Source organism: Salmo salar, chromosome 05 (genome assembly GCF_965601325.2).
Source record: "Salmo salar chromosome 05, fSalSal1, whole genome shotgun sequence".
Taxonomy (NCBI): domain Eukaryota; kingdom Metazoa; phylum Chordata; class Actinopteri; order Salmoniformes; family Salmonidae; genus Salmo; species Salmo salar.
This window is the reverse complement of record NC_138295.1, coordinates 44,467,063-44,539,151: the sequence shown is the minus strand read 5'-3', so window position 1 is coordinate 44,539,151 and position 72,089 is coordinate 44,467,063. Positions and strand designations below refer to the sequence as shown.

The window sequence follows — 72,089 nt, the reverse complement described above, 5'->3', positions numbered from 1 at the left end:
GATAATTTACTTGTAAACTCATTCGTGGTCCTCACAAAACACATACAACACTATACAGGACAAATGAAATAAAAGCATAAGACATTAAAACAAAAAGGAAATACCTGAAGAACGTGGGCTTGAAAAAAAGTCTTATTTTGGTAGTGAAGAAAGTTTAAAGATGGATTGCACTGTAGATAGCTAGCTAGATAAATAGATATATACAATTACCCTTGGAAAAAGTTATTAAGTATAGTGATAAGAAAAAAGGATGATGGCTGGGTAGTTGAAAGAAAGTGAGATAGTAGGATAAACAAACAGATAGAAATGGAGAGAGTGTGTGGTGATTACAGTACACTACTAGACGAAATAGATAAAAACAAGACATTGTGGTGCTGCTGCTTTACCTGAAAGGATGAATGCTGGCGGCCTGAGGGGTGTGAGGGCTTGCGCTAATCAACGTCACTCTCGGATGGGCTGTCCTGTGGGGAAGAGCCATGTGTTTAAGGTGACTGCTGCGACTGGCATGTTTTTAATGGGCATATGTGGTTTGCGGCTTTACCTGAGAGGACGGGTGGCGGCGTACAGAGGGGTCGCCCTCATCAACGTCACTCTCGAATGAGATGTCCTGTGGGGCAAATTCAGGTCTCTTTAGGTGACTGTTGCGACTGGCACGTTTCTAATGGGCATATGTGGTTTGTGGCTTTACCTGAGAGGACGGATGGCGGCGTACAGAGGGGTCGCCCTCATCAACGTCACTCTCGAATGAGATGTCCTGTGGGGCAAAGTCAGGTCTCTTTCGGTGACTGTTGTGACTTGTATGTTTCTAATTGGCATATGTGGTGTGCTACTTCACCTGAGTGGACGTACAGTGGTTCCTCTTTTAAAAGTTGCGAGCTTACACCACGGGACTTAGAAGTACCCAGCGCCACAGCTTCATTGCTCCAGACCTCCACAAGGGGGAATTAGGACACTCATTATGCAGTTGGGTCCCAAGGTTTTAATATGACCAATCATATCGAGTAGTTCCAATGACGAATTTGACGCAAGCCACCCGTCCCTGGTGACTTTCTTCAGCAAAGATGGCTGACAAAACATCACGTGGGAAGGAAATGTCAGTAATTATAACGTTATAATGTGTCAAGCTAAAAATGTACAATTGAGAGGAATATGTTAGTTAATGTAGAGACAAACGATTGTGCATACATTTTTGTCATAAATATAATTTACGAAAATCGCAATTTAGCAAGTTAACTGACTAGCTAACAGTAGCCAGCTAGCAGATGTTATGACATGAGTACAGTATGACATTGTAATTTGTGTTGTTTAATGTTTTAGGGACTCCTGAGAAAACCAGCAAACCAGGCTGTCATCATGGGAAACAGTGGATGTAAAGAACCTAGCAAACTAAAGCATTTACTGCAAATTTAATGTACAATTGTGTAAGCTTGCCTTGCCATGCAACGCAGCAGAAGTAACATGCAGTAGAAGTCGGAAGTTTACATACAACTTAGCCAAATGCATTTAAACTCAGTTTTTCACAATTCCTTACATTTAATCCTAATAAAAATTCCCTGTCTTAGGTCAGTTAGGATCACAACTTTATTCTAAGAATGTGAAATGTCAGAATAATAGTAGAGATAATGATTTATTTCAGCTTAATTAGTATTTGGTAGCATTGCCTTAAAATTGTTTAACTTGGGTCAAATGTTTCGGGTAGCCTTCCACAGGCTTCCCTCATTAAGTTGGGTACATTTTGGCCCATTCCTCCTGACAGAGCTGGTGTAACTGAGTCAGGTTTGTAGGCCTCCTTGCTCGCACACGCTTTTTCAGTTCTGCCTACAAATTTTATGTAGGATGGAGGTCAGGGCTTTGTGATTGCCACTCCAATACCTTGACATTGTTGTCCTTAAGCCATTTTGCCACAACTTTGGAAGTTTGCTTGGGGTCATTGTCCATTTGGAAGACCCATTTGTGACCAAACTTTAACTTCCTGACTGAAATCTTGAGACGTTGCTTCAATATATTCACATCATTTTCCTCCATCATGATGCCATCTATTTTGTGAAGTGCACCAGTCCCTCTTGCAGCAACGCACCCCCACAACATGATGCTGCCACCCCCGTGCTTCACGGTTGGGATGATGTTCTTCGGCTTGCAAGCCTCCCCCTTTTTCCCCCAAACATAACCATGGTAATTATGGCCAAACAGTTCTATTTTTGTTTCATCAGACCAGAGGACATTTCTCCAAAAAGTACTATCTTTGTCCCCATGTGCAGTTGCAAACCGTAGTCTGGCTTTTTTATGGCGGTTTTGGAGGAGTGGCTTCTTCCTTGCTGAGCGGCTTTTCAGGTTATGTCGATATAAGACTCGTTTTACTGTGGATATAGATTATTTTGAGCCTGTTAAATCCAGCATCTTCACAAGGTCCTTTGCTGTTGTTCTGGGATTGATTCGCACTTTTCGCACCAAAGTACGTTCATCTCTAGGAGACAGAACGCGTCTCCTTCCTGAACGGTATGGCAGCTGCATGGTCCCATGATGTTTATACTTGCGTACTATTGTTTGTACAGATGAACGTGGTACCTTCAGGCATTTGGAAATTGCTCCCAAGGATGAACTAGACTTGTGGAGGTCTACAATTTTTTTTCTGAGGTCTTGGCTGATTTCTTTTGATTTTCCCATGATGTCAAGCAAAGAGGCACTGAGTTTGAAGGTGTGCCTTGAAATACATCCACAGATACACCTCAAATTGACTCAAATGATGTAATTTAGCCTATCAGAAGCCTCTAAAGCCATGACATAATTTTCTGGAATTTTCCAAGCTGTTTAACCTGTTAGGGCTAGGGGGCAGTATTGACACGGCTGGATAAAAAACATACCCGATTTAATCTGGTTACCACTCCTACCCAGTAACTAGAATATGCATATACTTATTACATATGGATAGAAAACACCCTAAAGTTTCTAAAACTGTTTGAATGGTGTCTGTGAGTATAACAGAACTCAAATGGCAGGTCAAAACCTGAGAGATTCCTTTACAGGAAGTGGCCTGTCTGACCATTTCTTGAACTTCTTTTCCATCTCTATCTTTTACTAAGGATCTCTGCTCTAACGTGACACTTCCCACGTCTTCCATAGGCTCTCAGAGCCCGGGAAAAAACAGAATGTCGTCATTCCAGCCCCAGGCTGAAACACATTATCGCCTTTCTCAAGTGGCCGATCAAGGGACTCTGGGCTTATGCGCGTGACCCGACCGCCCCCGCCTTTGTGATTTTTTCCTCTGTTTGCCGAAAAGGAGATTCCCTGTCGGAATATTATCGCTTTTCTACGAGAAAAATGGCGTAAAAATTGATTTTAAACAGCGGTTGACATGCTTCGAAGTACGGTAATGGAATATTTAGAATTTTATTGTCACGAATTGCGCCATGCGCGCGACACTTCTTTACCATTTCGGATAGTGTCTGGAACGCACGAACAAAACGCCGCTATTCGGATATAACGATGGATTATTTTGGACCAAACCAACATTTGTTATTGAAGTAGCAGTCCTGGGAGTGCATTCTGACGAAGACAACAAAAGGTAATCAAACTTTTATAATAGTAAATATGATTATGGTGAGTGCTAAACTTGCCGGGTGTCTAAATAGCGAGCCCGTGATGCCTGGGCTATGTACTTAGAATATTGCAAAATGTGCTTTCACCAAAAAGCCATTTTAAAATCGGACATATCGAGTGCATAGAGGAGGTCTGTATCTATAATTCTTAAAATAATTGTTATGCTTTTTGTGAATGTTTATCGTGAGTAATTTAGTAAAATGTTAGCGAATTCCCCGGAAGTTTGCGGGGGGTATGCTAGTTCTGAACGTCACATGCTAATGTAAAAAGCTGGTTTTTGATATAAATATGAACTTGATTGAACAAAACATGCATGTATTGTATAACATAATGTCCTAGGGTTGTCATCTGATGAAGATCATCAAAGGTGAGTGCTGCATTTAGCTGTCTTCTGGGTTTTGGTGACATTATATGCTGGCTTGAAAAATGGGTGTCTGATTATTTCTGGCTTGGTACTCTGCTGACATAATCTAATGTTTTGCTTTCGTTGTAAAGCCTTTTTGAAATCGGACAGTGTGGTTAGATTAACGAGAGTCTTGTCTTTAAATAGCTGTAAAATAGTCATATGTTTGAGAAATTGAAGTTTTTGGATTTTTAAGGTTTTGAAAAGCGTCCCACCTAGCCCATAGAGGATAAACGTTACCAAAAAGCATAACAATTATTTTAAGAATTATAGATACAGAACTCCTCTATGCACTCGATATGTCCGATTTTAAAATAGCTTTTCGGTGAAAGCACATTTTGCAATATTCTCAGTAGATAGCCCGGCATCACAGGGCTAGCTATTTAGACACCCAGCAGGTTTAGCACTCATCAAAGTCAGATTTACTATAAGAAAAATGTTCTTACCTTTGTTGTCTTCGTCAGAATGCACTCCCAGGACTTCTACTTCAATAACAAATGTTGGTTTGGTCCCAAATAATCCATCGTTATATCCAAACAGCGGCGTTTTGTTCGTGCGTTCTAGACACTATCCTAAAGGCTAAATCAGGGTTACGAGCATGGCGCAATTCGTGACAAAATAATTCTAAATATTCCATTACCGTACTTCGAAGCATGTCAACCGCTGTTTAAAATCAATTTTTATGCAATTTTTCTCATAAAAAAGCGATAATATTCCGACCGGGAATCTGCTTTTAGTTAAACAGACAAAGGAAAGAAAGCATTCGGTCGAAGCGGGCACGCGCCTAAGCCCATAGTACTCTGAGTGGCCACTTGCCAAAAGCGATAAAGTGTTTCAGCCAGAGCCTGCCTCGATATCGTTCAACGTTTTCCCGGGCTCTGAGACCCTATGGATGACGTAGGAAGTGTCACGTTATTGCACAGATCCTGAGTCTTCAATAAAAAGAGCCAAGATGAAACACTACTTCTCAGACAGGCCACTTCCTGCTTGAAATCATCTCAGGTTTTGGCCTGCCATAGGAGTTCTGTTATACTCACAGACACCATTCAAACAGTTTTAGAAACTTTAGGGTGTTTTCTATCCAAAGCCAATAATTATATGCATATTCTAGTTACTGGGCAGGAGTAGTAACCAGATTAAATCGGGTACGTTTTTTATCCAGCCGTGCAAATACTGCCCCCTATCCCCAACAGGTTAACCAGGATGTGGGCAGGTTTCTGCGGTCCTTTTGCCAGGACCGGCCGGGGGAGTGGGCGAGGTTCGTGCCATGGGCTGAGATGGCACAGAACTCTCTGCGCCACTCCTCTACTAACCTGTCGCCTTTCCAGGTTGTGTTAGGGTACCAGCCGGTCCTGGTGCCATGGCATCAGAGCCAGACGGAGGCTCCTGCGGTGGAGGAATGGGTACAGCGCTCGAAAGAGACCTGGAGTGCTGTCCAGGAGTGCCTGAAGAGAGCTGTAAGACGGCAAAAGGAGAGCGCTGACCGCCGCCGCAGTGAGGCCCCCGTGTTTAATCCGGGGGACAGAGTCTGGCTCTCGACCCGGAACCTGCCCCTCCGCCTGCCCTGCCGGAAGCTGGGTCGGCGATTTGTGGGGCCGTTCAAAGTCCTGAGGAGAATAAACGAGGTGTGTTGTAGGTTACAACTTCCTTCATATTACCGAATTAACCCCTCTTTTCATGTGTCTCTCCTCAGGCCGGTGGTAGCTGGTCCGCTGCAGGACGCTGAGGTGCGGGAGGTCCCTCCACCCCCCCTGGACATCGGGGGGGCCCCGGCGTACACAGTCCGGTCCATCCTGGACTCCCGACGTCGGGTAGGCGGCCTACAGTACCTCGTGGACTGGGAGGGGTACGGCCCGGAGAAGAGGTGTTTTGTCCCGGTGGAGGACATTTTGGATCCAGCACTGCTGCAGGAATTCCACCACCTCCATCCGGATCGACCTGCACCTCGCCCTTCGGGCCGTCCCCGATGCCGGCGTCGGCGCGCTGCGGGAGCAGGGGGTACTGTCAAAGTGTCCACAGAAGGTGGCGCCCCTCCCCGGTCGGGCGGTGCTCGGCGTCACCGGCCTACTAGCTGCCACTGATCTCTGTTTCTGTGTCTTTTGGTTTTGTCTGTCTAGGTCCACACCTGTTCCGTGTTAGTCATTAGTGGGGGGGTATTTAGTTTGTCCTTTTTGTTTGGGAATTCGTGCAGGATTGTTTTTATTGTCATGTAAGAAAGCAGGTGATATTTTGCGCTGCCTTTGTATCACAGCGTGTTTTTGGATCAGTCATTTTGTATTGCCGGGCTGAGCCCCGTGCGTTTGCGTTTTTGGAGCTATTCTCCTTTTGGGTGTTGTGCGCACCCTGCCTTGCAGCTACCTTATTCAATGGTGTAATAAACCTCTGTGTTACCGGACCTCAGTCTCCTGCACTTGACTCTGCCCCTTTCCTGCTACCTCAGAAAGTCGTGACAACAACTACGAAAGACTGATCTCTGGTGGACAAACCAGAGACTTTCTGTCGACTGACTCTCCAGCGACGGGCCAGCAATCACAGAGATAGACGACAAAGGCCTATATGTGTAAGTATGTAACTTGCAATTTATTTTAGAATGAGCGGCTGTTCATGTGCAAAGGGTTAGCATTTCCATGAGCCTAGTTATCAGATATGTGTACGATAGTGGAGTCCTTTGTCTGTTCTCTCGCTCTTTCTTACCTGCCCCTCCCTTTCCATTGTCTACCAAGCAGTCATATCGGTTTAGTCCACTAGGGACCTTTCATGGCATTGTGTTAGTAACCAATGTATAATCTATCCTGTGTGCGTGTTTATGTAATTCTGTCTGATGATTTAGTTAATGAAGACAGTTTGTATATCCCTGATTCATCATTTATGCTAGGGTTTGTGCAGATATTCAAGGGTTTGCGACATTCAGAATATGACTGATGAGGTAATAATACATTAATAAGTGACTGTAATCGATAAGATATTAAAATATCGGAAGAGAGTTAAATTCAAGAAATAGTAACTCTAATAATTACACATAGAGAATTGATTTGATAACATATCAGTCTTCCCATTAATGATAGTCCACAGACATGACAAAGGCTGTAGTCAATGAACAGCATTCTTATATAGATATTCCTAATGTCCAGATGGGATAGGGCAGTGTGCAGTGGTATTGCATCATTTGTGGATCTATTGAGGTGGTATGCAAATTGAAGTGGGTCTAGGGTGTCAGGTAAGGTGGAGGTGATAGTCATTTAGTTCAGTTACCTTTGCTTTCTTGGGTAGAGGAACAATGGTGGACATCTTGAAGCAAGTGGGGTGAGCAGACTGGGTTAGGGAGAATGGAGTCATGATCTGATTTGCTGAAGGGAGGGTGGGGGAGAGCCTTGTAGCCATCCCGGAAGGGAGAGTAACAGTGGTTGAGAGTTTTTGAAGTGAGAGTACTACAGGCAGTGTGTTGATAGAACTTTGGTAGCATTTTCCAGCAGCATTTTCCTAAAATTTGCTTTGTTAAAGTCCCCAGCTGCAATATATGCGGCCTCAGGATATGTAGTTTCCAGTTTGCACAAAGTCCAGTGTAGTTCCTTGAGTGCCGTCGTGGTATCGGCTTGAGGGGAATATACACGGGTGTGACGATATCCGAAGAGAATTCTCTTGGGAGGTAATACGGTCAGCATTTGTTTGTGAGGTATTCAAGGTCGGGTGAACAAAAGGACTTGAGTTCCTGTACGTTATCACAATAACACCATAGTTAATCATGAAACATACACCTCCGTCTTTCTTCTGCCCGGAGATTTCTTTATTCCTGTCTGCGCAATATACTGAGAACCCAGCTGGCTGTATGGACAGGGACAGAATATCTGGCGAGAGCTGATTCTGTGAAACAGAGAATGTTACAGTCCATGATGTCTCTCTGGAAGGAGATCCTCACCCTGAGTTCGTTTGAGTAATTGTCCAGGAACTGAATATTAGCAAGTAATATACTCGGAAGCGGTGTATTCGGAGTGGACCAGAAGTCCACACCGAATACCTCTTCTCCCCCGGCGGCATCTTGGAGCAGCCTCTGGGATAAGTTCAGTTGCCTTGGGGGGTATGAACAAAGGATTCAATTTGGGAAAGTCGTATTTCTAGGCGGAATGCTGTTGAGTTACCACCGTTCTGATGTCCAAAAGTTATTTCCGGCTGTATGTAATAACACAAAAAACGTTCTGGGCTAATAATGTAAGAAATAACAAAAAAAAAAAAATGAAATACTGCAAATTTGCTTAGGAGCTAGAAGTAGAGCTGCCATGTCTGTTGGCACCATCTTACATGCTACAATTTCACCATAACAGTGAAGCCTGTAGAGCTATTTATTAGCTACTGTGTCAGTGTTAAAAGTATGGAATTAGCTAAGGAAACTGACAGATCAATAATGTTACATTGCTATATTGACTAATAAAAACTTGCACTGAAATAAAAAACGTCAGAACATCGGCGTTCTATCTAGGTAATGTTAGCCAACTTTTGGCCAGCTCTCTCTAATGGTAAATCAACTGGCAAAGCTAGTTAAGTTAACGTATTTCTGTTACAACGTGTCAAAACAAAGGCTACAAAACATTTCCATACGAACAACAGCTGTTAGTAAAAATAGCCACCTCATATCACTATTTATCTGACACATAGTGAGGCTAGAGCTGAACTGGCTGTGGTAGCTGCTAGCCAGAGGTGTGGACTCGAGTCACATGACTTAGACTCGAGTCAGACTCGAGTCACAAATATGATGACTTGGACTCGGCTTTGACTTTAACACCAATGACTCGTGACTTGACTTGGACTTGAGCCTTATGACTCGGCCTGACTTGATACCCTCTCCAAGCCCAAATATCAAAAATGATGCTATTAAAAAAAAAGTGTGCAGCGCATCAACTCTTCATTTAACAGATTACAGTTTGAACCGGACAGCAGCCAATCAAATTGTGAGTGGCAGTGCAGAGGAACGTCGTCGGGTGAATTCAGATTGAGCCCTTGGAAAGATGATACCCAAAATTATTTTCGGATATAAAGACAACGCTATATCAACAAGAAATGAATTGCAACTTGCAAAACATGCAGGAAGAAAATGACAGACCTTAGGCACAACAATTTCCAACTTTGTTCGACATTTGAAGCTGCACAAAGAACGGTAAGTCGTGGCTAATATAGCCGACAGCTATACATTTTATTGCTTTACTAGTGTATTATGTAGGCTAGCATAAAGTTAAATCAATGAGCCTCCACACAGTCAGTCAGTGCGGGAACGAGATCATTGCACCCAAGATTGAGCTAACACTGGCTAGGCAGTTGGTAGCCTAAATCCTGCCTGACGTTCCTAAAACAAGGTTGGGCGATTGTGTACGTCGCCCGATTGCGCCCCATAGTGATCCTCGATAGTCGATCACTATTGGGGGGGGGGGTGTCTTTCTCATGGCTACCCATGTATTTCCATGGAAATATAAAGTTTATTTGGAAAGTAATAAATATAGATATTTTTAAAAGCATTCATGATTTGCGTAAATGTAACATACTAACTATTATTCTTCTTAAAATATGAAATGGTATTACATTTGGTGAAGAGCACGCGTAGCACATTCATCTACTCCACATCGATCACTCCAGTGTTTTATTGGTATATTGTAATTTCTTCGCCACCATGGCCTTACCTCCCTTATCTTACCTCATTTGCACACACTGCATATAGACATTTTCTACTGTATTATTGACTGTATATTTCTTTATTCCATGTGTAACTCTGTGTTGTTGTATGTGTCGAACTGCTTTGCTTTATCTTGGCCAGGTCGCAATTGTAAATGAGAAGGTGTTCTCAGCTAGCCTACCTGCTTAAATAAAGGTGAAAAAAAGCACATTATGACTTGTTTAGGACTCGAAACTCAAAGTTAAAGACTTGAGACTTGACGGTCTTGACTTGAGACTTGACTCGGACTTGCCTTCTTGACTTGGGAAATGACTTGGGACTTGAGTACTAAGAATTGAGACTTACTTGTGACTTGTAAAACAATGACTTGGTCCCACCTCTGCTACTAGCTAACGTTAGCTAAGGAATTCACCTCAGTCGAGAGAAATGAAACATTAGCTAACATTACATGTCAGTCAGTCAGCTGCACTACCAGCTCAGCACTGGGGATAAACACTAGTTTAGTTCTTTCTGTTAAGTTAACCAGCAGTTACCTCGCCATTTATATCAGTCAACAAAAATGGCCAATTTCTGCTCTGCTTCCTTTTACAACTCGAAGAAAGAGTGCAATACATACACAATGACAGCAGCCTGTCCGTCCACTCTGAGGCGTCCGCATGGTCCTAAAGCATACTGATGCCGCTTTGTATTACAGTGCAATGATAAAACTGGGGGGGGACAAAAATTCAATTTCAGAATGTGAGAATGTGGGGGGGGGGCAATGAAAGTTGCGGCCCTGGTCAATGCAAATCATCTGGTTAGCCATTTGACTAACTGTTCAGCAGTCTTATGGATTGGGGGTAGAAGCTGTTCAAGAGCCTTTTGGTTGCAGACTTGGTGCCCCGGTTCCGCTTGCCAATTTTTAGGGCCTTCCTCTGACACCGCCTGGTATAAATGTCCTGGATGGCAGGGAGTTCTTCCCCGGTGATGTACTGCTCGGTACGCACTACCCACTGTAGCGCCTATGGTCGGATGCCAAGCAGTTGCCATACCAAGCGGTGATGCAGCCAGTCAAGATCCTCTCTCTCAATGGTGGAGCTGTAGAACATTTTGAGGATCGGAGGGCCCATGGCAAATCTTTTCAGACTCCTGAGGGGAAAGAGGCATTGTCGTGCCCTCCTCACAACTGTGTTGGTGTGTTTGGACCATGGACCGTCCTTAGTGATGTAGACACGGAGGAACTTGAAGCTCTCGACCCGCACCGCTACAGCCCCGTTATTGGGGTCATGCTTGGCTTTCTTTGTCTTGCTGACATTGAGGGTGCCAGGTCTGACCTTCTCCCTGTAGGCAGTCTCATCATTGTCGGTGATCAGGCCTACCACCGTCGTGTCGTCTGCATGATCACTCAGTGGTCCGTAACCAGTGATGTAAAAATGATGTAAAAAATATCTCCAGTTTCCATGTGTTTTTTTTTAGTTGTGTTAGTTTCAACAGCACGTACAACCTGATTTCCCCCTACACAGACACAAAGGTGGATATCAGTGACTTGTTGCCACTTGTCAAAACAACAAGGTTTTGGGTGCATGTGCAGTTTATAAGGTGCTCGTTTAAAAAAAAACAAGTAATATGATTACTAGTGTTGTACATGTATGTGTACATAGTACATTTTATGATTAGGTTTTCAATATATCACAAACTGTTTCTGCATATTGGTATTTGGTTTGGACACGTTAAAATTGTGTTTTGACATTGGGCTATTTATCAAAATATCTTGTCAACAGGAAGCAGCGACAGCATTATTTTCAAGTTTTAGGACTATAAATGTAACTTTCAACTTGAATTTCCAATGGTGTTGTACTTAATCAGGTTAAAACTGCTGAATGAGTCCAACAACGTGCTACGATTGATTTATTTTGATGTTATACCAGAAATCAACAAAACAGGTTTGCCCTGCTTAATATACAGTACCAGTCAAGTGAGGACATCAAAACTATGAAATAACACATATGGAATCATGTAGTAAACAAAAAAGTGTTAACCTTTCTAGCGCAGGCATTCCGCTAGCGACCCACCTCGACAACATCCGGTGAAATTGCAGAGCGCGAAATTCAAACTACAGAAATATAAATATTTAACATTCATGAAAATGCATGTGTAATACATCAAAATAAAGCTTAACTTCTTGTTAATCCAGCCGCTGTGTCAGATTTCAAAAAGGCTTTACGGCGAAAGTACACCATGCGATTATCTGAGGACAGCGTCCCGCATACAAAACCATGAAAAACATTTTTCAACCAGGCAGGTGCGACACGAAAGTCAGAAATAGTCACAGACATTATTTTAACCTCTATGGGCTACTCAACAGCCCGTTGAATCCTGTGGCGCGTTATTCAAATACCTTAGATATGCTATTACTTCAATTTTTCTAAAATATGACTATTTTACACAATTTTAAAGATAAGACTCTCATTAATCTAACCACACTGTCCGATTTCAAAAAGGCTTTACAACGAAAGCAAAACATTAGATTATGTCAGCAGAGTACCCAGCCAGAAATAATCAGACACCCATTTTTCAAGCTAGCATATAATGTCACATAAACCCAAACCACAGCTAAATGTAGCACTAACCTTTGATGATCTTCATCAGATGACAACCCTAAGACATTATGTTATACAATACATGCATGTTTTGTTCAATCAAGTTCATATTTATATCAAAAACCAGCTTTTTACATTAGCATGTGACTGGCATGTGACTAGCATTCCCACCGAACACTGCCGGTGAATTTACTAAATTACTCACGATAAACGTTCACAAAAAGCATAACAATTATTTTAAGAATTATAGATACAGAACTCCTCTATGCACTCGATATGTCCGATTTTAAAATAGCTTTTCGGTGAAAGCACATTTTGCAATATTCTCAGTAGATAGCCCGGCATCACAGGGCTAGCTATTTAGACACCCAGCAAGTTTAGCACTCATCAAAGTCAGATTTACTATAAGAAAAATGTTATTACCTTTGTTGTCTTCGTCAGAATGCACGCCCAGGACTTCTACTTCAATAACAAATGTTGGTTTGGTCCCAAATAATCCATCGTTATATCCAAATAGCGGCGTTTTGTTCATGCGTTCTAGACACTATCCAACAGGGTAAATAAGGATGGCGAGCATGGCGCAATTCGTGACAAAAAAATTCTAAATATTCCATTACCGTACTTCGAAGCATGTCAACCGCTGTTTAAAATCAATTTTTATGCCATTTTTCTCTTAAAAAAGCGATAATATTCCGACCGAGAATCTGCTTTTAGCTAAACAGACAAAGGAAAGAAAGCATTCGGTCGAAGCGGGCACGCGCCTAAGCCCATAGTACTCTGAGTGGCCACTTGCCAAAAGCGATAAAGTGTTTCAGCCAGAGCCTGCCTCGATATCGTTCAGCTTTTTCCCGGGCTCTGAGACCCTATGGAAGCCGTAGGAAGTGTCACGTTATTGCACAGATCCTGAGTCTTCAATAAAAAGAGCCAAGATGAAACACTACTTCTCAGACAGGCCACTTCCTGCTTGAAATCTTCTCAGGTTTTGGCCTGCCATATGAGTTCTGTTATACTCACAGACACCATTCAAACAGTTTTAGAAACTTTAGGGTGTTTTCTATCCAAAGCCAATAATTATATGCATATTCTAGTTACTGGGCAGGAGTAGTAACCAGATTAAATCGGGTACGTTTTTTATCCAGCCGTGTCAATACTGCCCCCTAGCCCTAACAGGTTAACAGTTTTAGAAACCTTAGAGTGTTTTATATCCAAATCTAACAATTATATGCATATCCTAGTTTCTGGGCCTGAGTAACAGGCAGTTTACTTTGGGCAAGCTTTTCATCTGGACGTCAAAATACTGCCCCCTAGCCCAAAGAGGTTAAACTCTGGGAAGCATTTATTTGGGCTGCAATCTGAGGTGCAGTTAACTCTATTGAACTTATCTTCTGTAGCAGAGCTAACTCTGGGTCTTTCTTTCCTGTGGCGGTCCTCATGAGATCCAGTTTCATTATAGCGCTTGATGGTTTTTGCAACTGCACTTCAAGAAACGTTCAAATTTCTTGAATTTCCACGAATTGATTGACCTTCATGTCTTAAAGTGATGATGGACTGCCTTTTCTCTTTGCTTATTTGAGCCATTCTTGCCATGATATGGACTTGGTCTTTTACCAAATAAGGCTCTCTTCTGTATACCACCCCGACCTTTTCACAACACAACTGATTGGCTCAAACGTATTAAGGAAAGAAATTCCACAAATTAACTTTTAACAAGGCACACCTGTTAATTGAAATGCATTCCAGGTGACTAGCTCATGAAGCTGGTTGAGAGAATGCCAAGAGTGTGCAAAGCTGTCATCAAGGCATAGGGTGGTGTGAATGGATTAGCTTGCCTGATACACACACACACACACACACACACACACACACACACACACACACACACACACACACGTTTCAGGATGGCTTCTTGGATTCTAAGCAGCTGAATGGTCGGCCCCATCAGTGATTGGAGCTCTGACCCCGCCCTTTCGTCAGGGAAAACAGCTGTTTTCAATTACCGACTCCTTCTGCCGCTTTAAAAGCCAGTGTTCCTTTGTTACGAGGAGAGAGAGCGTCTGGGTATGTCCTGTATTGGTTGTTGCTCAGAGAGAGCGTCTTGGTATGGCCTGTATAATTTGTAAAGTATTTTGTAGCTGGTCCTGCTGTTTGTGTATGCCATAGGACTGTGTTTTTGGTTAGTGAAATTGTTCACTTTAAGTTTGTATTATTCTGTTTAATTTGTTTCTAGGGGGGAAGGGGAAGGCACCTTGGGAGTGCTTAGGCAAGAGGCCTGCGGGCAGACATATACCCGTAGTATGTACTCTGTCTATGCAAGACCTGGGCAGACCATCCCCTGGATTTTGGTTAGTGTGCTAGTTAGGTACGTAGTGGGTAGGCAAGTAAGGTAGGAGAGAGGACTCCAACTTACTTTCTTTGGTTCCGTTCAGCCCCTGTTCCCCAAATTACCGTGTGAAGGAAATTGCCTGTAAACGGTAATATATTCTGCCTCTCATCCTTACCCGCACCTGTAGTCATATACCTTTTTCACTAGGCATGGGTAACAGAAGGCAGTGAACTTTTCTTGTGATTGTTTACTAAAGGGGTTCTTTCAACAAAATGCTGAAACTCTGTGTAACAAACAAACTAAGCCTTTGACCAAAAGGCGGTGGCCAAAAAGGAAAGCAAAACAAACGACTACTCCTGTCTTCAGACAATCGTCTACACATAATTGTTACAGGAGGAACGTTTCTTTCTACCTAATGCCTGCCTTGGTTAACAGAGAGCCAAGGTGCCCCAGTAAAATAAGCTTTCGCTGAGGTAGGAAAATACAATGTCCTCACAGGTACCTGTCTCTATTCCCCATTTTACCCCAGCTCCTCTCCTGGCACACCTATATAGAGGAAGACACAAAGCAATTAGTGGGCTCAGGTGTGTACTAATTGGCTTTACACTGAGTACCTGTCCCTTGAGGAGGGTGTTGTCATGTTGTCTTCCTCTGGCTGGTCACTGAACTCTCGAAGTGACTACTTTGAAGAATCTCAAATATAAAATATATTTTGATTTGTTTAATACTTTTTTGGTTACTATGATTCCATATGTGTTATTTCATAGTTTTGATGTCTTCAATAGTACAATGTAGAAAATAGTGAAAATAAAGAAAAACCCTTGAATGAGTAGGTGTGTCCAAACTTATAAGGCTAGGTTATAGCCAAGGAGGAAGTGTTGGCATGTTAGAGCACAGACATGGTTCTAATTTCAGCGGTGCTCATGAAGACCCCCATAACAGTGAATGTGGCCCCCCTCAAACATATTGTAACATTGGGAACCCTCAGTAGTCAATGTGTGATAGGAAGGAGTACTGTAGACTATAATGAACATGTGGGCTTTCTGTACATTGTAATCATTTTTTTTTTTTATTCCATTGTTTGCTCTGCTTGTAATTATAGTTGGTTATGTAAACATTATCAGGCATTGAATGATAAACAGAACAAAACATGAAGCCATTCTGTGATATAAAACATCCTCAATTTATGGCAATATTACAATATTGATGCTTGCTCAGCCTCTGTCCTTGGTCTGCATCACACAGCCCGCAATCCTCAGTCCTGTAAGACACAAAACACATGGTTAAGTTGTTGAAATGATCTGGTCCATACATTACCATTTTGCTGTTTTTAGTTTAACCCAGAGAAATGACAGTCAGGAAGGGATTATTTCTCTCTGTATACAGTCAAGACAGTGCTGTCGGGTGCCTACCCACTGTGTATATCAACACCCGGGTCAAGCTACCCATGATTGTCCAGCCTTGTAGTCCTGACTCTACTCTACTTCACCTAGGTGAAGGGATTTTAGCAGGGTTGGACAATCCTGGACAGTAACCTGATTTGCATTTTTGGGAGAAAGAGAATATTCTCTGTTTACTGGGTGTGTATGAGTTATGTTATTTACAGTGACATATGCCTATCTTCAAAATAACCTATTAAAATGAATGTGAACACTGTATTTTTCTGGACAAATTTCAGTGAGGCTGAATTGTCTGACTGAAAAACACAGACACAAAGGTGGAGTTATTCAATAGTCACATTGTCTGCTTATCATGGATCAATGCATAGCCTAAATTCTATAAACTTCACAATGACATACTCAAGCATTCTCTGTGGAGAGGAAGGTGTCTGTCTGACCATGGTTTCACTTCTGTGGCTGGGATGAGTTGCCTTAGAGAAAATGGCATATAGGCAACTACAATATTAGTTCTCACATTTGGTGCTCACAATGTTACTCTGCTAAACACAGAAGTATAAAATTGAGGGATGAACAGATTTCACTACCTATATACACCCACTCTTCCATCTTTGAAAGCAAGCCAGCTAGCTAATTGAAACAAAAAATATTTGTCCTTACAAATTTGCCTGAACTGTAGTTTATACATTTTAATATTACTTTGCAACCACACACTTGATTTGACAGCTAAGTTTATTACTGTAGAGACACCTTCTGGTTTTGGAGACAGTTTGTGTTTGGTAACATAAAGTTGGTGCAGTAGCGTCAGCTAGTACTGATAAAGCAGTGATTTACTCACAGAGTTATACAGTATATGAATATAGCTACTTCATATTGTTACCGTAAAACTCATGGTAGACTAGTAAAGCTCAAACCAAGTTTATTCATCCAAATGGGTCAAACAGCTGCAGAGGAAAAGACGTGTTTACACAAGTACATATATTTATACCCCCCTACTAGGCGCCGTCAACTCCTTGCACATCTAGACAGCCAATACATCTCTATTGCTAGGCAGGAACTTATGTGGTGTGTGTGTAATAGAACTGTTCCTTGTCACTTCATCTGACCTGACCTCAGTTCATCTGACCTGTCCTCGGGCCGAATTCCTCACTCCTCCATACTCCACGGCTGTCCTACCTTATCAGTGACAGAACCACACTGTTGTCTTTTTGCCAGAAACATGAGATTTAACAATAACATGTTCTGAGAGAATGTAAACTTTCTGCACTCACCTTTCTCACTCAGTAACTTTCCATACACCTAGTTATTTTGCATCCTCCAATGACCCCCAAATGTACATTCATTATACATGTAAAGTAATCAATAAGTTCTACTATGGTACCATGACTAAGTCTATTCCAAGCTAGAATCCAACAATATGGATTTATTTCACTGCACAGTTACCTATATTATAGCTAGCTAGCCTTGTATATAGTTAGTGACCCATAGGCCACTTGCTGCTACTGTAGCGCTGCTGTGCATAACATGTCTCCAGAAACAACCTAGTATCCCACCTATCCCCATCTTCATCCACTTTTGATGTCACTAGCTAGCTATCCAGCTAATATTAACTAGGTGACGTTAGCCATGAAGCTAGCCCCTGATAAGTTGTTCGGCCAACGTGTGCCTTGCCAAGCTGCTTACTATAGCCAGTAGCTCATCAAATACACTGAACAAAAATATTAACCCAACATGTAAAGTTTTGGTCCCATGTTTCATGAGCTGAAATAAAAGATCCCATAAATGTTAGCCATGAAGCTAGCCCCTGATAAGTTGTTTGGCCAACGTGTGCCTTGCCAAGCTGCTTACTATAGCCAGTAGCTCATCAAATACACTGAACAAAAATATTAACCCAACATGTAAAGTTTTGGTCCCATGTTTCATGAGCTGAAATAAAAGATCCCATAAATGTTCCATACATACAAAAAGCTTATTTCTCTCAAATTCTGTGCACACATTTGTTCACATCCCTGACAGTGAGCATTTCTCCTTTGCCAAGATAATCCATCCACCTGACAGGTGTGGCATATCAAGAAGCTGATTAAACAGTATGATCATTACACAGGTGAACCTTGTGCTGTGGACAACAAAATGCCACTTTAAAATGTGCATTTTTGTCACACAACACAATGCCACAGATGTCTCAAGTTTTGAGGGAGCGTGCAATTGTCATGCTGACTGCAGGAATGTCCACCAGAGCTGTTGCCAAAGAATGCAATGTTCATTCTCTACCATAAGCTGCCTCCAACGTTGTTTTAGAGAATTTGGCAGTACGTCCAACCAGCCTCACAACTGCAGACCACGTGTGGGGGATTGGTTTGCTGATGTCAATGTTGTGAACAGAGTTCCACATGGTGTGGGCAGTCATAAGCTACGGGCAACAAACACAATTGCATTTTATGGATAGCAATTTGAATTCACAGAGATACCGTGACAAGATCCTTAGGCCCATTGTCGTGCCATTCATCCGCTGCCATCACCTCATGTTTCAACATTATAATGCACAGCCTCATGTTGCAAGGATCTGTGCACAATTCCGGAAAGCTGCAAATGTCCCAGTTCTTCCATGGCTTGCATACTCACCAGACATGTCACCCATTGAGCAGGTTTGGGATGCTCTGGATCGACGTGTACAACACTGTGTTCCAGTTCCCGCCAATATCCAGCAACTTTGCACAGCCATTAAAGAGGAGTGGGACAACATTCCACAGGCCACAATCAGTCTGATCAACTCTATGTGAAGGAGATGTGTCTTTCTGCACGAGGAGAATAGTGGTCACACCAGATAATGACTGGTTTTCTGATCCACCCCCTTACCTTCTTTTTTCTTTTTTTAAGGTATCTGTGACCAACAGATGCATATCTGTATTCTCAGTCATGTGAAGTCCCTAGATTAGGGCCTAATGAATGTATTTCAATTGACTGATTTCCTTATATGAACTGAAACTGTTGCATGTTGCGTTTATATTTTTGTTCAGTGTATTAGGGTGGTGTTCTCCGTTTTGCTGTATGACCCTACAAGTGTAACGTGCATCGACTGTAGGTAACACAGTACCGGATAAAACAAATGATGGAAGTAGTTTTGTGCCACAAAAAGTGGTTAAATATGGGTCCCAAAAAATATACAATATTTCCTGAGCTTTCTTATATCTCTCAGATATAGGACAGACACTTCAAAACATACTTCCATTTGACAAATATGAATTTGCTATTCAAAGCATCTATGGGATAGAATCATTAAGGCCAAATGCATTGTTTCATTAAATATTTGGTTTATATATTTTTCTTTACACCTACAGGGGTCCTCAAATTCTAAATCAAATAGTTTGTAAGGCACCCCCCCCCCCCCCCTTTCAAATGTGTATAAAAACAAAACCAGACCAAAAAATGATCCCAAAACATGAAATATTGTAACTGGAGTTGACTGTATGAGTTTAGAACAGATATCTCAATATGTCAGTTATTATCCTTGACATTCAGTCTTCCACTGAATTTTTGACCACATTAACCTGTCTGGGCTAGGGGGCAGTATTTTCACGGCCGGATAAAAAACGTACCCGATTTAAACTGGTTACTACTCTTTCCCAGAAACGATAATATGCATATTATTAGTAGATTTGGATAGAAAACACTCTGAAGTTGCTAAAACTGTTTGAATGGTGTCTGTGAGTATAACAGAACTCATATGGCAGGCAAAAACCTGAGAAAATTCAGAGCTGGAAGTGGCCTGTCTGCGAATTTGTAGTTCTCCATTTGCTTCTCTATCGAAACTACAGTGCCCGTGGGGTTATGTAGCACTTTCTAAGGCTTCCATTGGCTCTCTAAAGCATTCAGAAAGCAGATTTATGCGTCTCCTGTCTCTGGGCAGAGTACAGGAGCACAGTTTGTCAGTGGACTGCCTGGTGACTAAGAGATTGGAAATGCGCGTTCACGAGACCTCGCCATTTTTTCTCTTCCTTTTTGAATGAATACTGCATTGTCCGGTTGGAATATTATTGCTATTTTATGAGAAAAATACCATAAAAATGTATTTTAAACAGTGTTTGACATGCTTCTAAGTACGGTAATGGAACATTTTAAAGTTTTTTGTCTCGAAATGCGCTCGTGCGTTACCCTTAGGATAGTGACCTGAACGCACGATCAAAACGGAGGTATTTGCACATAACTATGGATTATTTGGAACAAAAACAACATTTGTTGTGGAAGTAGCAGTCCTGGGAGTGCATTCTGACGAAGAACGGCAAAGGTAATCCAATTTTTCTAATACTAATTCTGAGTTTAGTGAGCCCCGAACTTGGCTGGTGTAAAATTAGCTAGCAGTGATGGCTGAGCTATGTACTCAGAATATTGCAAAATGTGCTTTCGCTGAAAAGCTATTTTAAAATCTGACATAGCGATTGCATAAAGGAGTTCTGTATCTATAATTCTTAAAATAATTGTTGTGTATTTTGTCAACGTTTATCATGAGTAATTTACTAAATTCACCGGAAGTTTTCGGTGGGAATACAATTTCTGAACATCACACGCCAATGTAAAAAGCTCATGTTTGATATAAATATGAACTTGATTGAACAAAACATGCATGTATTGTATAACATAATGTCCTAGGAGTGTCATCTGATGAAGATCATCAAAGGTTAGTGCTGCATTTAGCTGTGTTTTGGGTTTTTGTGACAGACATGCTTGCTTGAAAAATGGCTGTGTGGTTATTTCTGTCTATGTACTCTCCTAACATAATCTAATGTTTTGCTTTCGCTGTAAAGCCTTTTTGAAATCGGACAATGTGGTTAGATCAACGAGAGTCTTATCTTTCAAATGGTGTAAAATAGTCATATGTTTGAAAAATTGAAGTTTTTGGATTTATAGATACAGAACTACTTTATGCAATCGCGGTGTCCGATTTTAAAATAGCTTTTCGGTGAAAGCACATTTTGAAATATTCTGAGTAGATAGCCCGGCCATCATGGCTAGCTATTTTGACACCCACTAAGTTTGGGGCTCACTAAACTCAGATTTAATATAAGAAATATTGGATTACCTTTGCTGTTCTTCAACACCCAATGTTGTTTTGGTTCCAAATAATCCATAGTTATATTCTAATAGCGGCGTTTTGTTCTTGCGTTCAAGACACTATCCGAAGGGTGACGCGCGAGCGCATATCGTGACAAAAAATGTCAAAATATTCCATTACCGTACTTCGAAGCGTGTCAAACGCTTTTTAAAATCAATTTTTATGCGATTTTTTCTCGTGAAATAGAGATAATATTCCGACCGGGAGACGTTGTTTTCGTTCAAAGACTGAAAGAAGAAAATTGTATCTTCACATGCACGCGCGCACCCGTGTCATTGTTCTCAGATCGACCACTATCCAAATCCCCTACTGTTTTTCGCCCAGGGACTGCAGAGTCATCATTCCCCGTTCTGGCGCCTTCTGAGAGCCTATGGGAGCCTTAGAAAATGTCACGTTACAGCAGAGATCCTCTATTTTCCATAAAGAGGCTATAGAAGGACAAGAAATGGTCAGAGAGGGCACTTCCTGTATGGAATCTTGTCAGGTTTTGGCCTGCCATATGAGTTCTGTTATACTCACAGACACCATTCAAACAGTTTTAGAAACTTTAGGGTGTTTTCTATCCAAAGCCAATAATTATATGCATATTCTAGTTTCTGGGCAGTAGTAATAACCAGATTAAATCGGGTACGTTTTTTATCCGCCGTGTCAATACTGCCCCCTACCCCCAACAGGTTAAAAGATTGCCACCAGACATTTTACATTGACCCCCCCACCGCCCCACTTGGTAAATAATTGAATCTTCTTGAACTGCACTTTTGGTTAAGGGCTTGTAAGTAAGCATTTCATGGTAAAGTCTACACTGTTGTATTTGGAGCATGTGGCAAATAAAGTTTGATTTGATGTCAGGCTGGTAAGAACATTTCTTATTTTGTATAACGGGTAATTTATGATGGCAGTAGCATTGTTGACGAAATGCAGGCATCACAGCAGAACTAGGAAGCGGTCTTGGGAAAAGAGGGTGGCAAAGAAGGGAGTTGCAAACATAGGATCTGTGCACCAGTAATCTCTTAGGGAGTTCTTCTTTACTATCCCCATGAGAAGGACTGTCACCAGGAAGGAATACATTTCACTAATTGTGGTTGTCACCCATTTAGCGCGTTTCACCGTCACTCCTGGCTGTCTCTTCTCCTGTAGCTTCATGGTATAGCGATTGGTCTCATCTACTATGTTTCCCACCAGCTCTTCTGTCAGAAACTACTTGAAGCACTGTGCATCAGATGGAAATGGCAAGGGGCTCCAGAGTGGGACTCAAAGAAAACAGCAGGGCCAGGAGGGGTGAAATGGCTGCGGCCTTCCAGCTACCACAGAACTCCTGAACTTCATCCACTGTCAGTCTGCCTCCATCACCACCAGCATCTTCAAATGGACCTGGGACTTTGTCAGTGGACAAGTAGTCCTCAGGTTCAGGGTTCTCAATGGCTTCAAGGATGGGGGGCAGCTACTCACTGTCACTGTCGGAATCTGATTCCTGACTTTCATGCTCAGACTCATCAGAATTTTAAAAAATCTCCAGAATTTCTGCATTTGTGAGTTGTCTCCTTTTGAAAGACATTGCTAATGCTACATCTTATCTCACTAGCTACATACATAAACATACATAAGCAACAACACTGAATTGCTCAGAGTGGGAGTGAGAGGGTACGTTATTGACTGCCGGCACGCGTCACTTGTATCAATAAATCAGTATCAGAAAATGTTTTGTGTGGTAATTATTTATATATTTACTGTTTTATTCACATGCTTTCAAGTACTATTGACAAATCAGGCATTCCGATTCTTTCATAGATTGTAATGGGCACATATGTGTGTAGTATACTTTTTTGAAGGTTGTACTGATTATGATGAGCTAAGCTAATTCCAGCTATGTGTGGAGCCATGTTTGTTGACATACAATGCATTCTGGGTTTAACGTAATCGTCTGTCAGACCAAAGATGTTATAACAAAATGAGGTGAGTAAGGGTTCACACATTTTTTAAGAACTTCTGGAAGGGAATGGTGGGATGTGAAAGATGTTAGACAACACACCCCCTTCAACATGCATACTATAAACAGACCAAACTCATCTTGTCTTCTCTTATTATCTTTTGTTTTTGTGAGAAAAAAAAGCATGGCGTCACGCAGAAACTACCCATCGGCGGATTACATTTGATTTCTAGAAAGTGTTTTACTCAATTATTTCGATCCATGGTGAGCTCACCCGTGATGTGATTAATTATAATAGCAATTAGCTAATTCATATTGTAGTTTATGTCAACCGAGAGTTAAAAAATATGACCTCTAGTGTTATGTCAATCTTTCCTCAGTTAGCGCTTAGACAAATGTAGCCCACATTCTCTCAGTTTGGATGATTTTGTTATGCTGTAGATACTTCTGTGAATGTCTGAACATTGCATTCAAAATAAACTGCTGACATTCACGACATAGCTTTGTAAGGACTGTGTTTGTGCAAATTGTTTCTGAAAAAACAGTGTGGCCAGGTCAAATGCTGATTGTTTCGTCATTCGAAACTAGCCGTTCTTAATAAGCTTTCTAATCACACCGGTTTGATTGTGCGCCACAGGGACCACTGTAGATTGATCACACCCGTGTGTTGGTACGTGTGAAAAGGTAAATTTTTTGGGGAATTCTCATGTGTTTGTAGTTCCCCTATATGATATGTACCCCAAAAGATCATTGAGCAAATATAGGGTGTCTGAATCATTCAGTGGGGTCTTGCTTTAACATGTCATTAACATTATATCCAAAACGTTTGATTCCGTAGCCTAATACACTTGTTTTTGTGAGGAATTAATATGAAGAGTGTATACTAAAATATGAAAATACTACATGTCATGTCTCAAAATTGATATCCATCTGTCACGGGTGTCGTAGGGTAGAGACCAAGACGCAGCGTGAAACTGTACACTCATCTTTGTTTTTTATTGGTGAAGAAGGAAAACACATAAACGTATACAAAACAAAACGAACTTGACAGTCTTGTCAGGCAAACAGCTAAACAAGAACAATCTCCCACAAAAAACCCATGAAAAACAAACTCCTAATTATAGGACCCTCAATCAGAGGCAACAATAACCAGCTGCCTCCAATTGAAGGTCCAACCCCAATAAACTAAACATAGAAATACAAAAGACTAGATAGAACATAGAAATATACTAACATAGAACAATGACTAACAAACCCCGGACTAATAAATCAAATACCCCTCTACCTAAACACATACACAAAACACACCCTGAACCACATAAAACAAACACTCCCTGCCACGTCCTGACCACACTACAATAACAAATAACCCCTATACTGGTCAGGACGTGACACCATCTTACGTCTATATTGTTTTATGTGCTGGAAAAACATGACGAGTTCAATAGGAACGTGAGCCTGTCAGGTTGCAAGTATCCTTAATTCTTTCACGGAATCCAGCCTAGCTGACACCATGCAAATTTCTTGATATTAGACCACTTTTTTTTCCCTCTGCCCTCAATTGATTTAGTCACTCTAATTTTGTCCATCCTATAAGGGAAACACTTTTGAACATATTATGATAGAGACATGAGGTTTGGACCATTGTTTTTCTTAGAGAATTATCTACACAATTAACAGATTATTTTACCCATTGGTCAACAGATGCTTTTTCGATTGGACACCCTACCAAAAGTATAGTGGTATAACCAGCTTTCACTCAAATACTCCTCAACCAACCCATATTTGTAGATGCGGATTTCCAAAAATTTTGATGTGCAATAATGACATACATAAAACTATGTTTCAGAGTAAATGTAATAGTGTAACTTCTGCCCCTCTTTTTGCCGCAACCTGGGTTAGAAACACGGATCCTGTGAACACATTGACATGTCGCTCCACAAAAGCTGTTGCCCTTTGCAAGGGAAACAACTTCTTCAAGGAGAGAGCAGGTGACATCACCGACTGAACACTACAAGTGTAACCTAGCTAGCCATTTCATATTGGCTACACTCATCCCTTGTTTGACCTCCTTTCCCGAATAGAAACCCCAGCAGTCGGGCAAAAAGTATTTACACCTAGTGCCATTCGCAGTGACTGTATTATTGCCACATCTGCAGTGATGATGCAGTAAAATTCCATGTGACCATTGAGTCATGGTAATCTCCTTTTATGCACTCTGGACATGTGTTGGTATTACCCAACTTGCTAATGACTATCTGGTCGCTAATGGCCTGGTACTTAGCGCTCTCGTCCCACTAACCACTCTAAGATCAATGCAAATAGAACTCAAAATCACATCAAACACTTATCATCAAGACAGTATCGTGCTTTTAAAACTAACCTCAATGTGATGATCAATTTGAAGAAAGAAGTTCAACAACAGGTTGAAACGGATTGGAACACATGGTCGTTGTGGATGTTGTTTCAAAGCATAACACAATGAAATGGACAGGTGATGATTCATTTAAAACACTCATATGCATATTTGAGCTGATGCATAGACATAGGACTATATATGAGCCCAAGCCCCGCCCCCAAAAACTGAACTAAAAAAAAAAAAAACTGAACTAAAATTAAAAATAAAATAATGATTGTGCATTATATACAATACATAGCACAGTAGAAAAATATAAAACTGATTTAAGATGTCTTTAGTACATCATTTGTCTAACCTATACTCCAAAATGTAATAAATTCTAGCATTTGAATGTGGACTGTATTATTATGCATACTGGATGGACTGGTTACCTTATTCTACACTCCAAACTTTCTCATGGCATACAGAGTTTGGGCGGAATGTCACCTGTCACGCAGTTAAAGCATGCTCCACAAACAGTGGTTGATGCGTGGAGTGAAATAAGTGTTCTTATAAGCTCAGACATTTCTATATGCAATCCTGTGTGGAAACTGAGTTTTGATGGTTCCCACTAAATAGAGCAGGATCCCAGCTGCTCCTATATTGATTTCTCAGCTGATTATACTAAGCACATGCTCCACTGTAAAACTGAAGTAGCCTACCCAGCATCATTGAAAAACGAACTGGCTGGAATGCATTCACTATTTGACAGCATATGAATGATTTATTTTTCCCATGCCTGTTCCTGCCCATTTGTTAATTGTCCATTCTAAATCTAAACTAATTTACAACATTAAAGACAAGATTAAAATGAGAATAGTCTGATGGGGGCAAATATGATCACTTGATGAGAGAACAGATTGGCAGCACAAAGGCGCACATAAACGGCTTGTATGCCACTTGTATGTGTGGAGGCTTGGAGATGCTAAATGTGTTTATGTTAATTAAAAAATCAATTTGACCATTGCAAAAGACTGGGAGTCTTTTGCATGACAATAACTGACTGACAAAATGTAATGACAGCACTTTGACCTTTTCCACATTTTGTTGTGTTACAGCCTGAATTTAAAATGGGTTGAATTGAGATTTTGTGCCACCGGCCTACACACAATACCCCCAAATTTCAGTGGAATTTTTTTTTTTGTTTTTTTTTTTACAAATTCATAAAAACTGAAAAGTATTGAGTCATTAACTATTCAACCACTTTGTTATGGCAAGCCTAAATAAATTCAGAAGTAAAAATTAACAAGTCACATAATAATTTGTGCAATAGTGTTGAACATCATTTTTGAATGACTACCACATCTCTGTACCCCACACGTATAATTATCTGAAAGGTTCCTAAGTTGAGCAGTGAATTTCAAACACAGATTCAACCAGAAAGACCAGGGAGGTTTTCCAATGCCTCGCAAAGAAAGGCAGTTATTGGTAGATAGTAATAAAAAATAAAAAAAACAGACATTGAATATCTCTTTGACCATGGTTATTAATTACACTTTGAAAGGTGTATCAATACACAGTCACTACAAAAGATACAGGCATCTTTCCTAACTCAGTTGCCGGAGAGGAACGAAACCGCTCAGGGATTTCACCATGCCAATGGTGACTTAAAACTTAGACTTTAATGGCTGTTATATGAGAACACTGAGGGTGGATCAAAAACTTTGAGGTTTAGGTTAATATTGTGGAGAAACTACAGAGTGAAAAAAAGGAAGCCTGTACAGAAAAAAAATATTTAAAAAATCCTGTTTGCAATAAGGAACTAAAGTAAAACTGCAAAAAACGGGTCAAAGAAATTAACTTTATGTCCTCAATACAAAGTGTTATGTTTGGGGCAAATCCAACAAAACACATCACTGTCACGATTCTCTAAGACAGAACCCAGAAGCAGACCAGGACAAGGTGAGTAAAATGAAAGTGAGTATTTATTGGTAGTCTTGATGTGTATATTGAGTAATTCAGGAGACGGAGCGGCAGCGGAGGTGAGTTGATGAGAGTAAATGGGTTGATCCAATGACGTCACTGTATCCACCGACGGCCAGGCAAGGGAGTTGAATGTTCCGGGAGAATGACTGTAGACAGAGTAAACGGGAGTGAGTAACCAGCAACAAGTACAAAACAAGCTCAGGAAACATGAGGCTGATACGCTGGCACAACATACTGTTCGTTGCTAACGATCCGGCAGGGAATGGATGTCAGCTCAGGGCTTAAGAAGAGGTGATGATCAGGACCAGGTGTGCAGAAGGTTGATGAGATGCAGGTGCGGGTAATCACTAGATCTCCCACCTAACTTCGTTGCCTAGCAACCAGACAGGGTGCGTTCAGGAACCTTAGACAACACTCCAAACAAAACAGTCAGCTCAGGCAGAAACAGACTCAGGAAGCGGGATTCCTGACAATCACTGAGTACCACTATACATATTTTCAAGCATGTTGGTGGCTGCATCTTGTTACGGTTATGCTTGTCATTGGAAAGGACTAGATAGTTTTTTTGTTGTTGATAAAACGAAACAGAATAGAGCTAGGCACAGGCAAAATCCTAGAGGAAAACCTGTTTCAGTCTGCTTTCCAACAGACACAGGGAGACAAATTCACCTTTCAGCAGGACAATGACCTAAAACACAAGGCCAAAAATACACTGGAGTTGCTTACCAGATGACATTGACAATTCCTGAGTGGCCTAGTTCCAGTTTTGAAATCTATGGCAAGACTTGAAAATGGTTGTCTAGTAATGATCAACAACCAACATGACACAACCAACATGATAGAGCTTGAAGATATTTTTTTAAGAATAATGTGAAAATATTGTACAATCCAGGTGTGCAAAGCTCTTACAGACTTACCCAGAAAGACTCGCAGCTGTAATCACTGCCAAAGATGATTCTAACATGTATTGAATACTTATGTGAGATATTTATGTTTTTCATTTTCAATGAATTTACAAATATTCTAAAAACATGTTGTTTCACTTTGTCATTATGGGTTATTGTGTATAGATGGGTGCACAAAAATTATATTTAATCAATTTTGAATTCAGGCTTTAACACAACTCTGGAATAAGTCAAAAAATATTAACACTTTCTGAAGGCAATGCAGAGGATCTACAGAGGGTTATACTATCAACAAACTATCTGTTGATAACCAACTGATTGCTAAAGTTATGGTTAGGGTATGGTTTAGGTTTAGAATAAGGTTTAGGGTTAGAGTTAGGTTAAGGGTTAAGTTCAGGGTTAGAATAAGGGTTAAGGTTAGGGTTAGTAGATAGTTAGTTGAAATGTTGTGTACAGTTAATGAACATCTACTGAACACCTACAAACCATCTACTTGGGACTATCCAAATAAAGTGTTGCCTAACAGTGTTGCTACCGTCTTTCTCTCTCAAAACTATTTCATAGTTTTGATGTCTTCACTATTATTCTACAATGTAGAAAAGAAAAAAATAAGTAAAACCCTTGAATGAGTATGTGTGTCCAAACTTTTGACTGGTACTGTATATTACTCTTACAGAATTTCCATGTGGGCGAAGATATTGGACATTTAATCAAAGCCTATGGGATGGTCATTTGTTTTTAACTGGACAGAATAAATTATAACTGACTTTTTCCAACATAACATAGGTACAGCAGATCTCCTTACTGTATGGGACACTTTAAAACTTTAAAAACAAAAGCAAAATAGGTCAAAAGAGTCCATTTTAACAAAGGAAATGGAAGGATTAACAGTACAGATAGATAACAATAAAAAACTGTGCCATTGAGGCTCAGAATAAGTTAGAGGAAAAACAAAAAGAAATGGAGGAACTTATTCAAGAAAGATCAAGTGTTATATGTTATAAAAATAAAGTGAACTGGATGGAATATTGGGAAAAATGCACCAAATTATTTTTTTATCTTCAACATAGAAATGCTACCAAAAATAATTTACAATTTTTTTTATTAATAATGTAAAATGAACAGCTGTACAGAAAGACTCATGTGAAGGCCAAATTACAGAGAAGGAACTTATTGATGCAATGAAAGCCTTTAAGTCTGGGAAAACTCCAGCGCTGGATAGCATACCAGTGGAGGTATACCGAACCTTTTTTGATATACTCTTACACTTCAGTCCTCTTACACTTCAGCAAAACACCAGTCTCTACGTCAACAGTGAAGAGGCGACTCCGGGATGCTGGCCTTCTAGGCAGAGTTGCAAAGAAAAAGCCATATCTCAGACTGGCCAATAAAAAGAAAAGATTAAGATGGGCAAAAGAACACAGATGCTGGACAGAGGAACTCTGCCTTGAAGGCCAGTATCCCGGAGTCGCCTCTTCACTGTGGACGTTGAGACTAGTGTTTTGCGGGTACTATTTAATGAAGCTGCCAGCTGAGGACTTGTGAGGTGTCTGTTTCTCAAACTACACACTCTCTTGTACTTGTCCTCTTGATCAGTTTTGCACTGGGGCCTCCCACTCCTCTTTCTATTCTGGTTAGAGCAAGTTTGTGCTGTTCTGTGAAGGGAGTAGTACACAGCGTTGTACCAGATCTTCAGTTTCTTGGCAATTTCTCGCATGGAATAGCCTTCATTTCTCCAAGCAAGAATAGACTGACGAGTTTCAGAAGAAAGTTCTTTGTTTAAAAAATCTTCAGTTTCCAGCTACAATAGTCATTTACAACATTAACAATGTCTACACTGTATTTCTGATCAAATTGATGTTATTTTAATGGACAAAAAAAAAGTGTTTTTCTTTCAAAAACAAGTACATTTTTAAGTGACCCCAAACTTTTGAAGAGTAGTGTATATACAGTAGGTACATACAGTACCAGTCAAAAGTTTGGACACACCTACTCATTCAAGGGGTTTTCTTTATTTTCACTATTTTCTTCATTGTAGAACAATACTGAAGACATCGAAACTATAAAATAACACATATGGAATCATGTAGTAACCAAAAAAACTATATTTTTTTGTTACATATACATTTTACACACATTTTACTCACATAGTTACATAAGAAATATATTTTCTTATATCTGCACATTACATTTTAAAATCAGTCATTGACACAGACATGGTGAAGTAGCAGGAAGATCGAAATGCGGTGAACCACGAAGTTCAAATCCCAGATGAGGACATGTTGAAGAATAATTACTGTATAAATGAACATGCACAATGTAATCATATATGTCAAAGTGTGTCAAATATGTAGGTTGAAAACACTGTAGGTCAAAACAGGTTGTGTGTGTGGGAGTCCCAATTCCAGACAAAGAGCTTTGAATGGATAAGTGGTTCACCAATCAGGGCCGTGATGGGCTCGGCAACTGTAACAGGGAATGACGTGTAATGAAAGGAGGGTGTGTGTGCCCAGGTAGGTAGGTAAAAAATATATATAATTGAAGAAGATTCCTTTGGGAACATCAGGAGACATCCTGATGACTAATATACTGAATGTGCTGAGAATGTCCTAAAAACATCTTGACCTGGTCCTCAATGACATCCCAGGAACATACAGGGAACTAGACAAAAGTCTACTGGATAACTTGTTTCTGTCTTAAGGGGCAGTGTTGCATTTTGAGACAAGCTTGAATAAGCTAAGTAGCCAATAGGCAGAGGGTAAAATTATTTTTATGAGTTTTATTTTGTAAAGTGGTTTCTTGCATCAAAAAACATAACATGTTCAGTCAACTCCTTGTCTGAAAGACAAGTGGATAAACAGCTTAAACAGCTTAATGTCAATCCCTACATGTTTTTTTCAAAAAGTCTCATGGAATGTACATTGAACACTACACATTGGCTGCTACTGATAGAACAGCTATTTCCATGTTAAAATGTTATGGGATGGATTTTCTCCATAATTTGTTATGGTAGGCCACAATGATAGACCTACATTATGATCAAATAGCCACAGTAGCCTACTTGGCCACTGTTATAACTAACTTAAAGCGGGTACAGCCTCAGTGTTAACAGTAAACACGCGCCAGAAGTTGCACAGAATTTTCATAATGTTCAAGTGTGGGCTCAGCAGACCTGAAATTTGCTCAGTGCCAAAGAAAATAAGAGGGAGCATTGGTCACAAGTACAAACCGGGAACTAGACAAAAATCTCCATGGGTCCATGACACAATGTTAAGAGATCACAAAATCTGCCTTGGGGTTGTCCCAGGAATAAACCAGGAAGTAGAGAAAACCTTCTTGGGACCATAACACAACGTCCTGACGACTTGTATGCAGGGTGTAAAGCTAACTATTGAATTGCTCTGAGTTCTATTCACTCGGTTCAACTGGATATGGTGTTGAAGTTTTGTTATTTTGATTTTATTTATTTATATATTTAAAAAATATTTTTATTACATTTTTTGTATAACATGAATAGCTTCTCTCATGCTGCTTTTTTGGAACTCGCAAGTGGCATAGCGGTCTAAGGCACTGCATCGCAGTGCTCGAGGCATCACTACAGACCCAGGTTCAATCCTGGGCTGTATCATAGGGCGGCACACAATTGGCCCACCATCGTTTGGGTTAGGGGAGGGTTTGGCCGAGGGGGCTTTACAAGTAGGCTGTCATTGTAAATAAGTATTTGATCTTAACTGACTTGCCTAATTAAATAAATATAAAATGAAAGCAGTTATGCCTCTCTTCTTATATGGTTCTCTTTGACTTGAGGCCCTGACATGCCTAGGGTTGGATATTGTATCTCAAAGCACTATCAAAGCAAACACACAGCACAGAGATTATCCACAACACACACACACACACACACACACACACCCGTAAACATTAAAACAGTCACGTATCAGGGGTTCAGATTTAGTACATTGCTCACTGTTCTTAGAATTGGTCTCCTGAGAATTCATCATCTCTCACCCCTGAACAAAGCCCATTAATCAGAGAATCTCTGTCTCTCTGTCACATCAAAACAACGTAGAGCCAGAGTTCAGCCATTGAACACCAGGAAACTATGCCATTACCTCAGGGATTTACAGTAATAGCCTTAGTTTATTGATTTTAACTGCAGTGCAGGGAATGGCTAAATTGATATTGCACTCTTCTATGAGGAATAGGTGTTGAAAACAAAAGACCACTGGTTAAGGCACTATACAGGGAAAAACCATATAGTTAGTAATACTTGCATGTCATACATTAAAACTGAGTGATAGTAATTCAGTATTACCTGTTTTAATCATGAGGTAAACAATCGGAAATCGCATGGTATGCATTTTCAATTCCTATACCGGTAAGCACGTAATAGTGATGTGTCACAAAATAGAATTCAGAGAATTCTCTGACTCTTTTGTGCTATACAGTATGTCATGACCTTTTTATCATTGTTTGGATTGCTCAGTGAAAATATCAATAGATATATTTTTGTTCAGAATCGGTCTCAGAAATATAATGGTCCCTGAAAATCTTGCAAAGTTTTCTAATTGGTGTCAGGGGATGTTTAAAATGTTCACCATGTCTTCTTTTTACAACACTGACACGATCAAAGTGTTTTCATTTTACTATCAGCTAGAATTGTTTAGCAGAGTTGCAGTGATTCCAACACAAAAACACACATTACAAAATGCCTGTGGTTGTGGCTGTGCGGGTAAACCATATATCAATCACCTTGGACAGAAATACATTAAGGTTGTTGACTGAGTGGGTCAAATAAGGATTACCGCGATTATGTTAGGATTTTAGCACCTACTACCATACCCTGTTCAAAGGCACTTAAATATTTTGTCATCCACTCACCTTCTGAATGGCACACATACACAATCCATGTCTCAGTTGTCTCAAGGCTTAAAAATCATTCGTTACCCTTTCTCTTCCCCTTCATCTACACTGTCTAAAGTGGATTTAACAAGTGACATCAATACGGGATCATAGCTTTCACATGTATTCATCTAGTCAGTCTATGTCATAGAAAGAGCAGGTGCTCTTAATGTTTTGTACACTCAATGTATATACAGTACCTATTGAAGAATATAACTTATAAATGTCTCATGAGCTCTGTTCAATTGTCTTACCACATTAGAAACCAAAACATAAGCTTGTTTTACTGCTTTGTTTATAGACAAAGTAATTGTAAACAAACACTGTAAACATTCTTAGAATAAAAAGGGTTTTCCAAAAGGGTTCTTTGGCAGTCCCCTTTTTGGCTCCAGATAGAACTCTTTTGGGCTCCATGTAGAACCCTTTGTGGAAAGGGTTCTACGTGGAACTCAAAAGGGTTCTACCTGGAACAAAAAGGGTTCCACCTGGAACTAAAAAGGGTTCTTCAAAAGGTTATCCTATGGGGAAAGCCGAAGAGCGCTTTTAGGTTCTAGATAGTACCTTTTTTCTAAGACTGTAGTCTCATGGATCTCATGGATAGTCAGTCCATGCATACACATAGCTCTGTCCATGATTTTGAGAGTGGTTACATTTCTCAAGCCCCATCCCTCAGTTATTTACCAAATTAGTAACTGCTTTGATATTGTTTGAACTGCAGATTGACCCTTTAATTAAAGGGATATGGAGATTGTAGTAGTGCAATGGCCACACAAACACATGATCAGTATTACAGAGTGATCATGTCATTAATTCATCCAGCCTCTTTATAACCCGGTACAGTTAGAGTGATTAGTCAAGGCGAAGGAACACTTGATGAGCTAATGGCATAAAGCATTTTATTCCTTTCAATAAATTCAGCAAATTTAGACAGATGGCCAGCACCAATTCATTGCAAAAAATGTATTTGCTTTTTTCAAGGGGCTTCTGGTATGTCAATACTTTTTTAACAAGGTACCTCATATCATATCTGCGACTACTCACCATGCTTGAATAATAATTAGCCATTGCAAGCACTAGCCATTACAATTATAAAATAATTGCCCCTGATGAAGGAAATCTTATTCTACTTGACTGTCAGAATCACAATGTACTCTAGGGGACTCTCTTCCCAGACTTCTCCAGGAAGTCAGCTTGGAAAGCATATCCTGGAATGGGCAAAGAGTTTCAGGGAAATGTGACAGAGAAGGTTTGTGTCAGTCTCTCTGCTCATGATCTGATTCTCTCCCCCAGTGTTTGAGCTGGGTAAATTTAAGCTGGGGTGTAATTGTTCCATTGTATGATACAAGTATCAAACTTGGTACACTAATACCAGATACCTTAAAGGGAAACTGCACCTGCTGAATTTGAATAATTTTTTGGCTTGGTCCTCAAGCAATGCTGGCAGCCAGGACAGAAGCCAAACGTGAGTTGGTTTTGGGGTGTGGTTTGATGTGGGTGTTTCTTGGGTGTGTCTTTGTTGCCACTACCAAGACACACTCACCTGTCAGAACCTTGCCCACAGCCGTTTCTCACCACTCAATCACAACTAACAAAGCTCCTGCAGGTTGAGTTCATTAACTACATGCAGATGTATGATGAGATGCCTGAGGAAGCTTGAAAAAGTCAATAACCTACAGAGTAATATGAGAAGAACACAATTGCTGAATTCATGTAGATATTCTAAACTAAGTGTTTTGACAACCTTCAAATGTAGTAATAGGTTCATGTAGAATAACCAACCCTTGACATAATATCATAGAAGCAGTGTTCTGCTAATATAACAATGTGCACCTTTAATTGTCATTCCCAGCCGATACTGTGCCTATCCGCATTTTGTCTGGTGGTAATGGGGCTACCTTGGCAAACATGTCAGAGTGGTCATACCTTCCTGTGTGGTGTCCCGTATACAACAGGAGTTCCCTGATCCTGGTGCAGAATACACAGAATACAGAAAACACCGTTTCTGTGAACCAATACATAGTCACTGTTCTATTACCAATAACAGTTAGGATAGGTAATATCTGACACACAAACAGGTACTATGTTAAAGTTTGAACCGGTCAGATAAAACATACCCAATTATGGTCTCCCCATCAAATGACTGAGGCTGCCGTCTGGCATAAGCATCTACAGTCCATCTGCAGAAATAGGCAGAGTTCATCAGTGACATGGAATGAAAAGGGTTTTGCAAATACTGGACAGTTCTGCTATACTGTATTATTAGTAATCGCCTTCAAACCCCACATTGTGGATTTGCTGAGTGCACGGTCTCTCTCCATTCAGAGACCTCAGTATCAAGCATGTCTGTCGGCTAGGACTCCATAACATCATCTTGCAAGTCTCCAAGTGATGGCTCCATAGATGCATCTGTGAACACATAAAACGTTGCTGTTCTATTACCAATGGCAGTTAGGATAGGTGATATCTGACAAACAAACATATATTTACATTTACATTTAAGTCATTTAGCAGACGCTCTTATCCAGAGCAACTTACAAATTGGTGCATTCACCTTATGATATCCAGTGGAACAACCACTTTACAATAGTGCATCTAAATCCTTAGGGGGGGGGGGTAGAAGGATTACTTTATCCTATCCTAGGTATTCCTTAAAGAGGTGGGGTTTCAGGTGTCTCCGGAAGGTGGTGATTGAAGCTAAGGATGCACCGATATTACATCTTTAGCCGATACCGATATCAAATGTTTTCCTTGCCAAAACCGGATACCGATAACCAATATTTAAAATTTGAGCGGCCTTTTAAGCATTCTAGTACTGTTAAATGTTTGAAACACACACACACACACAAACACATACACACACACTGACCAAAAAGTTATTTTGTTGGCATTTACGTACACTACCGTTCAAAAGTTTGGGGTCACTTAAAAATGTCCTTGTTTTTGAAAGAAAAGCAACATTTTTGTCCATTAAAATAACATTAATTTGATCAGAAATACAGTGTAGACATGGTTAATGTTGTAAATGACAACTGTAGCTGGAAACTGAAGATTTTTTATGGAATATCGACATAGGCGTACAGAGGCCCATTATCAGCAACCATCACTCCTGTGTTCCAATAGCACGTTGTGTTAGCTAATCAAAGTTTATCATTTTACAATTATGTTAGCACAGCTGAAGACTGTTGTTCTTATTAAAGAAGCAATACAACTGGCCTTCTTTAGACTAGTTGAGTATCTGGAGCATCAGCATTTGTGGGTTCAATTACAGGCTCAAAATGGCCAGAAACAAAGACCTTTCATCTGAAACTCGTCAGTCTATTCTTGTTCGGAGAAAGTAAGGCTATTCCATGTGATAAACTGAAGATCTCGTACATCGCTGTGTACTACTCCCTTCACAGAACAGCACAAAGTGTCTCTAACCAGAATAGAAAGAGTGGGAGGCCCCGGTGCACAACTGAGCAAGAGGACAAGTACATTAGAGTGTGTAGTTTGAGAAACAGACGCCTCACAAGTCCTCAACTGGCAGCTTCATTAAATAGTACCGTCAAAACACCAGTCTCAACATCAACAGTGAAGAGGCAACTCCAAGATGCTGTAAGTCTGTCCAGTGTCTGTGTTCTTTTGCACAACTTAATCTTTTATTGGCCTGTCTGAGATATGGCTTTTTCTTTGCAACTCTGCCTAGAAGGCCAGCATCCCGAAGTTAAATTATATACTGCTCAAAAAAATAAAGGGAACACTTAAACAACACATCCTAGATCTGAATGAAAGAAATAATCTTATTAAATACTTTTTTCTTTACATAGTTGAATGTGCTGACAACAAAATAACACAAAAATAATCAATGGAAATCCAATTGGTCAACCCATGGAGGTCTGGATTTGGAGTCACACTCAAAATTAAAGTGGAAAACCACACTACAGGCTGATCCAACTTTGATGTAATGTCCTTAAAACAAGTCAAAATGAGGCTCAGTAGTGTGTGTGGCCTCCACGTGCCTGTATGACCTCCCTACAACGCCTGGGCATGCTCCTGATGAGGTGGCGGATGGTCTCCTGAGGGATCTCCTCCCAGACCTGGACTAAAGCATCCGCCAACTCCTGGACAGTCTGTGGTGCAACGTGGCGTTGGTGGATGGAGCAAGACATGATGTCCCAGATGTGCTCAATTGGATTCAGGTCTGGGGAACGGGCGGGCCAGTCCATAGCATCAATGCCTTCCTCTTGCAGGAATTGCTGACACACTCCAGCCACATGAGGTCTAGCATTGTCTTGCATTAGGAGAAACCCAGGGCCAACCGCACCAGCATATGGTCTCACAAGGGGTCTGAGGATCTCATCTCGGTACCTAATGGCAGTCAGGCTACCTCTGGCGAGCACATGGAGGGCTGAGCGGCCCCCCAAAGAAATGCCACCCCACACCATGACTGACCCACCACCAAACCGGTCATGCTGGAGGATGTTGCAGGCAGCAGAACATTCTCCACGGCGTCTCCAGACTCTGTCACGTCTGTCACATGCTCAGTGTGAACCTGCTTTCATCTGTGAAGAGCACAGGGCGCCAGTGGTGAATTTGCCAATCTTGGTGTTCTCTGGCAAATGCCAAACGTCCTGCACGGTTTTGGGCTGTAAGCACAACCCCCACCTGTGGACGTCGGACCCTCATACCACCCTCATGGAGTCTGTTTCTGACCGTTTGAGCAGACACATGCACATTTGTGGCCTGCTGGAGGTCATTTTGCAGGGCTCTGGCAGTGCTTCTCCTGCTCCTCCTTGCACAAAGGCGGAGGTAGCGGTCCTGCTGCTTGGTTGTTGCCCTCCTACGGCCTCCTCCACGTCTCCTGATGTACTGGCCTGTCTCCTGGTAGCGCCTCCATGCTCTGGACACTACACTGACAGACACAGCAAACCTTCTTGCCACAGCTCTCATTGATGTGCCATCCTGGATGAGCTGCACTACCTGAGCCACTTGTGTGGGTTGTAGACTCCGTCTCATGCTACCACTAGAGTGAAAGCACCGCCAGCATTCAAAAGTGACCAAAACATCAGCCAGGAAGCATAGGAACTGAGATGTGGTCTGTGGTCCCCACCTGCAGAACCACTCCTTTATTGGGGGTTTCTTGCTAATTGCCTATAATTTCCACCTGTTGTCTATTCCATTTGCACAACAGCATGTGAAATGTATTGTCAATCAGTGTTGCTTCCTAAGTGAACAGTTTGATTTCACAGAAGTGTGATTGACTTGGAATTACATTGCGTTGTTTAAGTGTTCCCTTTATTTTTTTAGGAGCAGTGTATATTATATATTGTCATTCTGCTAATATAACAATGTGCAAATATTACATTTGCCATTCATCTGCTATTGTCATTCACAGCTGATAGATACTGTACCTATTAGCATTTTGTGTGGTGGTGCTGGGGCCAACTTGCCAAACATTCAGTCGTCATCACTTCCTGTATGGTGTCACGTAAAGACAGTTCCCTGACATGTTCAAAGAATACACGGGGTCCCCCCCACCATTCGATTCAATAATAACGAAAGACGATAGAAAGTAATAGATGTGTATAATTTTAATACTGAGTGCAAGGTCTTTCCCAATTCAGACATCAGTCTCAGCCTGTCTTTCAGACAGAGGACTCCATGACTAAACCTCTACTGACCTCCATCTGTAGAAAAATCAGGTAGAGTGATATTACTAAACACCTGTGATCTACTGTCTTATTAGTAATCGCCTCCTGTCCCTTTTGCCAGCACCTGATGGACATGGCAGCGTAGATCAGCTCCAGGCCAAACATATGGAAATGTAACCAAATGTCTGCACATCCCACAGCAGAGCATTAATAAGAAGTGAGTAGCGCTAGAGGCCAACAAAATTTTCCCACTGAGAAAAATCTCTATTATGCACCACATAACACTTTTCTTAGGATAATTCAAAGCGGAATGTTTTATTTTATTTATTTATTTCACCTTTATTTAACCAGGTAGGCAAGTTGAGAACAAGTTCTCATTTACAACTGCGACCTGGACAAGATAAAGCAAAGCAGTTCGACACATATAACAACACAGAGTTACACAGTAGAAAAATAAGTCTATATACAATGTGAGCAAATGAGGTGAGATAAGGGAGGTAAAGGCAAAGTAAATACAATATAGCAATTAGAACACTAGAATGGTAGATTTCACAGTAGATGAGTGTGCGAAGGAGCAAAATAAATAAATAAATACAGTAGGGGAAGAGGTAGTTGTTTGGGCTATTTATAAATGGGCTATGTACAGGTGCAGTGATCTGTGAGCTGCTCTGACAGCTGGTGCTTAAAGCTAGTGAGGGAGATAAGTGTTTCCAGTTTCAGAGATTTTTGTAGTTCATTCCAGTCATTGGCAGCAGAGAACTGGAAGGAGAGGCTGCCAAAGGGGGAATTGGCTTTGGGGGTGACAAGTGAGATATACCTGCTGGAATGCGTGCTATGGGTGGGTGCAGCTATGGTGACCAGCGAGCAGAGATAAGGCGGGACTTTACCTAGCAGGGTCTTGTAGATGACCTGGAGCCAGTGGGTTTGGCGACTAGTATGAAGCGAGGGCCAGCCAACGAGAGCGTACAGGTCGCAGTGGTGGGTAGTATATGGGGCTTTGGTGACAAAACGAATGGCACTGTGATAGACTACATCCAATTTGTTGAGTAGAGTGTTGGAGGCTATTTTGTAAATGACATCGCCAAAGTCGAGGATCTGTAAGATGGTCAGTTTTACGAGGGTATGTTTGGCAGCATGAGTGAAGGATGCTTTGTTACAAAATAGGAAGCCATTTCTATATTTAACTTTGGATTGGAGATGTTTTATGTGAGTCTGGAAGGAGAGTTTATAGTCTAACCAGAAACCTAGGTATTTGTAGTTGTCCACCTATTCTAAGTCAGAACCATCCAGAGTAGTGATGCAGGATGGGCGGGCAGGTGCAGGCAGCGATCGGTTGAAGAGCATGCATTTAGTTTTACTTGTATTTAAGAGCAGTTGTAGGCCACGGAAGGAGAGTTGTATGACATTGAAGCTCGTCTAGAGGGTTGTTAACACAGTTTCCAAAGATGGGCCAGAAGTATACAGAATGGTGTCGTCTGCGTAGAGGTGGATCAGAGACTCACCAGCAGCAAGAGCGACATCATTGATATATACAGAGAAGAGAGTCGGCCCAAGAATTGAACCCTGTGGCACCCCCATAGAGACTGCCAGAGGCCCGAACAACAGGCCCTCAGATTTGACACACTGAACTCTGTCTGAGAAGTAGTTGGTGAACCAGTCGAGGCAATCATTTGAGAAACCAAGGCTGTTGAGTCTGCCGATGAGGATGTGGTGATTGACAGAGTCGAAAGCCTTGGCCAGATCAATGAATACGGCTGCACAGTACTGTTTCTTATCGATGGCGGTTAAGATATCGTTTAGGACCTTGAGCGTGGCTGAGGTGCACCCATGACCAGGAATGACATGACTATGTCTACAGAGACTTTGTGGGGAATGCATAAGCAGCAAAACCCTTTACAATTGATTCTGTTCTGTTTAAAGAAAGCTATGGTGTCCAGGGCTGCTGGGCCGGAATATGTCTTAATTTTCCTTAAATCTCAATGTGCGCATATGGTTATGACTGCAAACAGGGTCATAACAGACCACAGAAAGCTGTGAATATAAAGGTAACAAGACTGATTCTGAATTACCGAGTAGACAGTAAAACAGGGAGTGATGAAAGGGCTTTTATAGGTTATACATAATTTTAACAAGGGTTTTCTTTTATGAAAGGCTCTTTTTTTTCATGTCCTCCATAAAAGAGAGTGCTTTTCCCAGCTCTATCACAGTATGACTGGGAGGGTGGCTTTGAACTTCTGTAGGCTACATCTGACATTCTTGCAAATGTAATAGGAAGAGGTTTATCACGTGTACTATACTGAAGAGTTAGCATGTAGTTACATAAAAGTATTTCCATGTACCAAAAGGTGCTTTGGGGCGTATCTTTGTTCCATGAAGGAGTTGCCAATATTTGAACCATTTCTCAACAGCAGTCTAAATGATACTTCAAGACATACAAATAATATGTGTTCCTCTTTCTGGAAGTGTGCTAGGTGTTGACATGTCTGCAGTGCCCAAATGGCTGCAATCCTGAAATAGATTGGTTCCTAAGCTAAGAGTAGACACTTCCTGGCATCCGACAGTTCCATTATATAGAAAATCAGGGCTCCAGACTGCGACCATTTAGTTGACTTAGCTGTGCGAGATACATTTTTAATTGGTCCCACTGGTGTGAGCTGCACATTCTACCTGGTCACCTCAACCAAAACGCCCTGTATTTTGTTTGCTAAAAGAGTAAAGTGCATTATCCTCATGATTCCTGTAATAATGTTGTCTGCCATTCTGTTGTGCTTGCCTGTTTCACTAGGGCCGGCTGCTGTACTGAGTAAGCCTCTCACACACTCTCTCTCCCATTGTGTGCCCCTTGGGATTGTATAACATTTCAAAATGCAATTACGGGAAAAAAAACGACTTTGGAAGCAATGTCACAAATCCCACCGAAGGCGGTTCCCCTTCCTGTTCGGGCGGTGCTCGGCGGTCGTCGTCACCGGTCTACTAGCGGCCACCAATCCCTTTTCCCTTTTTGGTTGGTTGTGTCTGATTGTTTTCACCTGTTCCTTGTTGGGGTTTGATTAGGAGCTGTTTAAGCTGGAAATGCCAGCTTGCTGTTGTGCGGGCTTGTTTCTCCTGTGTAGTGTTGGTGGATGTGTTTATTTGCTTTTACGCAGTACTGTAGTGGGTCCTGTTTTGGCCCGGTCTGGATTTTGTGCCTAGTGTATTTGGCGTGACCATATTCAGTCCTGTATTAAATTGCATTCGTCCTACCCTCTGCTCTTTGCGCCTGATTCCTGCACCCATGCGTTACAGAAGCCCGCACCATGATGGAATCAGCAGGAGCAGCGGCCACCCCTCTTCCATCTATGGAGGAGCGCGTCCTCCATCATACGTCCATCCTCCATCGTATCGGGTCTGCGATAGACCAGATGATGGAGCGAATGGAGCGATGGGAGAGGAGTGGTCTCCCTACCTTCCCTTCAGCTCTGCCTTCAACAACACCACCAACACGGCGTCCGGCTCCAGCACAATTCGTCTCGCACCCCCGAGGGAGTACGATGGAGCGACTGCTGGATGCCAGGGTTTTTTGCTCCAGCTCGAGCTATACCTGGCTACCGTTCGTCTAGCTCCCACGGGTGAAGAGAGTGTGAGCGTCCTCGTCTTCTGCCTGACGGGTAAGGCCCTGGAGTGGGCCAACGCAGTTTTGAATGGCCCAGACTCCGCTCGGGACCACTACCCAGAGTTCACCCGCCGTTTCCGGGCCGTGTTCGACCACCCTCCTGAGGCCCGAGCTGCCGGTGAACGGTTGTTTCACCTTAGGCAGGAGACGAGGAGTGCGCAGGACTTTGCGCTGGAGTTCCGGACCTTGGCTGCTGGTGCGGGGTGGAATGACAGGGCCCTGATGGACCACTACCGGTGCAGCCTCCGGGAGGACGTCCGCAGGGAGCTAGCTTGTCGGGACACCACTCTCTCCCTTGATGAACTTATAGACATGTCGATTCGATTGGACAACCTTCTAGCTGCCCGCGGGCGTTCAGAAAGGGTCCTGTCAACTCCATCTCCTGGACCTCCTGTTCCCGTTCTGATGGAGATGGGGGGGCAGCATCGAGGGGGACCGGAGGAGGAGGCTCTTCCTGTACCAGCTGTGGTCGGAGAGGGCACACTTCCGACCGGTGCTGGGGGAGCTCGTCTGGGAGTCGAGAGGGCAGGCAGAACACTTCTCGGTCACCCCAGGTGAGTCAGCACCAAACTCACCCAGAGCCCCTTGTTGGTCACCTGTTTTTATTAATTTATTTTCCTGTGTTTTCTCCCTCTCTCCAGCATAAGGCACTAGTCGATTCAGGCACAGCTGGGAACTCTATGGATCGCGGACTCGCCCATAGGTTGGGGGTTCCGTTGGTGCCGATAGATCCTCCCTTCTCCGTGCACTCCTTAGATAGCCAATCGTTAGGGTCAGGGCTGGTCAGGGAGGCCACGGTTCCACTGGACATGGTAACGCAGGGGGATCATAGGGAGCGGATTAGTCTCTTCCTTATTGATTCACCTGTATTTCCGGTGGTGCTGGGGGTTCCTTGGCTGGCAAAACACAATCTCAGTATTTCATGGAAACAGGGGGCTCTCACAGGGTGGTCAGAGGAGTTTTCAGGTAGGTGTGTAGGAGTTTCCATCGGTGCTACGTCGGTGGAGAGTCCAGACCAGGTTTCCAATGTGCGCATTCCCTCAGAAGGCCGATGCGCTGTCCCGTCTCAATGACACTGAGGATAGGTCCATCGATCCTGCTCCCATCCTTCTGGCTTCTTGGCTGGTGGCACCGGTGGTATGGGAGGTGGACGTGGACATTGAGCGGCGTTGCGTTTGGAACCTACACCTCCTCAGTGTCCTAGGGGTCTGAAGTACGTGCCGCTTGATGTTCGAGATCAGTTGATTCGGTGGGCTCATACTCTACCCTCTTCGGGTCATCCGGGTGTTGCGAGGACAGTGCGGGGTCATAGGGGGAAGTACTGGTGGCCCACCTTAGTTAAGGACGTGAGGCTCTATGTCTCCTCCTGTTCGGTATGCGCTCAGAGTAAGGCTCCTAGGCACTTGCCTAGAGGGGAGTTACAACCCCTCCCCATTCCACAACAGCCTTGGTCTCATCTGTCGGTGGACTTTCAGACCGATCTTCTTCCGTCTCAGGGGAACACCACGATCCTGGTCGTTGTGGATCGGTTCTCTAAGTCCTTCTAAGGCCATCTTCTCCAGTTGCCCGGTCTCCCTACGGCCCTACAGACTGCGGAGGCCTTAATCACTCATGTCTTCCGGCACTACGGGGTGCCTGAGGACATCGTTTCTGATCTGGGTCCCCAGTTCACGTCCCGAGTTTGGAGGGCGTTTATGGAGCATCTGGGGGTCTCGGTCAGCCTGACCTCGGGTTATCACCCCGAGAGTAATGGGCAGATCGAGAGATTTAACCAGGAGGTAGGTAGGTTTCTGTGGTCGTATTGCCAGGACCGGCCAGGAGAGTGGGCGAGGTACGTCCCATGGGCGGAGGTGGCCCAGAACTCACTCCGTCACTCGTCTACGAACATGTCTCCGTTTCAATGCGTGTTGGGCTACCAGCCGGTCCTGGCACCGTGGCATCAGAGTCAGACCGAGGCTCCTGTGGTGGAGGAGTGGGTGCAGCGCTCTAAGGAGACCTGGAAGGCTGTCCAGGATTCACTAAAGCAAGCGGTTGGATGGCAGAAGAAGAGCACTGACCGCCACCGCAGTGAGGCCCCCGTGGTCGCACCAGGGGACAGGGTCTGGCTCTCGGCCCGAAACCTGCCCCTCCGCCTGCCCTTCAGGAAGCTGGGTCCGCAGTGTGTGGGGCCCTTTAAAGTCCTGAGGAGGATAAACGAGGTGTATTATAGATTACAACTCCTGTCTTATTATTGCATTAACCCATCGTTTCATGTGTCTCTCCTCCGGCCGGTGGTAGCTGGTCCCCAGCAGGAAGGTGAGGTGCCGGAGGTCCCTCCGCCCCCTCTGGACATCGAGGGGTCCCTGGCGTACACAGTATGTGCTGTTCTGGACTCCAGATGCCGGGTGAGGGGCCTGCAGTACCTCGTGGACTGGGAGGGGTACGGTCCGGAGGAGAGGTGCTGGGTACCGGTGGAGGACATTTTGGATCCATCACTATTGATGTAACGTGACACTTCCTACGGCTCCCATAGGCTCTCAGAGCCCGGGAAAAAGCTGAATGATATCGAGGCAGCCCCAGGCTGAAACACATTATCGCGTTTGGATAGTGGCCGGTCAGAGTACTCTGAGACTCAGGCTCGTGCATGAGGGCACGAGATGTTTTTATTTTCTCTCTCTTTGTACGTATACACGCTTTCCCAGTCGGAATATTATCGCTATTTTACGAGAAAAATTGCATAAAAATTGATTTTAAACAGCGGTTGACATGCTTTGAAGTACGGTAATGGAATATTTAGAATTTTTTTGTCACGAAATGCGCCATGCTCGTCACCGTTATTTACCCTTTCGGATAGTGTCTTGAACGCACGAACAAAACGCCGCTGTTTGGATATAACTATGGATTATTTGGGACCAAACCAACATTTGTTATTGAAGTAGAAGTCCTGGGAGTGCATTCTGACGAAGAACAGCAAAGGTAATAACATTTTTCTTATAGTAAATCTGACTTTGGTGAGTGCTAAACTTGCAGGGTGTCTAAATAGCTAGCCCTGTGATGCCGGGCTATCTACTTAGAATATTGCAAAATGTGCTTTCACCGAACATATCGAGTGCATAGAGGAGTTCTGTATCTATAATTCTTAAAATAATTGTTATGCTTTTTGTGAACGTTTATCGTGAGTAATTTAGTAAATTCACCGGCAGTGTTCGGTGGGAATGCTAGTCACATGCTAGTCACATGCTAATGTAAAAAGCTGGTTTTTGATATAAATATGAACTTGATTGAACAAAACATGCATGTATTGTATAACATAATGGCCTAGGGTTGTCATCTGATGAAGATCATCAAAGGTTAGTGCTGCATTTAGCTGTGGTTTGGGTTATTCAAATACGATATTCAAATACCTCAAAAATGCAAAAACTTCAATTTTTCAAACATATGACTATTTAACACCATTTTAAAGACAAGACTCTCGTTAATCTAACCACATTGTCCGATTTCAAAAAGGCTTTACAACGAAAGCAAAACATGACATTATGTCAGGAGAGTACCCTGCCAAAAATAAATCACACAGCCATTTTCAAAGCAAGCATATATGTCACAAAAACCAAAACCACAGCTAAATGCAGCACTAACCTTTGATGATCTTCATCAGATGACACTCCTAGGACATTATGTTATACAATACATGCATGTTTTGTTCAATCAAGTTCATATTTATATAAAAACTCAGCTTTTTACATTAGCATGTGATATTCAGATCTAGCATACCCACCACAAACTTCCGGTGAATTTACTAAATTACTCACGATAAACGTTTACAAAAAAGATAACAATTATTTTAAGAATTATAGATACAGAACTCCTTTATGCAATCGCGGTGTCAGATTTTAAAATAGCTTTTCGGAGAAAGCACATTTTGCAATATTCTGAGTAGATAGCTCAGCCATCACAGGCTAGCTAATTTGACACCCACCAAGTTTGGTGCTCACCAAACTCAGATTTACTATAAGAAAAATTGTATTACCTTTGCTGTTCTTCGTCAGAATGCACTCCCAGGACTTCTACTTCAACAACAAATTATGTTTTGGTTCGAAATAAACCATAGTTATATCCAAATAGCTCCGTTTTGTTCGTGCGTTCATGTCAGTATCCGAAGGGTGATGCACGGGCGCATTTCGTAACAAAAAATGGAAAAATATTCCATTACCGTACTTCGAAGCATGTCAAACGCTGTTTAACCTCTATGGGCAAGGCGGGACGAATTCGTCCCACCTACGTAACAGCCACCTGAATTCAGTGGCGCGATTTTTGAATCGTTTGAAATACTATTACTTCAATTTCTCAAACATATGACTATTTTACAGCTATTTAAAGACAAGACTCTCCTTAATCTAACCACACTGTCCGATTTCAAAAAGGCTTTACAACGAAAGCAAAACATTAGATTATGTCAGGAGAGTGCCCAGCCAGAAATAATCAGACACCCATTTTTCAAGCTAGCATATAATGTCACAAAAACCCAAACCACAGCTAAATGCAGCACTAACCTTTTATGATCTTCATCAGATGACACACCTAGGACATTATGTTATACAATACATGCATGTCTGTTCAATCAAGTTCATATTTATATCAAAAAACAGCTTTTTACATTAGCATGTGACGTTCAGAAAAAGCATACCCCCCGCAAACTTCCGGGGAATTTACTAACAGTTTGCTAAATTACTCACGATAAACGTTCACAAAAAGCATAACAATTATTTTAAGAATTATAGATACATTACTCCTTTATGCACTCGATATGTCCGATTTTAAAATAGCTTTTCGGATGAAGCACATTTTGCAATATTCTAAGTACATAGCCCAGCCATCACGGCTAGCTATTTAGACACCCGGCAAGATTAGCCTTCACCAAAATCCTATTTCCTATAAGAAAAATGTTCTTACCTTTCCTGTTCTTCGTCAGAATGCACTCCCAGGACTTCTACTTCAATAACAAATGTAGGTTTGGTCCCAAATAATCCATCGTTATATCCAAATATCCTCTGTTTTGTTCGTGCGTTCTAGACACTATACGAATGGTAAATAATTTCTAAATATTCCATTACCGTACTTCGAAGCATGTCAACCGCTGTTTAAAACCAATTTTTATGCCATTTATCTCGTAGAAAAGCGATAATATTCCGACCGGGAATCTGCAATAAGCTAAACAGCCGAATGAAATTTCTCCACGGGGGCGAATCGTGCACGCGCCTCATTCAATGGTCCTCTGATCGGCCACTTGGATAATGCGATAATCTGTTTCAGCCAGAGGCTGCCTCGTCATCGTTCAGGTTTTTCCCGGGTTCTGAGAGCCTATTGGAGCCCTGGGAATTGTCACGTTACAGCTAAGATCCTTACTCTTCAATAAACAGATGCAAGACGCACGACTCCTTGTCAGACAGGCCACTTCCTGCATGAAACCTTGTCAGGTTTTTGCCTGCCATAGGAGTTCTGTTATACTCACAGACACCATTCAAACAGTTTTAGAAACTTTAGGGTGTTTTCTATCCAAACCTGAACAATAATATGCATATTCTAGCTTCTGAGTTGGTGTAGGAGGCAGTTAAAAATGGGCACATATTTTTTTCCAAAATTCTCAATACTGCCCCTTAGCCCAAACAGGTTAAAATCAATTTTTATGCTATTTTTCTCGTAAAATAGCGATAATATTCCAACCGGGCGACGTTATATTAATTCATAGACTGAAAGAAAATCATGGAGACGTCTCGTGCACGCGCACTCCAGTGTCATTGTTCCCTGCCTGACCACTCACAAAAACTCCTGCTTGTTTTCGCCCAGAGACTGCAGAGACGTCATTCCACTTTCTGGCGCCTTCTGAGAGCCAATGGAAACCTTAGAAAATGTCACGTTACAGCAGAGATGCTGTATTTTTGATAGAGATGCCCTAGAAGGAGAACAAAGTGTCAGACAGGGCACTTCCTGTATGGAATCTTCTCAGGTTTTGGCCTGCCATATGATTTCTGTTCTACTCACAGACACCATTCAAACAGTTTTAGAAACGTTAGAGTGTTTTCTATCCAAATCTACTAATTATATGCATATTCTAGTTTCTGGGCAGGAGTAGTAACCAGATTAAATCGGGTACGTTTTTTATGAAAATACTGCCCCCTATCCCAAACAGGTTAAAAACCTGGAAAATAGGGCTATGATTATATAAGAACTGATCTTCAAATTACCAAAACCAGCGGGATGAAGGCCGGGGAGCAGTAGGAGGACATTTCTTAGGCCGACAGAAAGAATCCAGGGTTTTGAGCTGTCTAGCTAAAGGCTGCACATTGCTGTTTCGATTTGTGTGTAAAGACACACAGACTTGTCCCTGCTTAAACTTGTGTGTGCATCATGTCCCCTGAGACCAGAGAGCAGTGGGTCTGACACACTCCATACCAAGCCCTGTCTGATTGGGATCTTTTCTGTTTGCTTTCCTATGGAACGATCTGTGGTCACAAAGACTCACGCCTATACACAAACTGCAGGAGATAGAGCCACTGTCTGGCACTCTCTCACACACCAGAGTACTGTTGGAGGCTCTGGTTGCATTCTCCCTCAGCCCTGGAAATCCATAGGTTGTGCTAGATACTGGATATCCAGGGCTGACTGTCATTACAAATGCATCAACAAAAAACAATACTGTCTGTCGTTTCAGGATCCTTGTTCAAATGGATTACAAATAAATAAATCATTAGCTAATTATGTTATCTTCTTTCTTCCTCCCACTACACAACAAGTGTGCTGTAGTTTCATGAATTAACCTCAATGATCCATTTTCAATGTCACCCACTATTGCTGCAGCTACTGTACTGACACTTAAGAGTTGTGGCAAAGTAGGACAAAGATCATTGGTCTTGATAGTGAGTTTTATAGAAACAGTAAACTACTGCAGATTGAAAACAGGGAGACAGCAAATAAAGAAGTGATTATCTTGTGGCCTCTGAAATTGAAGGGGACATTATTACTCGTTAACAATCTTCTCAATCAAATGGACACCTAATCTATCTCAAACAATTCCTTCTGCTAAATTAATTTATCATAATGATTTTCCAGTTCAGGTGGTGATATTTCTCTCAGGAGATAGTTATATTAGATTCTGCTGAGCCCCTGGAAAGGGTGAGAACAAAAACCTGGTGTTCTAGAATTAAGTAACATCTCTTTCTATCTCCCTCTCTCTCTCTTTCTCTCTCTCCCTCTTCCCTCTTCCCTTTTCCTTCTTTCCTTTTCCCTTTCCTTCCCCCCTCTCTCTCTTCCTCTGTCTCTCTCACTCACTCTCTTGCTCCCTCTATCTCTCTCTCCGGCTCTCCTGTCTATATAGAGAACCCTATAATATTTTTTTTCTTATGTGTTTGAATTTGAATAAAAAAAATTACTGGTGCGGGAACACTGGTGCAGAATCGCAGTGCTTCATTTTACAGAATTTTTCATATCACTCTTTCATACCACAGTTTTCATCAAGCACATACGCGAGACAAAATGCAGTTTTGGAATGAGATTAAAATCATGTGAAAAGGAATTTTGTCTTTGCTTCACCATTATGTGTAAGCCAAAAAACACTAAGGCAAATACATAAAGAAATACAAAACAACAACAATTGAGTCCAGAGTGAATATTGTCTGTTCTGGATACTCTTGTTCTCTGACCTGCTTAGTCACCATAAAAGAAATTGGTTGCACTTAAGAAAAGAGACAGAGAGACAGACCTCTCAGGGACATAGCCTGTAAAGAAAAGAAGGAAAAGTGGAACAGCAGAGATACACAAAGGTGGCAACACCTGACTCCGGGGTAACAGATTGATGTGTCCAAGCCCTCAATCCATCACTCACTGCCTCTAGCAGTCAACAGGAAATCGTTCATAGCAACTTGTGTTCAGGTCAGCACTTCTGCATGCTTCTGTAAAACAATTAATCACTGTGTGACTCGACAGGACCATAGAAGTTATGTGTTAGGAGCACATTGTCTCAAGATGGGAGTGAATCTGTAGGAAAATACATGCTCCTGCCCAGTGATGGGTTCATAAAAGAGAAGTAGCAGAGAGAGAGAGAGACTAGGTTCTTTCTGGTTGAACTGCTTTGACTGCTCATCGATGTTGTCCTTCTTGAGACAAGTATAGGGTTTTGATAGCAGGATTTCTGACAACAAATATGTAGAAAATCTTTAGAGAGACACAGCTATACAGATTGTGGTAAATGGCATGTTAGGAGTATTGTGATAGACCGGTCTTATCTGCAGAAATGCTTGATTTACAGTGTTTTACAATCACTTACACACAAGAGGCACACTCAGTGAAACCATTAACTAATGCACCTAATCTTCAGACCAAGTCTGCAAGCACATTATCTGCTTTACACTCAGTTTGCAATTGTAAAACACATGTTTTGCAAAACACTAAACACAGGGCCTACCACATTTCTGTCTATCGTTGGCTATCATGTATTTTTATGACCCCATTGCTTTATGCAAACACATAGTTAAAACACAAAGGCCACTCTTGCAGTGGTGCATTTGGTAATCATTCCCCTCTGTGCCCTGTAATGAATTTGACAATTGGCCTGTCAAGCTGTGCCCTCACAAATATGTACAAATATGTACAAATCCATCTTAATCGATTTGGATATATTGTTATTGTACTTTGTATTATTCTATCAGACTATGATTTATTGCGTTTATGGCATGATTATCATCTAAAGTTATGGATCAGAAATAATTTTAAATAGTGTAATCTCAAACAATGTGCAGAAACATGAAAAACCTTTAAATGGATATGAGTCCATAATCTAGACAGAGTAAACATCATGGTCGCTGACTGTGATGATGCAAGCCAGCCTAGCACAGTCTGCATTTCACAAATTAATATTCCCCTTATTCCCCCGCCATTACATTACTGAATGTATACCTAAACGCTAGCTATTTTGTTGTAGGTTTACCTCAGTAATTAGAACATTAATATCAAAGTAATGTCAAAGTCATTTAGTCTTTATGGTGTTTGGACATATGTGAATTTTATTCACCTTGCTTCTGTGTTTGTTTGATTAGGCCTATTTCAGCAATGGCAATTATTGCTCTAATACAAGCGTTTGGTTAAATAGTTTACACGGTCAGCTAATGATTATGATTTTTGTTTACCATAAGACCTACAGGTCATGAATAACTCTCTGTAGAAATTTTCATCGCATGCTCATTCATTGTTCCCACACGTCCAACGTGCACTTCCTGATCCTATAAGATTGGGTGCCTACTCATATCCAGTAACAGACGCGCAGAACGTAAGGTTGCCCTTACAAAAAAATATTGCCGTTTTGAAACTGCAGTAAATGTTCAGTAACTGCCGTCGACTATGGTATTTTGGACACAGTAACTGCAGAATAACTGCAGTGTACTGCAGTTGAACTGCAGTTATGCTGCACTCTAACTGCAGTTACATTGCTAAATGACTGCAGTAAAAAAACAGTTATTTTGGACGCAGGTTTTGCAGCATACTGCAGTTATACTGCAGTCTAATTACATTGCACTCTGACTGCAATGTTTTTTCGTAAGGGCTTAAGAAAACGGGAAAAGCTGTCCTGGGTGGCAGGGTGAACAAATTTGGCTCAGGAGTTTAGTTTCTCCCTTTGATATTTTGAGAACTTAGGTCTATTGTATAAGAGCTCTGTATTATTTTGAATTGATTCATTGTATGGACATTTTGTTCTGTGCTGATTTTATTCTTGCTTTTCTTATTTTTGTGAATCAATCTGTAGTCTATATAACCAAGTCAACTGCCTACCATCACTTGAATTCACCCTAAAGACTTTTGTCCAGCTCCTTCCTGTAAACAAAATGTCCTTTTGTAGGAAAGTTAATGATATTCATGAGTTATGTTGGGTGATTGGTTGAGCTTTCTTGGGTGTGTGAGGTCACACAGGTGGGCTTTTACCTTTCCATAAACTGTCTGTTGATTAATATAAGCAAGTTGACCCAAGGAATAGGAAATCCACAATTTGTTGCCAATTAATGGCTACTGGCTGGCCAGTGAGCTAGTTAGCTACATTTCAGTAATTTAGCTAGAATCCTAAATACAGTGGTCAGTATATAAACTTACTATTAGTTGAACATATTTGTCTAAAAACAAACATATTGCCCATGGTGTTATCATGTCTAACCAGTAGCTCCTGAGTTTGGCTAACTGTTAGCTAGCTAGTTGCCTACTGCCTGGCCAGTGTTAGCCAGCATGCTAGCTATCTACATGTCAGTCAGTAGCTATACTTCTAAATGCAGTGATCACTGGATAAACTATCCATGAGTTGAACATATTTTGGTGAAAACGAACTAGTAGCCAGTTGTTGTTGTTGCCCATGGTGGAATCATATCTAACCAGCTGGCATCTGAAGCCTATGTGACATGTCTAGTATATGTGCCCATGAGACACAGTCTAGCTAACGTTAGCTAGCTAGTGTTGCTCGCTGACCTGTTTTATAAAAAAACGTCTGAGGTGACTAGCTAACAAGCCCTCCTCAGCAACAATCTTATTGGGGTCCGGGAATATTAGAAATTTCTTTTAATTTTAAGATAACTGTCATTGAAGTTGGTGGTTACTACTGGTTTTAGGTTTGTCAAAGTGAAGTTTTAGATCCAAGCGGAGAGAAATTGTCCGCCATTGTTTTGTGTTTTGGTAAGTGCTCGGAGGGATCTCATGCCCCCAATAATGTTCAACCGATGGATAATAACTACATTGCCTCCGGGTATCCTATGAAAGGAAATGTTGCTTCCTGTAACACCCCTTGGCCATGAGACACATTAGTTAATCACTAGCCTATACTAACATCCGGTTTAGGGATACAGTATTTTCAACCTAACATCCGTTTGCTCAGGCTCGTTCTATGCCTGCTACTTTAGGTTACTTTATCACAGTCACTATATAGAAAACACATGTTCCTCTTTTGAACTGGGCGTGTATATGTGTGTGTGTTGAAGCCCTATTCAAACGTGGTCTTCCTGTCTGGGTTGGCGCCCCCCCTTGGGCTGTGCCGTGGCGGAGATCTTTGTGGGCTATACTCGGCCTTGTCCTGGGATGGTATGTTGGTGGTTGGAGATATCCCTCCAGTGGTGTGGAGGCCGTGCTTTGGCAAAGTGTGTGGGGTTATATCCTACCTGTTTGGCCCTGTCCGGGGGTTTCATCGGATGGGGCCACAGTGTCTCCTGACCCCTCCTGTCTCAGCCTCCAGTATTTACGCTGCAGTAGTTTATGTGTCGGGGGGCTAGGGTCAGTCTGTCACATCTGGAGTATTTCTCTTGTCTTTTCCGGTGTCCTGTGTGAATTTAAATATGCTCTCTCTAATTCTCTCTTTCTCTTTCTTTCTTTCTTTCTTTCTTTCTTTCTTTCTTTCTTTCTTTCTTTCTTTCTTTCTTTCTTTCTTTCTTTCTTTCTTTCTCTCTCGGAGGACCTGAGCCCTAGGACCATGCCTCAGGACTACCTGGCTTGATGACTCCTTGCTGTCCCCAGTTCACCTGGCCGTGCTGCTGCTCCAGTTCCAACTGTTCTGCCTGCAGCTATGGAACCCTGACCTGTTCACCGGACATGCTACCTGTCCCAGACTTGTTGTTCCAGTCCTGCTGGAACCCTTACCTATTCACCGGATGTGCTACCTGTCCCAGACCTGCTGTTTTCAACTCTCTAGAGACAGCAGGAGCGGTAGAGATACTTTCAAAGATCGGCTATGAAAAAGCCAACTGACACTTACTCTTGTGTTACTGACTTGTTGCACCCTCGACAACTACTATGATTATTATTATTTGACAATGCTGGTCATTTATGAACATTTGAACATCTAGGCCATGTGCTGTTATAATCTCCACCCGGCACAGCCAGAAGAGGACTGGCCACCCCTCATAGCCTGGTTCCTCTCTAGGTTTCTTCCTAGGTTTTGGCCTTTCTAGGGAGTTTTTCCTAGCCACCGTGCTTTTACACCTGCATTGCATGCTGTTTGGGGTTTTAGGCTGGGTTTCTGTACAGCACTTTGTGATATCAGCTGATGTAAGAAGGGCTATATAAATACATTTGATTTGATTTGATTAGAGGTGCTTATTCCACCTCCTAGTTGTGTGCAAAAAACAAGAATCCACTTACAATACTGAGCTTGGTTTCTAAATAATTCTAAATAATAATACAAATGAAGGTTGTATTGAAGATTCATATTTCATATATTTTCTCATGCATTTTATAGGGGAAATAAAATCAAATTAATTGGAATACACTACTTTTCTGAAGTTCCCATTAATGTCGTATTCCAATTGAATTTATATTACCCCGTGGCAATGTGTTTATTATTATAACATTAGCATGGTGTTTATTATAAACTATCCTACTACTGCTATTTTCATTAGTAGTCAAGGTACCAGTAGTATTAGCCTGAAAAATAATGCTATTTTTACAATTACTATGAGAAGAATGGAAAACTTTTCTAAACAAGTATGAAATGTTGTCGATGCTAGTGACGTAGGGCTGAATGCCTTGAATGTGGGAGGACGTAGAGCAGAAATTCTAAGGCATAGATAGCCCTCTCATTGGGTGCGGATGCACAATCAGAGGATGCTTCAGCCCGTTATTCCTCAGTATCCAGTCTCTCTCGAGTTGGATCTCCCAGTGTTTTCATCGAGAAAGTGAAGGAAAACACCAAGTGATATGCTACATACATTTTATTTTTTGTAGAAAACGAAATTGTACTTAATGAAGAATGGAATTTCGTGGGATCAAGGCGAGCAGAGACTGTACAATCTCTGTCGCTGAGTGAGTATCTATCTCACTGTTTCTGATTGTGCTGCTACGGAAATGCTTGAAACTGCTGCATGAATGGTCGTGGGTAACACCGGGGATTGCGGTAGGCTACATTGCGAAGCTATCCCCTGACTAACAGACAATGTGCCCACTCAAGCCTGGCTCAGAACGTATCCGATGAATGATTCCTTGTTTAATTTGCCTTTTGGGTTGTAACGAAGATCAATGGAGAGACCTGCGCGTCCGTGCGCCCTGGTACCATTTGTACACTAATGTTGTGTTAATTTGGGTTACATGTCCCTACTGAAATTCCCAGCTTCAAGGCTCATACAACGTTGATGCTGGATAATTCAGCAACATTGTTGTAAAAATGCTGAACAGCGTTTTGTTGCTCAGCGTTTTAACTGTGACCAGTTTCGCATCAAAGACGGAGAGCCGCAAAACATCGAAAGAAATTTGTAAGAACCGCTGCTCCTGTGAGGAAAAGGAGAATATATTGAGCATTAACTGCGAAAACAAAGGATTTACAACGGTGAGTCTATTTCAGCCTCCACCGAACAAAATCTGCCAACTCTTTCTCAATGGAAACTTTCTTTCGAGACTGAATCCGAACGAGTTTATTAATTATGGTAATGTCACATCCCTTCATCTGGGAAACAACGGGTTACAGGAGATACAGACTGGAGCTTTTACTGGACTGAGGTTTTTAAAACGACTTCATCTCAACAACAATAACTTGGAGATAATCAAGGAAGACACCTTTGCTGGTTTAGAGTGTTTGGAGTATTTACAGGCAGATTATAATTACATCAGTGCCATTGAAGCAGGTGCATTCGGCAAATTAAATAAACTCAAAGTCCTGATTCTCAACGACAACCTCATGCTGTCTCTTCCCAACAATGTATTTCGTTTCGTTATGTTAACACATTTGGATCTAAGGGGGAACCGGCTTAAGATGCTGCCTTTTGCTGGTGTGCTGGAGCACATAGGCGGCATTATGGAGATCCAACTGGAGGAGAACCCGTGGAATTGCACCTGTGATCTGATACCCTTAAAAGCCTGGCTGGACACCATCTCGGTCTTTGTAGGGGACATCGTGTGCGAGACCCCATTTAGACTGCATGGAAAGGACATTACGCAATTGATTAGGCAAGATCTATGCCCCCGACGTAATGCTGGTGATTCTAATCACCGCGCAATGCTGCCCCCCTCTGATTCCCAATACGACGGCCCCTCTCCCACCCTACACCCCGGGGTCACTCCAACAAAAGCCCCACGAGCCTCCCGTCCCCCTAAAATGAGAAATCGCCCTACACAACGGGTAACGTCTGGTAAGGACAAACAAGTGCTGGGGCCTATAATGGTTTATCAGACTAGGTCCCCTGTTCCCATGACCTGCCCTAGTATATGCGTCTGTACCTCCCAGAACGCAGACAGTGGATTAAATATCAACTGCCAGGAGAGAAAATTGCATAATATAACAGAGCTTACCCCTAAACCCTCCTATCCAAAGAAATTGCATTTAACAGGAAATTACTTACATACCATCTATAGAACAGACCTAACCGAATACAGCACACTAGAGCTCCTCCATTTAGGAAATAATAGGATAGCTGTTATTCAGGACGGGGCCTTTGACAACCTGGCTAATCTACGGAGACTTTACCTCAATGGCAATTACATTGAAAGTCTATCCCAATCATTATTCGTGGGGCTGCAGAGCCTTCAATATTTATACCTGGAGTACAATGTCATCAAGGACATTTTACCACAGACGTTTAACTCATTACAGAATCTGCAGCTGCTGTTCCTGAACAACAATCTACTAAGATCGCTTCCCGACAATGTTTTTTGGGGGACTATGCTAACAAGACTGAACCTGAGGAACAATCACTTCTCCCACCTGCCGGTGCGCGGTGTGCTCGACCAGCTCTCCGCATTCATTCAGATCGATCTGCAGGAGAACCCATGGGATTGCACATGCGACATCGTTGCCCTTAAAAACTGGATGGAGCTGTCCAGTACCAGCGTAGTGGTAAATGAAATCACTTGTGATTCGCCCTCCAAACACGCAGGGCGGCTGCTCAGATCTCTGCGCAATGATGCAATTTGTCCCGAGCCGAACGAGGTCACAGTAGGCCTAAACAAGGCCCCCACCGTTAGTCCCAGCACCGACTCCACTCCCCCGTTTACCATCACGTCAACAGAAGAGCAGATACCCGAGATGCACGCGGAGGTGCCCCTGTCTGTTCTCATACTGGGACTGCTCGTGGTGTTCATTCTGTCGGTCTGCTTCGGGGCTGGTCTTTTTGTATTCGTCCTCAAACGACGCAAAGGAATTGATAGCGTCCCCACCAGTGCCAATAATTTAGATATAAACTCTTTCCAGGTACAGTATGGTTCATATAGCTCAGAGCCCACTGCAGGTAAAACAGAGACACATGTGTATAACTACATCCCTCCCCCCGCTAGCCAGATGTGTCAGAACCCCATCTACATGCAGAAAGATAGCGAGCAGGTGGCGTACTATAGGAATCTAAAAGAGCTAACTTTCAGCACCATGGACCCGAAAAAGTTGGATTTGCCCCCAAGCCAATATACCATAAGCACAGTGGAACTCACTGAGAAACAATCTTGTGGCAATCGACAGCCGGAGCTGCTTTATCAAAACATTGCAGAGAGAGTTAAGGAGCTTCCGACTGCTGGCGATCAGAATTACAGTTTCTGCACTTTACCGAAAAGACAATTCATTCCTCCATTTGAAACTACTAGACGACACAAACAGGACAGGTTGAATAAAACTGTTCTCTATGGGACTCCACGAAATTATTATGCTGAACAATCAAAAAATGAACACCCTTTGCTGCCTGGGAAGCTAAAAACAGAACCAGACTACCTCGAAGTTCTGGAAAAACAAACTGCAATGAGTCAGTTGTAAGATATGGCCCTACTTACTATCATCACACGTATTACATCGGTATGTATCTATGTATTCCACAAATTGACGAGTCCAACTCAAACAAAGCAATCTAAGCCTTTTTATCTTTTTTATTTTCCAGCTGTATTGAGTCAACGTAGCCCTTTATGCAGACAGTTCTATTATATTATTGGAGGTTTAAAATATTTATTATACTTTAAATATAAAGACTTTAGCAGGTACCGCAAGAACTATGTATAATACTGCTGTGTGCATTTTATATAATATATTTTATTTTCTCTGTGGAAACAAATATCCGTTTTAGATGAATAATTGAGAAATTACATTCCTGTATATAATAATGAGTGTGAAACACATGTAAAGGTTCCATCCACATGACGATCCATTTATTCCAGAAGTGCCTTTGCACTCCGAGTATTTTATTTTTGCTTTCTGCAAATGGAAATTTGCTGTATTTTAAGAATCTTTATGTACGATTTAATGATTTGTCCATTACATTAAACATAATTGAAGAGGGTATGATATGTATGGTAAATAATGTTTTGAATATCTAAGTGTCTTTCAGGATGTACAATTTAGCGAATTTCATAACATTGTATGCTATAGATGAGCAATATAAGTGCCATAAGAGCAATTACATTTTCACCGAATCACTTTGTCAAGTCTGAACTTGAGGTGAGCATTATTAAGATTATAACTGTCCGTCTTTGTGTTTGTGTGTGTTAGTTTGTGTGTGTGCGCTCCCATGTGATGAGGGGTTGGGTGCTTTGGGGGCGGTAACATCTCTCTATTTGATGGAATCCATAGACCACGGTGTATTGATGAGGAATTTGCTGAGTACTTTTGGCACGAATGACGAATTTATCACCAAGGGCCCTGACAGGAATACCATTAATTTCACACGTATTATTTTTCATCCAAAAGTTAGAGAGAAGCAGTGTCCACTAAAAGTGTAGATTATTTATCTCTATATTCTGAATTAAGCGTGATAAAAACTGTCTCGAACAGGAACAACTACAGCTCTCCAGGAGCCTACTTGAAAGGCCCAAATTATGATTAGTTCTCAATGCTCCTCATACACAAAATTACTTGTTTTTAGTGGTTTTAATGAGACAAGTTTATATTCTGCCCTTCAGGTGACATTTGCTTTGAGGTCTGCTGTAGACCCATACCTTCTTCAAGCCCAGATTGTTCTGCTGTTTTTTCTCTCACTTTGTTTCCCGGCTGCTTCAAGTAGCTACTATTGTGTCACTGTCCATGTTGCAGTTTTTTTTTTCAGCTTGTGCATTTTCTATGGATTCTACAGTGTGGGGACTTTTCACTTGATTTGTTGGATTTCACATTGACTTTGTAAAGAGTGCACAATGTTGTTTTTTTAATCACAGGTTGTTAATCACATTGGTCAACTTAATTAATGAAATAAGTGTCTACTGAGAACCAACTCAAATTGGGAATTTACGTTAGCAATAACTGGCCTTCTGATTTGATTGAATCATGGATTTTATGCTTAAACATTTTCAATACACAACACCGACGATGAAAAAGTTCATTATGTGAGTCTTATCTTATAATACTGATATTCTGCTTGTGGGTAAGTGAGCTTGTGCTTGTGGATAACTAGCAGAGGCCATTGAGTTGGTGTGAGTGAGACTGAGTGAGAGTTCTGTTCATTCCTTCTGAAACAGAGTGATTTTTTTTGCCTGGGCACAATGGGCCTCTGTGTTGCTGTTTACTTGCGCTGTGGAGAATGAGGGGTTGGACATGTCTTGCACACCAATGAGGCATCTAGCTCCCACAGTCCCCACCACACTCCTCCTCTCCTCATATCACACATGGGACTGGGAGGAGGAGAGTTGGTGATGGCATGCAATAGCTTTACAACAGACGCTATCAATCACTCCGGTCAGTTCACACCAGAAAATAGGATAAAATATTATAAATTGCTTCACAGTTTGAGGTTGAGTGACTATTATGTTGTTTGGGACATTTGAGTAGTTTTGTCACAAAGGATTTCCTTCAATCCATGGATCCTATAAAGGAAGCAGTTGTTATGTATCTTTATTGATCAACAGATTGTAATTGATTCACTCTCCCTTTTTCATTTAATTCCAACAATATGGTTCATGTTGTAGACAGGAAGGGGATGTAAACCTTGACCTTGCTATGCTAAGGCACTAGCGGTGAACTAGAGTGAATCAATGGAGACTGCTTTCAGATGCTTGCTGCTAGGGGCCTCAATCCCAGACCTCTTCAGAAATACTCTCGGCGAAGTTCATGTTCATTCAAAGGTCGGACTGTCTTTTTTTCCTCTTTGATTTGTGATGAGGCCCAACGAGAGTTGCCTATGCTTGTTGTGTATGATACTGAATCTCTTTGACATGGTGGAGACCACGAGACCTGTGGGAAGCATGGAAGGTCTATGTTCCTCCTTCCCAGTGTCCCCGGGATTGGCCGGAGTCACAACCAATTCACTCTCAAAGTAATGAAGTGATATTTTGAAACAAATAGCAAGGTCAGGGTCTGTGACATATTTAATGAACCTTTATTTTATAACCTTTACATATTACTATTTCATATTTTGGATCAATATAGATGCATTGTTCCACATTAACTATCAGATTGTATAGTTTATCTAAGAAATGTTCAGATAAATGCAAGGCTCCTATATGGTAAACAGTGCTACAGGAATATTTGATATTGATTAAATCAAAGTAATCAAGTAAACATCTCAAAGTACAGTTAATTGAAATAATCAGCCATATGCTGAGATGAGATATGTCTGTTTGTCAGAGAGAGAGAGAGAGAGAGAGAGAGAGACTTCTTTCCTTTGACGAATATTGCACCAGTTTCATGGCTGCTTAATCATTTAGACATTAATGATGGGCCATGTTAGATGTTGACAGAATTCCTTGAACAACTGTCGCAGGATAAACAACCTTGTAGCCTCTGCACAATGTACAGTCTGCTGCCTAACAGTACAAATGTGTGCCCTGTTCGTGATCTATGAACACCGACGTGGCAATGGTTTAAAACACAGCCACAACCTCTCTGTTAAACACACCGCATGAACAGTGAAGGCTGTTGGACTCACAGCCATGACTAAGATCAATGGGCTGCTTTCCCCCATTTTTCTGTATGGTTGAGGGATAATCCTAGTGCACACAGCAGCCAACCCACAGCTGTGTGGTAAAGGAATGGTGACAGACTGCAGACTTCTCCAAAGGTTAACTGAAGCCAAATCTGACCTTGTGTCCACTTTCTCTGGAACACAACACATTGATCTTATTAAAAAAAAAATAAGAGCAATTGAAGTGAAATTCCATCCAAGTGAATATGATAAATGAGAAGGGCCAAATCTACGCTAGCTAGCATTCACTTTTGTGTTGTTCTTTCATATGAGATTACATGTAGTACAGAGTTCAGTGGAACTGTGGAGGGGTAATGAGGATATCTGAATTGTGCTCTGGTGAATCTATGAGTGTGTTATTTCAGTGGAGATTGCTCCATGCATGTGTGAGTGAGAAACAACAAAATAAAGGAAACCATCTTGAACCACCCTTCCACCGCTCAGCCCCATATTATGCTGAGTTTTCAATGTCCTCGGTTTAAAACACTTTTCCACATGAGACAATATTAATAAGCCTTTCCTGTTCAATGCCTGCCATAAAATGTTATCACTGCAGTCATTATTTGGCACTTGAAGTGTGAAGCGGCTACACAGTAAGCCAATGTCCCAGGGAAGACTTTATTGGTTTGTGTAACAAGTCATGGCAAGTGGCTCCTCTAGAATCAAATCAGCTCCTTCTCCCACTGGTTATAACCCTCACACAATGTAGCATTCATGTCTGCTATGGCCCCAGACATTTTTCCAGGAAGTGCATAGAGGCCTTTCTCCCAGCAACATGGAAAAGTCTATTTTTTACCCCCAAGAATGCAATGGAAATCAACAACTCGGTTGTGAGACCAATATAACTATCGGCTCTGTAAATAGAGCATGTTATATAGAATATGCAACAATGAATGGAAAAGGCATCTGATTTGTTAACTTCAACATACTTCGACCATACCTATATTTCCAACATATTTTTTTAATTCATAGATTTGTATTGTTTCGTATTCACATGCAGTACATGACGCAACCTGACTTTTGTTATACAATAAGGTATATTGATAGCAATCCATATTTCTTGAAAATTACTAATAAAATGTTGAATTAATAATATAGCCTGGGTGTTTATAACAGATGTGATAGCAGTGCCTTGGGAACTCACAGGGAGGTCTTGGCAGCTCCTCATCAGTGGCTTAAAATAACAGTTCTAATAATATTGAGCACAATCTGACACCCCAAACAAATGTTGACGCATTATTCACATCGACTAACATACATGGAAACGTGATGCTGAAGTACTGAAAAAAACTACATTTGAACCCATAGAAAGTGCTATTGCCTGCAGGAAATTCTTGCAATCCCAATTTTTGGAAGTGCATAAATCCTTTCAACTGCAGCTGGTTCTTCAAGGCTACTGCATTTTCACATTGCAACTTGAAACAGCTGGTGCTCATTCAGGGATTCCTGCAATCAAATCATTCCTCCTGTGCTGAGTATAGAAGAAGAATCAGAAAATGTGCCATATGATGGGATTTTTAACAGCAAGAACATTTATATTGACATACAGTAGAAAGAAGGAGAAGCTTGCAGGATAAATAATTGAAATATCAACCATAGTACGGAGGTTAACGATTTTCTTAAACCTTTTTCTCCGTCAGTCAGCCATTTGACAAGATGGGCACCACACTTATGAAAATCTATTATTGGTTCTCTCTTTTCATTTAAACATGTAATAGAAATAAAGATACAACTCTGTCATCCAATTCAACTAATATATACTGCTCAAAAAAATAAAGGGAACACTTAACCTCTTACATCTAGACGTTCCGCTAGCGGAACACCTGCTCCAATATCCAATGATAGGCGTGGCGCGAATTACAAATTCCTCAAAAATACAAAAACGTCAATTTTTCAAACATATGACTATTTCACAGCATTTTAAAGACAAGACTCTCCTTTATCTAACCACACTGTCCGATTTCAAAAAGGCTTTACAGCGAAAGCAAAACATTAGATTATGTCAGCAGAGTACCCAGCCAGAAATAATCAGACACCCATTTTTCAAGCTAGCATATAATGTCACAAAAACCCAGAAGACAGCTAAATGCAGCACTAACCTTTGATGATCTTCATCAGATGACACACCTAGGACATTATGTTATACAATACATGCATGTTTTGTTCAATCAAGTTCATATTTATATCAAAAAACAGCTTTTTACATTAGCATGCACTAAATTACTCACGATAAACGTTCACAAAAAGCATAACAATTATTTTAAGAATTATAGATACAGAACTCCTCTATGCACTCGATATGTCCGATTTTAAAATAGCTTTTTGGTGAAAGCACATTTTGCAATATTCTAAGTACATAGCCCAGCCATCACGGGCTAGCTATTTAGACACCCGGCAAGTTTAGCCTTCACCAAAATCAGATTTACTATTATAAAAGTTTGATTACCTTTTGTTGTCTTCGTCAGAATGCACTCCCAGGACTGCTACTTCAATAACAAATGTTGGTTTGGTCCAAAATAATCCATCGTTATATCCGAATAGCGGCGTTTTGTTCGTGCGTCCCAGACACTATCCGAAATGGTAAATCAGCATGGCGCAATTCGTGACAAAACAATTCTAAATATTCCAATACCGTACCTCGAAGCATGTCAACTGCTGTTTAAACTCAATTTTTATGCAATTTATCTCGTAAAAAAGCGATAATATTCCGACCGGGAATCTGCTTTTCGGCAAACAGAGGAAAAAACACAAAGACGGGGGCGGCCAGTGCACGCGCCTAAGCCCACAGTCCCTTGATCGGCCACTTGAGGTAGGCGATAATGTGTTTCAGCCTGGGGCTGAAATGACGACATTAAGGTTTTTCCCGGGCTCTGAGAGCCTATTGGAGCCGTGGGAAGTGTCACGTTACCGCAGAGATCCTTTGTAATTGAATGAGATGTCAAAGAAAGACAATAAATGGTCAGACAGGCCACTTCCTGTAAAGGAATCTCTCAGGTTTTGACCTGCCATTTGAGTTCTGTTATACTCACAGACACCATTCAAACAGTTTTAGAAACTTTGGAGTGTTTTCTATCCAAAGCCAATAATTATATGCATATTCTAGTTACTGGGCAGGAGTAGTAACCAGATTAAATCGGGTACGTTTTTTATCCAGCCGTGAAAATACTGCCCCCTAGCCATAACAGGTTAAACAACACATCCTAGATCTGAATGAATAAAATAATAATAATATATACTTTTTTTCTTTACATAGTTGAATGTGCTGACAACAAAATCACACAAAAATAATCAATGGAAATCCAATTTATCAACCCATGGAGGTCTGGATTTGGAGTCCCACTCAAACTTAAAGTGGAAAACCACACTACAGGCTGATCCAACTTTGATGTAATGTCCTTAAAACAAGTCAAAATGAGGCTCAGTAGTGTGTGTGGCCTCCACGTGCCTGTATGACCTCCCTACAACGCCTGGGCATGGTCCTGATGAGGTGGCGGATGGTCTCCTGAGGGATCTCCTCCCAGACCTGGACTAAAGCATCCGCCAACTCCTGGACAGTCTGTGGTGCAACGTGGCGTTGGTGGATGGAGCGAGACATGATGTCCCAGATGTGCTCAATTGGATTCATGTCTGGGGAACGGGTGGGCCAGTCCATAGCATCAATGCCTTCCTCTTGCAGGAACTGCTGACACACTCCAGCCACGAGGTCTAGCATTGTCTTGCATTAGGAGGAACCCAGGGCCAACCGCACCAGCATATGGTCTCACAAGGGGTCTGAGGATCTCATCTCGGTACCTAATGGCAGTCAGGCTACCTCTGGCGAGCACATGGAGGGCTGTGCGGCCCCCCAAAGAAATGCCACCCCACACCATGACTGACCCACCGCCAAACCGGTCATGCTGAAGGATGTTGCAGGCAGCAGAACGTTCTCCACGGCATCTCCAGACTCTTGTCACGTCTGTCACGTGCTCAGTGTGAACCTGCTTTCATCTGTGAAGAGCACAGGGCGCCAGTGGCGAATTTGCCACTCTTGGTGTTCTCTGGCAAATGCCAAACATCCTGCACGGTGTTGGGCTGTAAGCACAACCCCTACCTGTGGACGTCAGGCCCTCATACCAGCCTCATGGAGTCTGTTTCTGACCGTTTGAGCAGACACATGCACATTTGTGGCCTGCTGGAGGTCACTTTGCAGTGCTCTGGCAGTGCTTCTCCTGCTCCTCCTTGCACAAAGGCGGAGGTAGCGGTCCTGCTGCTGGGTTGTTGCCCTCCTACGGCCTCCTCCACGTCTCCTGATGTACTGGCCTGTCTCCTGGTAGCGCCTCCATGCTCTGGATACTACGCTGACAGACACAGCAAACCTTCTTGCCACAACTCGCATTGATGTGCCATCCTGGATGAGCTGCACTACCTGAGCCACTTGTGTGGGTTGTAGACTCCGTCTCATGCTACCACTAGAGTGAAAGCACCGCCAGCATTCAAAAGTGACCAAAACATCAGCCAGGAAGCATAGGAACTGAGAAGTGGTCTGTGGTCCCCACCTGCAGAACCACTCCTTTATTGGGGGTGTCTTGCTAATTGCCTATAATTTCCACCTGTTGTCTATTCCATTTGCACAACAGCATGTGAAATTTATTGTCAATCAGTGTTCCTTCCTAAGTGGACAGTTTGATTTCACAGAAGTGTGATTGACTTGGAGTTACATTGTGTTGTTTAAGTGTTCCCTTTATTTTTTGGAGCAGTGTATTATTGTACTATTTAATTTTATTGAGGGTATGACTAATCATGAAGGGTTTACACATTAACATGCAAGTATTAATATGTGCTCTAGATCTGTGTGTTACTGACTCTGCCTATAGAATGGAAACAGCACAGGAGGCCCTATGGTAGTCTGGGAATGTTAATAAGACGGTTCTCTCGAGGCAGCAGCATAGTCACGGACGATGGTTCAGATATCAAGATGATCAATAGCAAGCCCAGACTGTGTTAGTGGGGGGGATGCATCCGTGTCAAACTGTCAGTGGAATGCAGTTGACCACCGATGCCCTTGAGGATGGATTTACACCACATTACACTTCCCATCCCATCAAACCCTTACTCAACAACAATGGAGGGCCCAAAGGAGGTCTCTCTACAGCCACCATCAAGGTCCACGGCCATCCGTCTATTTAGAGTGGCTCAAATGAAGACAAGACTGTCTGTTTGACTTAATATTAACCCATCTGTTGCCAATTCCCTCCAATTGTCAAATGGCAGGAGGGCAAGATGCACTCTGTTGCTCAAGTGAAGAACAACATACAGTAAATCTATGTGTTTGAGTTACAGGGTCACAGGCTGTGTAAATGGAGTCTACAGAGTGTACAAAACATTAAGGACACATGCTCTTTCCATGACATAGACTGAATCCAGGTGAAAGCTATGATCCCTTATTGATGTCAATTGCTAAATCAGTGTAGATGAAGGGGAGGAGACAGGTTAAAGAAGGATTTTTAAGCCTTGAGACAATTGAGACTTGGATTGTGTACATGTGCCATTCAAATGCTTAACGGGCAAGACAAACTATTTAAGTGCCTTTGAACGGGGGTATGGTAGTAGGTGCCAGGCGTATCGGTTTGTGTCAAGAACTGCAGTGTGGCTTGGTTTTTCGTGCACAACAGTTTCCTGTGTGTATCAGGAATGGTCCACCACCCAAAGGACATCCAGCTAACTTGACAACTGTGTGAATCATTGGAGTCAAATGAGCCATCCCTGTGGAACGCATTCGATACCTTGTAGAGTCCATGCCCCGATGAATTGAGGCTGTTCTGGAGGCAATATTAGGAAGATGTTCTTAATGTTTTGTACATCCAGTGTAGATTACAGTTTTAATGACCGCTATGCAGATGCAATTTGGACTGAAAGAGTATAAGGTTCTCTTTTAACATAGCATGCGTACTATCTAAAACACATTTAAAAGGTCACATCCATATGTATTGTTGGATTTGTGACTAGTGAAGAAGCAAAGTCTGGTGAATTATGAGGTTAGATCTCCTACTGAATGCCAGTGAAATATTGCTTTACGAGCTCACTGATCAGCCTTCCTTCTACATCCAGTCTGAGAATGATAAGCGATAGCACAGGTCCATCCATCTGCGATTACAGCAGAATCTAAAACCTTTAAACTTCCCTCTGGGTTGAGGCAATATGTCAGGTAAGTGCAGTGCAGTCAGAAATGTGATTTTCCTTTGTTGTATATATAATATATATATATATATATATACATACAACACACACACACACACACACATACATACATACACACATATATATACACACACACACTATGTGGTTCGAATAATACTGTGAAATTGTGAAATGATAATGCTATTTTAGTGTAAGAGCTATTTGAAAAGGCCATCGGAAATATCAGCCTGTTTTAGGTGGGATGGAGTTTTGACCTGCCTTGTCACATCACCAGTTTTCAGTTTTCCCCTCCCCACTCAGACCACTCCCAGAAATTGTTCTTTGCTAAGAAGTTATTTTTGCTTATTTTTGACCATTTTAATTGAAAAAAAAAATCACAGTAAGGTACTTAATTGTTACACAGAAATGACTTTATATTGAGATAAAAACAGCTGCATTGGACCTTTAAAAGACTGACTAAACAAGTATATTGATCTGTGTGTTTTTCTGTTGCTCGTAAAAATAAAAACAAAGTCCTGGAGGTGTTTCTCCTGACCGATTCTGCATTTGGTTAATGATGTTTGTCCCCCATATTTCATATCCTCAAGATCCCCAGAATGAATCTAAGATAGCTGAAGAAATCGAAATAATTTTGAGGATGTTTTAGTTGCGCAATTTTACTTTAAGGTGTTTGGCGCACTATTTCTCAATTGAAAAAATGCGCGACGTGTTGTCTTATGTAAACAAAGTCGGCGCTGCTGGGCAGGTCTGTCTCACTGTCTATGCTATTGAATAGAGATGATTCACCACAGCTGTTCACGTTGTTAGTGGGGAAATAGACATCCTGAAATTAAAACCCAACCTTAATTTACCCATTGTGATGCATGGATGCGCCAAACTCCGTTAAAAACAAGACTGACTTTATGACCAAAATAATAAACAGCCTCCAAATGTACCCTTTACATCATATCATTCTTGCATAAATGGAGCTACTTGCACAGATTTCAGAATTTGTTCCAACAGTGATGCCACTAGTACATTTTATGAGGAGAGAACGCAAGATGCATTCAAATCATTGCACTAGGGGAAACACAGTGAATAGCTTGCTTAGAGCAGTTTCTCTCCTGTTTCAGCATGTCAAACTGAACTAAATTATAGCTTCAACACAATTTTGTCATCAATTGAAAAGCCCTCTGGTACGCTGTTAAAATCATATTCAGCCACTGAACTAACGGTTGATTCACTGACCAGAAGATTATTAAGTGTCCAAGAACCACAAGCAAGCTAGCCTTCTCTGTTGGCAAATGTTAGAGGATAAACAAGAGGCTGCCCTTTATCTCAACAGGTTATTGACCAAACAAATGCAATGATGTAAATCAAGCATCTTACTCATACATCAATCAAAAATCAGACAGATTGTACATTCAATGTACATTCAATATCCATATAAATCGGTAAACATTGACATTTTAGTCATTTAGCAGATGCTCTTATCCAGAGCAACTTACAATTAGTGCATTCATATTAAGACAGCTAAGTGGGATAACCACATATTACAGGTATAGAAGTACATTTTTCCTCAATAATATCAGTAGTCAGAGCTGGGAGGACGGGTCAATTGCAAGTGCTTTTTTTGGGGGGAGGGGGGAGATCAAGGTGAGGAGGAGGATTATTATTGAAGATACTGTTTGAAGAGGTAGGGTTTCAGATGTTTTTGGGAGATGGGCAGGGACTCTGCTGTCCTAGCTTCAGGGGGAAGCTGGTTCCACCATTGGGATGCCAGGACAGAAGAGCTTGGACTGAACTGAGCAGGAGCTGCCCTCCCGTAGGGTTGGGTTGTAGGTTATGAGCATAGCCAGAAGGTTGGGAGAGGCAGTTCCTCTTGCAGTTCCTTAGGTAGGGTGGTACTCCACGGATGTTGTAGAGCATGAACCTGCAGGACACTGCCGAGTTGTAAACCATGATGGAGAGGTCTTTGAGTGGGCAGGCTTTCCCTGGGAGGAAGAGCAGTCCCGTCTTGTCGAGGTTGAGCTTGAGGTAGTGGGCCAATATCCAAGTTCAGATATCTTCCAGGCACGCAGAGATGCGTGTCGCCACCTGGGTGTCAGAATGGGGGAAGGAGAAAAGTAGGTGAGTGTCATCTGCATGGCTATGATAGGAGAGACCATGACAGGATATGACAGGCCGAGTGACTTGGTGTAGAGAGAGAGAAGAGGAGAGGGCCTAAAACCGAGCTCTTGGCGACACCAGAAGTGAGAGTATATAGTGCAGACACAGATCCTCTCCACGTCACCTGGTAGGAGCGGCCTGCCAGGTAGGATGCAATCCAAGAGTGTTCAGAGCCCGAGACGCCCAGCCCTGAGAGGGTGGAGAGGATCTGAGGGTTCACGGTGTCAAAGGCAGCAGATAGATTTAGGAGGATGAGAACCAAGAGAGAGTCAGCTTGGCTGTGCAGAGAGCCTCTGTCACAGAAGAGCAGTCTTGGTTGAGTGACCCGTCTCGAAGCCTGACTGTTTAGTGTCAAGAAGATCGTTCTGAGAGAGATAACGAGAAAGTTGACACAGCACGCACAAGTGTTTGATGAAAGAAGAGGGACTAAGGTCTATAGTTTGACGTCAGATGAGTCAAGTGTTGGGTACTTGAGGAGGAGAGCAACTCGGGCCATTTCGAAGTCATAGGGGACACGTACCCAGAGAAGAGTTGATGAGGGAAGTGAGGAATGGGAGAAGGTCTCCAGAGAGAAGGTCTCGACCCCATCCCCTCGCCAAGGAGGAGGGGATGGGGTCGAGCGGGCAGATTGTTGAGCGGCAAGACCTCACTAGTCACAGGAAGGCATCTGGAGAGAGAGGGGAGAAAGGTCAAGGCATAGGATAGCCCTGTGTGAGTGAGACCAGTGGACTCAGTAGGCTGAGTGAATTAGTAGCAGATGTCGTCTACCTTTTTTTCAAAGTGGTTAACAAAGTTGTCTGCAGAGAGGGAGGAGAGAGGGGGGAGACGGTTGCAATTTAGAGGGGTAGAAAGTGGCTTTAGCAGTGGATACAGAGGAAGAGAAGGTAGAGGAGGGAGTGAAAGGATGATAGTTCCTGCAGAAGTTTAGTTTTCCGCCATTTCTGCTCAGCTGCCCACAGCCCTGTTCTGTAAACTCGCAATGAGAGTAGTGGGAGAGCGAGAGAGCGAAGATTGCTAAGTCACATGACCACCTGGGTAGGGGCTGAGTGGTTAGGGTTGGAGGAAAGGTAAACAGAAAAGGAAAGAAAGTAGTTAGAGACCTGGAGGGGGGTTGCAGTGAGATTAGTAGGTGAGCAGCCACTGGTAAAGATGAAGTCAAGCATATTGCCTGCCTTGTGAGTTGGAGGAGATTGGGAAAGGGTGAAGTCAAAAGATGCAAGGAGGGGAAAGAGTTGGAAGGAAATTAATCGAAGGCAGATGTCGGGAAGTTGAGGTCGCCAAGTACGAAGAGCGGTGAGCCATCGGCAGGAAATTAACTTACAAGGTGTCAAGCTCATTGAGGAACTCGCCAAGGGCACCTGCTGGGTAATAGATGACAGTAATGTTAAGCTTGAGTGGACAAGTGACAGTGACAGCATGGAATTCAAATGAGATGGACAGGTGAGAAAATCTCCACTTAAGAGAAATTAGTAGACCTGTGCCACCACCACCACGACCAGATGCTCTCAGACTATGAGAGAAAACATAGATCAGCTGGAATAGCAGTGTTCTATGGGGTGATCCTTGTCTCTGTCAGGGCCAAAAAGTCAAGGGACTGAAGGACAGCATAGGCTGAGATGAACTTGGTGTTCTAGACCGCAGATCGGCATTTCCCAAGACTGCCAGAGACCCGGAATTCCACATGGGTTGTGGGCGCAGGGTACACTAAATTAGAAGGGTTGCAGCCAATGGGTGAAGATCATCTGTCAAGCCTTCAGGGAGAGGTGAGAAAAGGTATAGAAAACAAAGCTAGTTAACAATGCTACAAAAGAGCAAAATTAGAGAATCTGTAAATAACTAGGTAAGATACTCAAGTGAGAGAGGGGCGTGGACCTCTCTTTCCTTCCTCAAGCAACTCAACAGAACTGTCTTTGTTCCATTGACGGTCTTAGGTTTGCGACAAAACCGCCACTGGCAGGACTTCCGCTTACAGCTGCCGCTGCGAAACCAGGGGAGACTGAAGAACTAACAATAATTGATCATTTCCTTGCAGAGGTGGAGAGCACACCTCCCTGTACTAATTGCTGATTGCCAGGGAGAGGTGAAACCACTCCCTCCCAATAAAGCCACTGATTACCAAAAACAAGTCACAAATTACCCTGCCCCTTGATCCTGGTTAATTGGTCTGGACAAATTATGAGCAGTCAGCAGTTCACACACCAAGTAGGCCACTGGGAAGACAGGCAGCACTTAAAGTTGATGGCCCTAGCTAGCAAAAAGACAGTACTAGACCACAACAGATAAAGATACATATATATTTATACTTATCACTACTGGAGATATCAGGAGTCCTCTAGCTATAGAATAAATTCAATTTATTTGAGCAATAATCACTTACACATTGACTGCTAGGGTAAGAAGCCCTATGCTTCAATTTAAAAATTAATGCAAAACCAGTGTTTACTGAAGTAGAGTTCCTGTGAAAATGTGTCATGTACCTTAGTAGGCCTGTCCTCCCACCACCGA

General features: G+C 42.0%; 1 protein-coding gene across 1 annotated transcript; it reads left to right on the top strand.

The window, feature by feature from the left end:
• Positions 1-54,985: 54,985 nt before the first annotated feature.
• LOC106604961 (SLIT and NTRK-like protein 2) lies at positions 54,986-63,205 on the top strand. Its single transcript, XM_014200138.3, has one exon. It carries the CDS (start codon positions 55,565-55,567, stop codon positions 58,130-58,132), a length of 2,568 nt encoding a protein of 855 aa, XP_014055613.1. The 5' UTR covers positions 54,986-55,564; the 3' UTR covers positions 58,133-63,205.
• Positions 63,206-72,089: the final 8,884 nt, after the last annotated feature.

Excerpts from the sequence above, each read along its gene's own strand:
- LOC106604961 (XM_014200138.3), top strand. The coding sequence starts at position 55,565 with ATGCTGAACAGCGTTTTGTTGCTCAGCGTTTTAACTGTGACCAGTTTC.